The sequence below is a fragment of the Pecten maximus genome, chromosome 16 (assembly GCF_902652985.1).
Source record: "Pecten maximus chromosome 16, xPecMax1.1, whole genome shotgun sequence".
NCBI lineage: Eukaryota > Metazoa > Mollusca > Bivalvia > Pectinida > Pectinidae > Pecten > Pecten maximus.
In genome coordinates, this window is record NC_047030.1 from 37,639,495 (window position 1) to 37,711,583 (window position 72,089).

The 72,089-nt window shown below is 34.0% G+C and overlaps 3 protein-coding genes across 4 annotated transcripts in view; 2 read left to right on the forward strand and 1 right to left on the reverse strand.

The window, feature by feature from the left end:
- Nucleotides 1-24,278: 24,278 nt before the first annotated feature.
- On the reverse strand, nt 24,279-31,352 carry LOC117345061. Its single transcript, XM_033908003.1, has 4 exons — nt 31,213-31,352; nt 27,933-28,052; nt 27,649-27,827; nt 24,279-26,088 (listed from the first exon to the last, which is right to left on the reverse strand). Exons 1-4 carry the CDS (start codon nt 31,259-31,261, stop codon nt 26,008-26,010), a joined length of 429 nt encoding a protein of 142 aa, XP_033763894.1. The 5' UTR covers nt 31,262-31,352; the 3' UTR covers nt 24,279-26,007.
- Nucleotides 31,353-31,761: 409 nt separating this feature from the next.
- Nucleotides 31,762-57,641, forward strand: LOC117344975 (beclin-1-like). Of its 2 annotated transcripts, XR_004536316.1 has the most exons (17): nt 31,762-31,963; nt 37,733-37,794; nt 38,639-38,694; nt 40,641-40,731; nt 41,296-41,358; nt 48,771-48,844; nt 49,208-49,280; nt 49,427-49,551; nt 49,850-49,912; nt 50,202-50,285; nt 53,047-53,107; nt 53,908-53,996; nt 55,225-55,335; nt 55,562-55,604; nt 56,286-56,389; nt 56,960-57,133; nt 57,178-57,641. XR_004536316.1 is itself a non-coding variant. In XM_033907880.1 (16 exons), the coding sequence occupies exons 1-16, from the start codon at nt 31,834-31,836 to the stop codon at nt 57,063-57,065; spliced, it is 1,335 nt and encodes a 444-aa protein (XP_033763771.1). In that variant the 5' UTR covers nt 31,762-31,833; the 3' UTR covers nt 57,066-57,641. The 2 variants fall into 2 exon arrangements, 1 of the variants encoding a protein (XP_033763771.1); XM_033907880.1 differs by having other exon boundaries at nt 56,960-57,641.
- Nucleotides 57,642-63,935: 6,294 nt separating this feature from the next.
- LOC117344812 overlaps nt 63,936-72,089 on the forward strand; it is a 26,672-nt gene continuing 18,518 nt past the window's right edge. Inside the window, exon 1 of the mRNA XM_033907637.1 lies at nt 63,936-64,086. Within this exon, the coding sequence (XP_033763528.1) occupies nt 64,035-64,086 (52 nt within the window). The 5' untranslated portion in view covers nt 63,936-64,034. The remainder of the gene's footprint in view (nt 64,087-72,089) is intronic.

Below are 72,089 nucleotides of genomic sequence, written 5' to 3' on the forward strand. Positions count from 1 at the left end.
CTGATGTCAGAATACTAATACTATTAATCTGTATTTATACCTGATGTCAGAATACTATTAATCTTTGTTTATACCTGATGTCAGAATACTAATACTATTAATCTGTATTTATACCTGATGTCAGAATACTAATACTATTAATCTTTATTTATACCTGATGTCAGAATACTAATACTATTAATCTGTATTTATACCTGATGTCAGAATACTAATACTATTAATCTGTATTTATACCTGATGTCAGAATACTAATACTATTAATCTTTATGTATACCTGATGTCAGAATACTAATACTATTAATCTGTATTTATACCTGATGTCAGAATACTAATACTATTAATCTTTATTTATACCTGATGTCAGAATACTAATACTATTAATCTTTATTTATACCTGATGTCAGAATACTAATACTATTAATCTGTATTTATACCTGATGTCAGAATACTAATACTATTAATCTGTATTTATACCTGATGTCAGAATACTAATACTATTAATCTTTATTTATACCTGATGTCAGAATACTGATACTATTAATCTTTATTTATACCTGATGTCAGAATACTGATACTATTAATCTTTATTTATACCTGATGTCAGAATACTAATACTATTAATCTGTATTTATACCTGATGTCAGAATACTGATACTATTAATCTTTATTTATACCTGATGTCAGAATACTAATACTATTAATCTGTATTTATACCTGATGTCAGAATACTAATACTATTAATCTGTATTTATACCTGATGTCAGAATACTAATACTATTAATCTTTATTTATACCTGATGTCAGAATACTAATACTATAAATCTTTATTTATACCTGATGTCAGAATACTTATACTATTAATCTTTATTTATACCTGATGTCAGAATACTGATACTATTAATCGTTATTTATACCTGATGTCAAAATACTAATACTATTAATCTTTATTTATACCTGATGTCAGAATAATAATACTATTAATCTGTATTTATACCTGATGTCAGAATACTAATACTATTAATCTTTATTTATACCTGATGTCAGAATACTAATACTATAAATCTTTATTTATACCTGATGTCAGAATACTTATACTATTAATCTTTATTTATACCTGATGTCAGAATACTAATACTATTAATCGTTATTTATACCTGATGTCAAAATACTAATACTATTAATCTTTATTTATACCTGATGTCAGAATGATAATACTATTAATCTGAATTGATACCTGATGTCAGAATACTAATACTATTAATCGTTATTTATTCCTGATGTCAAAATACTAATACTATTAATCTTTATTTATACCTGATGTCAGAATACTAATACTATTAATCTTTATTTATACCTGATGTCAGAATACTGATACTATTAATCTTTATTTATACCTGATGTCAGAATACTGATACTATTAATCTTTATTTATACCTGATGTCAGAATACTAATACTATTAATCTGTATTTATACCTGATGTCAGAATACTGATACTATTAATCTTTATTTATACCTGATGTCAGAATACTAATACTATTAATCTGTATTTATACCTGATGTCAGAATACTAATACTATTAATCTGTATTTATACCTGATGTCAGAATACTAATACTATTAATCTTTATTTATACCTGATGTCAGAATACTAATACTATAAATCTTTATTTATACCTGATGTCAGAATAATTATACTATTAATCTGTATTTATACCTGATGTCAGAATACTAATACTATTAATCGTTATTTATACCTGATGTCAAAATACTAATACTATTAATCTTTATTTATACCTGATGTCAGAATAATAATACTATTAATCTGTATTTATACCTGATGTCAGAATACTAATACTATTAATCTTATTGATACCTGATGTCAGAATACTAATACTATTAATCTTTATTGATACCTGATGTCAGAATACTATTAAACTTTGTTTATACCTGATGTCAGAATACTAATACTATTAATCTGTATTTATACCTGATGTCAGAATACTAATACTATTAATCTGTATTTATACCTGATGTCAGAATACTAATACTATTAATCTGTATTTATACCTGATGTCAGAATACTAATACTATTAATCTTTATTTATACCTGATGTCAGAATACTAATACTATTAATCTTATTTATACCTGATGTCAGAATACTAATACTATTAATCTTTATTGATACCTGATGTCAGAATACTATTAATCTTTGTTTATACCTGATGTCAGAATACTAATACTATTAATCTGTATTTATACCTGATGTCAGAATACTAATACTATTAATCTTTATTTATACCTGATGTCAGAATACTAATACTATTAATCTGTATTTATACCTGATGTCAGAATACTATTAATCTTTGTTTATACCTGATGTCAGAATACTAATACTATTAATCTGTATTTATACCTGATGTCAGAATACTAATACTATTAATCTTTATTTATACCTGATGTCAGAATACTAATACTATTAATCTGTATTTATACCTGATGTCAGAATACTAATACTATTAATCTGTATTTATACTTGATGTCAGAATACTAATACTATTAATCTTTATTTATACCTGATGTCAAAATGAGCTGACGTCTCCTCTTAATTTTGGCCAAGTATACAAGAGAAATGATTTACAGTATATGATATTTCCTAATTAAATCATGACGTCAACGATAAAACTGTCCTATCGTCGTCCTCAACATCTATAGAGACCTTGTGTTTAGTTGTATCAGTAGTCGATATCTGTCAAGGAATTGGAGGAAAGCGGCTGATATTCATGATCCATAAGTGTCGTTGATTTCAGTTTCTACAGGTATATCTAATCGACATGGTCAGTATCTGTTTTATACCTTAATGATAACACGTCAACACATTCACGGATAAAACTGATGTCAATATCAATGGGCCTAATCAGGACAATACAATATTTTGATGTCAAGGATTCAGAAATTATAGATGATAACGAATATGTAATGGTATGTGGAGATTTTAATTTAGCTTTAAAACCAGATTTTTTTTTTGGATTATGACGCAAGCAACAAAAATATTAAGAAAGCAAAAGCAAGAGAAAAAGTGCGAAAAATTATTGATGGCCATGGTTTAATTGATATATTTAGAGAGAATCATGAAAATATGAGACTATACACATGGCGAAAACGTAATCCATTGATACAAGCAAAATTTATTGTCCAGTGTAAATCCATCAAGCATCAAACCTGGGTGCAGAAGTGACCATTCTGATCTTATACTTGTGTTGAAACTTCATAAGTTCATAAAAGGTAAAAGGTTGTTTGGAAAATGAATAATTCACTTCTTTGATGATGAATATATCAATATTATAAATAATTGTACTACCTGTCTATATATCATCCAGACTTTATAAAGATCATTCCATATTCCAGATTCAATTTACAGTAGATGACCAGCTCTTTCTGAAAATACTGTTGCTTGAAGTGAGGGAAAACAATTTCTTACTCATCGTATAAGAAAAAACAACAAAATTTGAGGGAAGATCAACTAAAGAAAACAATAAGTGAATTGAAGGATAAATAAGAGATCAATGTAGAAGTAAACATAAAAAAGTGAATGATTAGAAGGGTAGAAAGTTATTACCCCTGGTGAAGCAGGTATAGTTCTAGAAAATATGAAAAATAACAAATGTCCAGGTTCAGATGGTTTTCCATCTGCATTCTTTAAAAGTGTTTGAAAGAAAATTGGTATGTTTGTAGCTAGGTCAATAAACTTTGATATCTAGATGTTAAGTTGGCATGTACACAACGACAAGGAATTTAACTTGTGTTCCAAAGGCAAATAAACCCAGACATTAAATTAAGGATTGGAGACGTGTTTCCTTTTTAAACATTACATGTAAATTAGCTTCCGGAGTAATTGCAAATCGAATTAAAAATGTGTAATAAGCTTATTGGTAATGGCCAAACAGAGTGTCTTGCAGGAAGATACATTGGAGAGAACACAAGGCTATTATATGATGTTATGCACTACACAGAAGAAAATGAAATTACAGGCATGCTGCTTTTGTTAGATTTTGAGAAAGCTTTTGACTTTGTCATGGGATTTTATTATAAAAGTTTTAAGTTCTTTGGTTTTGGGTAGAAGATTTTCATTTTTTTTTTAAATAAGACGCGGATGCCGTCAAGGCGATCCAGTTACCCCGTACATATTTCTATTGTGTATAGAGGTTTTGGTTTGGTTTGGTTTGGTTTATTTTGCTTAACGTCCTATTAACAGCTATGGTCATTTAAGGACGGCCTCCCGTGCGTGCCACATGCATGCCTGTGGTGAGTGCGTATGTGTGTTTCGGGAGGCTGCGGTATGTTCGGGTTAAGTCTCCTTATGAAAGGCCGGAACTTTTGCCGATTTATAGTGCTACCTCACTGAAGCATACTGCCGAAGACACCCAGCAGCACACCCCACCCGGTCACATTATACTGACAACGGGCGAACCAGTCGTCCCACTCCAAATATGCTGAGCGCTTAGCAGGAGTAGCAACTACCATTTTAAAGACTCTGGTATGTCTCGGCTAGGGGACAGAACCCAAAGCCTTCCTCACAGCGGTGAACGCTCAACTAAAGACCAAAAGTGAGGCATTGTCAAAGGAGACATTAGGAAGAAGAACATTGTTAAGAAAGAAGAGAAAAGATAATATCCCAAATTTAGTCGCCTCTTACGATCATGCAATGGGGACAGCAGATACAATTCGTACGTCCTACATGCAGGGACAGGTATAGAGGTTTTGGCAAAAAGATTGAGATTTTACAAATATATAAAAGGTATTAACATAAGTAACTATTCAATATTAAATTCCCAGTATCCTGATGACACTTTTCTTTACCTTTATATGGCTCCGAAAGGTCTTTATCAATTACTCAATTTGATATATTTGGAAGAAATTCTTGTTTGAAGACCAATGTAAATAAAACTCAAGTAATTTGGATTGGAAGTTAAAAATATAGTCAAGAAACTTACTAACCAAATTTAGATCTAGATTTTTAGATCTAAATTTGGAACTCAACACAATTTACACTCCTTAGAATATAATTTGATGTGAATCTACATACAATTACTACACTTAATTATGACCAGAAATGAGATAAGCTCAAAGGAATCATTAACACACGGAGTAGCAGAAATGTTACACCAATCGTTAGAATTCAGTAAATAAAATCTTTGCAGATATCCCAGTATAACTTCCTATGAAATAGATAAAATCAAAAGAGATGTTGTAATAAAAGCCTATGAAGAAAAGGGATTACAAATGGTAAATATTAAAGCGTTCATTGATTCCTTGAAGTAATCTTGGATCAGACGATCAATAAACACTTCCTATAAATGACAGATGCCCGTAAAAACATTTGTTGACATTAATTTACTATTTAATTGTTGAGATGATTACTTATGCAAATGTATGAGGAATTGCAAGAACCAGTTTTGGAAGGATGTAGTAGCTTCATGGAAAAGGCCAAATTCAACAAAAGGGGGCAGCTATTGCAATTAGCACAATCACCTCTTTGGTATAATCCTGAATTTAAAGTAGGAAATCAATATATCTTCTATAGAGGCCGGTATAAGAAAGGAGTAGTAATTTTAGGCAATCTTTTGAATGACCCAACTAAAACATTTTTTTTTTTACTTTTCAAGAATTTGTTCATAAGCATCATGTTAATGATAACTTTCTTCGATATCATGGCTTGTTGACATCTGTTAGAAAATTCATTCGAGAAAAACACTGCTCCAATTCACAGAGCATTATTCCCGTATATACCCACGAAAATTGAAATATTATTTTAAAATTACAAAAAGGGTGAAGAATATGTATAATATTTTTTATTAAACATAAAACAGTTCCAAAAGGAAGAATAAAGTTGGGACATGCTGAAGCAGCATTTATTAAAAAAAATGGGGAAAATATTTTCAATATTTTTCCAGGTAACTAAAAACACAAAATTAATGTGATTTCACTTCGTGTTAATCATCTTTCATTAACAAACAGCATGCTATTTAAAAAAATCTTGTTCCAACGTATTTATGTATACTATGTTTTAAAGAAAGAGTAACTTTTATACACAGTATATATGAATGTCAAGGAGTTAAAAAAACTACTTAAAAGCTATAAAAGACTATCAGAAATACTAACTGTTCCATTCTCTATGAATAGAACATCTTATTTATTGGACATTTATACTGGAATATGAAATCCAACTTGTTCAAATGCCAGAGTTTCTAATGAAATGATTTTACTTGTTAAACAATATATATCTAAAAGCAGATGTCTTCATAATTCTTTTCATTTAGGAGTTCTGGTTCATACAATCAGGGATAATTATCAAACACACAAATAGTTATCAAGAAGAACTAGCCATTTGACTTAACTTATAATTACACTACCATGATATACTAATCTACCCATTTCCCTTGATAGTTAACTTGAAACTGATACAAGTTACATGTAACTTCATATTATATCTTATAATATAAATAGTTATATATGACTGTATATGCATGTTTTCTGTGTTCAATCGAATCGAATCTGTTAATTATCAGATCATTAGATTTAAAGAGCTACTGACTCCGCCCTTCAATATTCTCTGTAGAATCCCTTTCTACCCACCCCACCTTTCAATATTCGCTGTAGAATCCCTTTCTACCCACCGCACCCTTCAATATTCCCTGTAGAATCCCTTTCTACCCACCCCACCCTTCAATATTCTCTGTAGAATCCCTTTTGACCCACCCCACCCTTCAATATTCTCTATAGAATCCCTTTTTACCCACCCCACCCTTCAATATTCTCTGTAGAATCCCTTTCTACCCACCCAACCTTTCAATATTCGCTGTAGAATCCCTTTCTACCCACCGCATCCTTCAATATTCCCTGTAGAATCCCTTTCTACCCACCCCACCCTTCAATATTCTCTGTAGAATCCCTTTTGACCCACCCCACCCTTCAATATTCTCTATAGAATCCCTTTTTACCCACCCCACCCTTCCAATATTCTCTGTAGAATCCCTTTCTACCCACCCACCCTTCAATATTCTCTGCAGAATCCCTCGCTTCAAACCTTACCCTTCAATATTCTCTGTAGAATCCTACACCGTCAGAGGTCATACCCTAATTAGTCTGACATAAGGATTTAGTTTGTATCAACAAACTGTCAGGAGTCATCCCTAATTAGTCTGACATAAGGATTTAGTTTGTATCACCAAACTGTTAGGAGTCATACACTTATTAGTTTGACACATGGATTGAATTTGTGTCACCAAACTGTCGGAAATCATACACAATTAGGTAAATCACAATTCGTTAGTTTTGCTTGTCTCCGTGACCATGAATCCCGTATTGATAATTTGCTTATCAAGTAAGCAGCTTTTGTTGTCCACTTTTGTTATAAAAAAGATGGGAATCTTCATGGAACATGTCGGCAGTATCTGTTGAACAGAATATGGTGACACAAAGATATCGTCATAATCATATTACATAAGCGTTGCAATGTAAGCAATCCATACTTAGCTTGGACTCCGGTTTCTATGACAACTGGTTATATAAAAAAAAACTCAGACAAAAATGATTTTTCATGAACTGCTCAGACCTGTATTTAGAGGGATAAAATAGCACTTATAGGTGACATGATGTATGGGCCTGTAGCACAGTAAATATGTATTGGGAGATTTGGCCGAGCTGCAGGAACACCAGAGTAATATACAACCTCATACAGTCCATACCGACACCTTCCGATAACATTGTCATAGAAATGGACGGCACCACACACGCTGTCTAGACAGACAGAATTTATATATGCCACAAAATAGCTTTTTTTTAAACCATCCAGATTTACAATAACGTGACCCTGAATATACTTGATATAACACTTTCTAAATCAATTGTTAAAAGAAGGATCACAACAAAAATGTGTTGTAACTATGGTAAGTGGCTACGGCATCTAGGGACAATTTATGTTGTAACTATGACACAAATTGTGGTATCTATGGACAATTTATGTAGTAACTATGACACAAATTGTGGTATCTATGGACAATTTATGTTGTAACTATGACACAAATCGTGGTATCTAGGGACAATTTATGTTGTAACTATGACACAAATTGTGGTATCTAGGGACAATTTATGTTGTAACTATGACACAAATCGTGGTATCTAGGGACAATTTATGTTGTAACTATGACACAAATTGTGGTAGCTAGGGACATTTTATGTTGTAACTATGACACAAATTGTGGTAGCTAGGGACATTTTATGTTGTAACTATGACACAAATTGTGGTATCTAGGGACATTTTATGTTGTAACTATGACACAAATTGTGGTAGCTAGGGACATTTTATGTTGTAACTATGACACAAATTGTGGTATCTATGGACAATTTATGTTGTAACTATGACACAAATCGTGGTATCTAGGGACATTTTATGTTGTAACTATGACACAAATTGTGGTAGCTAGGGACATTTTATGTTGTAACTATGACACAAATTGTGGTATCTAGGGACCGAATTTGTTACAACTGTAACGGGAGTGGATTTTGTGAGTTGTGTACCTTTGTTAAAAATTGTGTATTTCTGTATATACAAAAGTGTGTTGTAAAATTATAAAGAAATAAATTGATATTCAGTGCCTTTTTGTGTCCAGAATTTAGGATATATATAGCATGAGAATCTGTATCTAGTTTGGGAGAGTTGCGAGTGATATGTTACAGAATTTTATATCAGTATATTCAAATTGTGTGTATATACCTATCTATGTGCACCACTGTGATTGCAAAAGTGTGTGTAAGTGTATTTGTGTGAATGTAGTATGTACATGGGGAAGGTAGCTGGATGACAGTGTAGAAGTCATTGGTTATAGTAGACATTTTAGTGTAGGTAGTGCGGAAGTTGGTTTTTACTCTGTGGTGTTATTTATGTTGTAGTTGTTGTGTACTGTCATTCAATAAAGTAAGATCTGTTTTATATTTAATACTTCCTGTCTTCTTTGCATGGTGTCTTAAAAAAGTCAAATGAACCTGGGTTGTATGTAAAATCTAATCGTTACAGAACTATGGGTCAAGAACGTCGTTTCTAGGAACTAAAGGTGGGGTTTCAAAATGGCCCAAGAAGCAAATACAATAGCATGTATGTGCTATTGGTAGTCCTATGTTGACAAAAGTCATTATAGTCCAAACATAGTACATACGGAAGAATATAGCGCTCTTTTTGTGCCAAAATTAAACAAACGTGTATGCTTTTAAGGAAAATGCTGCAATATCAATTCTTTTTTGAGAAAAATGAACATTATCATGTTGATAATAACATGTTAGATATAATATATGCAAAGTAAGAAGTTACAATGTTAAGTACTTTAGATACAGGAGGTAAAAGTGTGATGGATTTTGTGTAAGAACATGCTCTTTTTATGTTAAGCGAAATTTTCTAAAGGTCAAAAATATAGCTTCCTATCGCAGTCCATTTGTAAATATGTGCTAAAAATCTCCAAACAGTATAAAATAGATCACCCAAAAATAGTAATAAGACGTTTTGTACAAATGTAATTAAAATTAATTGAAAATATTGCTATGTGTTTTTTTAAAAGCAAAACAAGCGTGGAGGAAATATGTTTTACATTGAAATATTGTAAAGAGAACTGAAATAAAATGTTTATACTTAGTTTCATTGGTACACCGGGACTGTACTAATAACCAACTAATGTGAAATTTTCACTTTCAAAATGGCCGCCATGTTCCCCGATGACCACAAATATTAAATGTTTTTACAAGTGCTGAATAAATTTTCTGACAAGAACGTTACAGTATAGATTTATGTTGGTTTACACATTAAACCACCGAATCTTTGATCCAATATGGCTTCCTCGTCCTCAAATTTGATTGACCATGTCGGTGTTAGTCTACATCGTAGTTCTAATAGTCCAAGTCGACTATACGTAATGCAAGGAAGCTTACGGTTAGAGGCGAAATCTACATTACTTGAGATTCGTCTTAAATTGTTTGACTTTTGGATGCAACTTAGTTTACAGGTGTCAAAATGCATGTAGTATCCTAAATAATATATCATACTTGCTATGTGGGCACAAACCCCTATGGTTCTCTGTCCGGGTAGACACTGGCAATGATAATCCTTTACGAGATTATTGGTGTCAGAGCTGGTATGCTGGATCCAAACATTGTACTTTATACTCCTCTTATGTCTCCAGTGAATCTGACATCGTACAATGTTCCTTGAGTGTTAATAGATTCGGATTTCATAGTCACTATCATGAGTGATGTGCTCAGTTGCCAGTGATATTTCGTATGTGCCACAGGAGATTGTCCGAAGGTAATCCATGTCTAACTTTAGAAAGTTACAATTATCCACAGCTGCATCTAGTTTGACAAATAGTGACTTTGCCCTTCTGATAAGATCTGGCTTATTTATCACACGCTGAGCTAAGGTGTTGGGAACACTAAGTCACTCTTTCATTTGGTCAGTCAGCACTATACCATTTGCGTCTCGTTCTGGTGTTCTAATATATATATGGGTTCTCGGATTCCATTCAGACTGGCTATTACTATTCTAACGGGTGTCTCGATGACACCAATGAACTAGTTAGAGGTAAGTTTTGTTTTGAAAAACAGACAATTAATTCTTGAAGCGTCCGTGGTATGACTCCACTGCCTATCTGGAATTAATTATGGATCTATCAATGTTATCTTGCAAGTTGTTATGTTGAATCTGCCCAGGTTTTGGATAAGATGGAATCTTTGATGTCAAGCCATGTGATTCCAAAGAAGGCAAAACATCCCTAAACCCTCGATCAACACCGACATTGTCATCTCTCTCCAGCCAGGAGAGACATGCTGGCTTTTGTAATCTTGCGTCATTATCGCTTCCAGGAAAAGGTCCTTACTTACCCTACTTTATCCAGAATGTAACCATTAGACAAGGTTATGTTAATGAACTTCACATAGTTAAGCTTTGTCTTGCCGCAATAGGAGATTATCTGGAGCTTGTGATTAGAACTCGGGAATAAAGATATTTTTACCCTCAAGTATGACGGTCACTAGCTTGCTAAAAAAGGCTTCGGAGAATGCTATGTTTTGCTCAGGAATGTTTTCTGTTGTAAGATGTCACGTCCAAGCAACAATGGAACAATAGTTACGTCCTTTAACTATGGAATGTTATGTTTTCGAAACTGGAAACTGACATGTTTCGAAACTGGAAACTGACATGTTAAGAATTGAAAACTGTGTCCAGGATATGATCGTTTTCACTTTTACTCAGAACAACAGCAGTGCATACTTGTTGTCTGTAGTGTAAACACCAGTTCAATAGAGAACGAACAATGCGAAAGAATTTCTAAAAACTGTCCTTGCTCAGTCTCTCCAGGCTTTACAATCTGCATCATCCAGAGATGAGAAACGCAGAGTAAATAACAACCCCTACATTAATAGCATATGTAATATCATTAAAATATACTATAAATGGGCAAAAGTTCCTGCCTATCACAAGGGGACTGAACACGAACATACCGCAGCCTCCCAAAACACACATACGCACTCACCACACGCATGCATGTCGCACGCACGGGAGGCCGCCCTTAAATGTCCTTAGCTGTTAATAGGACGTTAAATAAAATAAACCAAACCAAACCAATCATTGATGATTTCCTTTGATCTGGAAGGTAGCCGAGAAGTCAACATTTCTCTTTTATCAGAGCGAATTTCAACGTTAGATTTAAGATCTTTTTCTATGAGATGATGTAAACAAATATGTTAGGACCAAGGACACCACAGTTTGAGATGAAAGAAAAGTTGGTGTTTTGCGGGCTTTGGCAAGATGGCCGAGTTTTGATTGAAACTATTCACAAAAAGTGTCATTTGGCTTGAAGACTGGCCACAACATATATCTTCTATGGAGAATAATGGGATGTTCCATCACGTATCATCATCAACACAAACGTTTTGATCTTCAGGTTGCAGCTTTGGTTTCTGATAATTCTTGAAACAATACGCACACGTGTCAATCTCTTGATCATCTGTAAAGTTATTGTCATCTACTTTAAAAACATCAAGACAACCTATTGTACTAGGAAAGTCTTATGTTCCTAGAAGGTTTCTTGGTTTTAATGTCTCTCCATAAAACAACTTCACAACCCGCACCTACCTCTCATTGTGAGGACGGTACCGCACCTACACACCTATCTCTCATTGTGAGAACGATACCGCACCTACACACCTATCTCTCATTGTAAGGACAGTACCGCACCTACACACCTATCTCTCATTGTGAGGACGGTACCACACCTACACACCTACCTCTCATTGTGAGGACGGTACCGCACCTACACACCTATCTCTCATTGTGAGGACGGTACCGCACCTACACACCTATCTCTCATTGTGAGGACAGTACCACAACCCGCACCTATCTCTCATTGTGAGGACAGTACCACACCTATCTCTCATTGTGAGGACAGTACTGTATTAGGTGTTTAAAGCATCCGTCAAAGGTGATTTCGTAAATAGGATAGAAGCGTTTTAATGTAATATTTCAAATCATTGACATAGAAGGAGTTATTAACTATTAACAAGATTAATTTAGTCCGGTCATGCAATATATCGTTAATAACGTCTAATTATAAATAACAGCGATTGTCAATTAAGGACTTTGCCCACACATGTCCGCAATACGTGTATGCGTGCTAGGGGTCGTTATATATGAGTAAAGGCACATGTGTGCATTAGGGTTTGGATTATTACAGGGAGGTCTGTTATGTCCACTATCGTTCATCAAGTCATTGGGTTGACACACATCAAAGCCAAAAGTCAACACTTTGCACAAATAGCAAAGTTTTATCTTTGGACAGAATTAGGGTAAGTTATAAAGCTCCCTATACTCTAAACAAGTTTGAATGGACTAAATAAGGACGACCTCTAAAATGTCATTTGTTAACAAAAAATTGACGTTTTATTCATCAAAGTTTTAAAGAAAAAAAAAATATATATATTGTCGGCAGTATATTTACTGTTTTAGTATTTTGGTATTTAGTTTATGGTTCAAACTTTCCTTTTTCGTTAAAATAAATATCTATTTTTCACCTATTTTGTGACAATGTCCGTTTTTAGTTTAGCAATTAGATTACGTTATTAGTTAATTGGGCAAATGCGTCATCGATTAATTTAGGTTAAATGTATAGCCAAGGGATCCAACTTTGATGGCACAAAGCAGTTTATCGATGAGAGGTCTCTAAGTGTAGACAAATCTTCAGGCCGACCCCTATTAGAAATTAACTTCGCTGGAAATCCCACCTATGTTATGACTATGAGTTAAGGCTCTCGTATCTAGGGTCCAAATTTGTTGCAACTATGGGACAAGGCTCTCGTATCTAAGGACCAAATATCTTGTAATTATGGGAGATGGATGTACATGTAGTATCCAGGGACGTAATATGTTTAACTATGCACCGGTATCTAGGGACTCAATTAATTTTATCATTCTTTTCTTTAAATTTCTTAGTTATGGGTTACTTTTCTCGGAAGTCATGTGAGTTAGTGATTTTTACCAGAAAAACAAGATTTCTAGACTGATAGGTATATAACAGACCGGTCTACATTTGTCCTGCTTAATGTCCATGTCTTTGTGCATATGTACATTGTGGTTTTTGTACGTTTATGTATTGTGTCACTATTGTTTATTTGTTTGTGTGTTAACTAAGCTATCAATGTTACCTCATCTCGGATCATATAGTTCAAATACATGCTTTCTTTTTTGCCTTTATTTCTCTCTCGCAGTTAACAGCTGTAGTATAACAAATTATCAACAATAATAATGTTTGTAAGTAATTTATCATCATAATATACATCAATTTTAGAAAAAAGGGATCTAGTGCATGTATGATCAGGATGTATTAATACATCATTTTGTTACAACTTGTATATGTATGTTGTTTTTTGTTCTTTTGTTTTTTGTTTGTTTTTTTTCGTGTATACATGTATGTCTTGTAATATAAGTTAAAATGAATGAAAAAATAAATTAAAAAAGGGACTCAATGTATTGTAACAATGGAACAAGCCCCCGGTTTCTAGGGACTCATTGTATTGTAACTATGGAACAAGACCCCGGTATCTAGAGACCAAAGAGTTACTGAGGCAGTAAGGGAACACATATGGAATTTCTACGGGAAATGTAGATTTTTACATTGAGGTATTTTGCCTTTCATTTCTGCAAACACGTGACTTCATCCAACATATTGATTTAAACAATGAATTGGGATCACCATACAATTACCTGCTAGGGTTAAGAGAGCTCAAACCTGATAGTACGTGCACGTAACGACATTTGAAATGTGTGCACCAACACCCTCTGGCATTTATGTGTAAGTAATGAAGTCTTACAAATGGAGACATCTATTACTGTTGTACTTTGAGAAGGGAGAGTGCCACGAGGACTGTATACACTCTGTGCCTACCTGGAATCAACTATCACAATTATCACATAAAGTAGGCAAGACCCTATCAAACTTGTTGCTATACAACTGGAAAATATTGAATTTATTTGTAATTTAAGTTTTCTTGGAAACTCAGTTTGGGGACGACTGTTAAGGTGTAATTTCCTGTTACCGACGGTTACTGGAATCTGATCATTATAAAACTGTGTTAGACTGAGGGATCTATTTTCTGCCTTGAGATAATTTAACACTTCCCAGAGGGAAGTCAGACATTTCGATAACATTGCTCACTCAAACTGTCAACAAGTATTTCTACCACTAGCTTAAGGTAGAATGTCCCGGACCACTTTCCTACTTTACACAGACTTTCAGTAGTAATTCCTATCTATGCCTAGAAATTCCTACCGGTTTAACAGTTGTAAAATGAGATCCCTTATCTACGTCAGCAGCTGTCTAAAAATAGCAGGACTCCCTACATGTATGCAGCTAATATATATCCTTTCAATGGCCGTTGCATATTGATAAGTATTTCTTTAATTGGGCATGTCACCCCCCCCCCCCCCCCCAAACCTCTCGCCCTCCTCCCCCACTACCTCCAACCTCATCCCGCCCCTATTTGATATCTGAACGCATTAAATATGGCACTGTATGATATTAATATCAAGTAGATCATTTAACCAGTGACGTCCTAAATACCATTCAATACGTCCCAATAGAAGACTTTTGAAACGCTCCCTGTGTAAACAACCTTTAGCCAAGGATAAAATTTGATGACTGATTGGCCAGTAATTTTTTTCGAATGTAGATCAAAAACTAGAAATGTTTGGTGATAGGTTACAATATTTATGGATAACATTGATATAAATATTGAAAGTTCGGATATGTTTTCTTGAAAATATCAATCAAGATAAACAATTGGTAAACGACTTTTTATATTTTCCACTAAGAATACGTTCCCTTAAGAGAGTTTTAGCTGGACGAATCCTCCATTGTTAGTATCATATGATAATATGAGACTTTATACAAGTTTGTGTTGTTTATAGATATCTGTCAATAATAATTATGGTAGTGTAAATGTTTGTAAATGTGTGTCTTAACCGCGATTAAGGGCTCACTGACTCTGTACCAATGGGGTCTGATTAAGGGCTCACTGACTCTGTACCAATGGGGTCTGATTAAGAGCTCGCTGACTCTGTACCAATGGGGTCTGATAAGGCTTGTCGCCATAAGAACGTGCTTGTCAACTGATTTTCTTAAAACCATGACATTACCCCGGTATCTAGGGACTCAATGTATTGTAACAATTGGACAAACCCCGGTATCTAGGGACTCAATGTATTGTAACTATGGGACAAAACCCCGGTATCTAGGGACTCAATGTATTGTAACTATTGGACAAAACCCCGGTATCTAGGGACTCAATGTATTGTAACTATGGGACAAAACCCCGGTATCTAGGGACTCAATGTATTGTAACTATTGGACAAGACCCAGATATCTAGGGACTCAATGTATTGTAATTATGGGAGAAGACTCCGGTATCTAGGGACTCAATGTATTGTAACTATGGAACAAGACCCCGGTATTTAGGGACTCAATGTATTGTAACTATTGGACAAGACCCAGATATCTAGGGACTCAATGTATTGTAACTATGGGAGAAGACTCCGGTATCTAGGGACCCAATGTATTGTAACTATGGGACAAGACCCCTGCATCTAGAGATCAAGTATCTGCATTTATATTTCATGCGCAGTGCAAAAAAGGATATTCATCCAACAAAATAATTAAAACAATGAATCGGGATCCCCTTACAGTTATCTGCTAGGTTTAAGAAAGCTCAAACCTGATATTACGGTAGCAGAATAACTCCGAACACCTGTGGTAAAATCAATTCTTCAAGCCAAAATAACATCAAGCATGAACGGCAATACCAAAATGTATGATGGAGAGATGATTGTTGTCTACTGGTTATAGACTAGATAGCAATAGTCGAAAGGCCGAGGTTACACCTATCGATCAAAACAAATCATCACATGTATACAACCCATCTCACAATGTACCGTCTATCCAAGTTTGATAATATAGAAAGTCTGGAACATAAAGGACGAAATAATTAGGTAAAAATACACAGGATGTGCTTCTACATGTTAGAAAGAGACGTCGTCATAGTGTAGACTTCAGATAAATCTTTGACGTGAACCGTAAGCTGTAACTTAGAAGAGATCCAAAAAGCCTTCCTCAGTGCAAAAAATACTTCGGGGAAAAATAAACCGAATCCGTCGGGATCATTTGCTTCCATTTCTTCACTAGATGCAGCTGATGGTCCACCACTTATTTTCCCTAGATACATATGATAGACAACCGGTATACTTTCACCGGAGATAGATGATGGACCATCTATTTTATCTTTACTAGATATAGATGATGGACCATCCATTGTATCTTCACTAGATATATATGATGGACCACCGTTGTATCTTTACTAGATATATATGATGGACCATCATTGTATCTTTACTAGATATATATGATGGACCACCGTTGTAACTTCACTAGATATAGATGATGGACCTCTATTGTATCTTTACAAGATATATATGATTGACCACCATTGTATCTACTAGATATATATGATGGACCATCGTTGTATCTTTACTAGATATAGATGATGGACTACCATTGTATCTTCACTAGATATAGATGATGGACCATCGTTTTATCTTTACTAGATATAGATGATGGACCACCGTTGTAACTTCATTAGATATATATGATGGACCACCGTTGTAACTACTAGATATATATGATAGACCATCGTTGTAACTTCACTAGATATATATGATGGACCATCGTTTTAACTTCACTAGATATATATGATGGACCACCGTTGTATCTTTACTAGATATAGATGATGGACCACCATTGTATCTTTACTAGATATAGATGATGGACCATCGTTGTATCTTCACTAGATATAGATGATGGACCACCGTTGTATCTTTACTAGATATAGATGATGGACCACCATTGTATCTTTACTAGATATATATGATGGACCACCGTTGTATCTACTAGATATATATGATGGACCATCGTTGTATCTTTACTAGATATAGATGATGGACCACCATTGTATCTTCACTAGATATATATGATGGATCACCGTTGTAACTTCACTAGATATATATGATGGATCACCGTTGTAACTTCACTAGATATATATGATGGATCACCGTTGTATCTGCACTAGATACAGATGATGGACCTCTATTGTATCTTTACTAGATATATATGATTGACCTCCATTGTATTTTCACTAGATATATATGATGGACCACCGTTGTATCTTTACTAGATATATATAATGGACCACCATTGTATTTTCACTAGATATATATGATGGACCACCGTTGTATCTTTACTAGATATATATGATGGATAACTGTTATATTTTCACTAGATATACATGTATATGATGGACCACCGTTGTATCTTCACTAGATATATATGATGGACCACCGTTGTATCTTTACTAGATATATATGATGGATCACCGTTGTATCTTTACTAGATATATATGATGGACCACCGTTGTATCTTTACTAGATATATATGATGGACCACCGTTGTATCTTCACTAGATACAGATGATGGACCTCTATTGTATCTTTACTAGATATATATGATTGACCTCCATTGTATTTTCACTAGATATATATGATGGACCATCGTTGTATCTTCACTAGATATATATGATGGACCATCGTTGTATTTTCACTAGATATATATGATGGACCACCGTTATATCTTCACTAGATATATATGATGGACCACCGTTGTAACTACTAAATATAGATGATGGACCACCGTTGTAACTACTAGATATATATGATGGACCATCGTTGTAACTTCACTAGACATATATGATGGACCATCGTTGTAACTTCACTAGATATATATGATGGACCACCGTTGTAACTTCACTAGATATATGATGGACCACCGTTGTAACTTCACTAGATATATATGATGGACCATCGTTGTAACTTCACTAGATATATATGATGGACCATCGTTGTAACTTCACTAGATATATATGATGGACCACCGTTGTAACTTCACTAGATATATATGATGGACCACCGTTGTATTTTCACTAGATATATATGATGGACCACCGTTGTAACTACTAGATATATATGATGGACCATCGTTGTAACTTCACTAGATATATATGATGGACCACCGTTGTAACTTCACTAGATATATATGATGGACCACCGTTGTAACTTCACTAGATATATATGATGGACCATCGTTGTAACTTCACTAGATATATATGATGGACCACCGTTGTAACTTCACTAGATATATATGATGGACCACCGTTGTAACTTCACTAGATATATATGATGGACCACCGTTGTAACTTCACTAGATATATATGATGGACCACCGTTGTAACTTCACTAGATATAGATGATGGACCACCGTTGTAACTTACTAGATATATATGATGGACCACCGTTGTATCTTTACTAGATATATATGATGGACCACCATTGTATCTTTACTAGATATAGATGATGGATCACCGTTGTATCTTCACTAGATATATATGCTGGATCACGGTTGTATTTTCACTAGATATATATGATGGACCATCGTTGTATCTTCACTAGATATATATGATGGACCACCGTTGTATCTTTACTAGATATAGATGATGGACCACCATTGTATCTTTACTAGATATAGATGATGGACCACCATTGTATCTTTACTAGATATAGATGATGGACCACCATTGTATCTTTACTAGATATATATGATGGACCACCGTTGTATCTACTAGATATAAATGATGGACCACCATTGTATCTTTACTATATATAGATGATGGACCACCATTGTATCTTTACTAGATATAGATGATGGACCACCATTGTATCTTTACTAGATATATATGATGGACCACCGTTGTATCTTTACTAGATATAGATGATGGACCATCGTTGATTCTTCACTAGATATATATGATGGACCACCATTGTCTCTTTACTAGATATATATGATGGACCACCATTGTATCTTTACTAGATATATATGATGGACAACCGTTGTATCTTTATTAGATATAGATGATGGACCACCATTGTATCTTTACTAGATATAGATGATGGACCATCGTTGTATTTTCACTAAATATAGATGATGGACCACCGTTGTATCTTTACTAGATATAGATGATGGACCACCATTGTATCTTTACTAGATATATATGATGGACCACCGTTGTATCTACTAGATATATATGATGGACCATCGTTGTATCTTTACTAGATATAGATGATGGACCTCCATTGTATTTTCACTAGATATATATGATGGACCATCGTTGTAACTTCATTAGATATATATGATGGACCACCGTTGTAACTACTAGATATATATGATGGACCACCGTTGTAACTACTAGATATATATGATGGACCATCGTTGTAACTTCACTAGATATATATGATGGACCACCGTTGTAACTTCACTAGATATATATGATGGACCATCGTTGTAACTTCACTAGATATATATGATGGACCATCGTTGTAACTTCACTAGATATATATGATGGACCACCGTTGTAACTTCACTAGATATATATGATGGACCACCGTTGTAACTTACTAGATATATATGATGGACCATCGTTGTAACTACTAGATATATATGATGGACCACCGTTGTATTTTCACTAGATATATATGATGGACCACCGTTGTAACTTCACTAGATATATATGATGGACCACCGTTGTAACTTCACTAGATATATATGATGGACCATCGTTGTAACTACTAGATATATATGATGGACCACCGTTGTATTTTCACTAGATATAGATGATGGACCACCGTTGTAACTTCACTAGATATATATGATGGACCACCGTTGTAACTTCACTAGATATATATGATGGACCATCGTTGTAACTTCACTAGATATAGATGATGGACCACCGTTGTAACTTTACTAGATATAGATGATGGACCACCGTTGTATCTTTACTAGATATAGATGATGGACCACCATTGTATCTTTACTAGATATAGATGATGGATCACCGTTGTATCTTCACTAGATATATATGATGGATCACGGTTGTATTTTCACTAGATATATATGATGGACCATCGTTGTATCTTCACTAGATATATATGATGGACCACCGTTGTAACTTCACTAGATATAGATGATGGACCACCGTTGTATCTTTACTAGATATAGATGATGGACCACCGTTGTATCTTCACTAGATATATATGATGGACCATCATTGTATCTTTACTAGATATAGATGATGGACCACCATTGTATCTTTACTAGATATAGATGATGGACCACCATTGTATCTTTACTAGATATATATGATGGACCACCGTTGTATCTACTAGATATAAATGAAAGACCACCATTGTATCTTTACTATATATAGATGATGGACCACCATTGTATCTTTACTAGATATAGATGATGGACCACCATTGTATCTTTACTAGATATATATGATGGACCACCGTTGTATCTTTACTAGATATAGATGATGGACCATCGTTGTATCTTCACTAGATATATATGATGGACCACCATTGTATCTTTACTAGATATATATGATGGACCACCATTGTATCTTTACTAGATATATATGATGGACAACCGTTGTATCTTTACTAGATATAGATGATGGACCACCATTGTATCTTTACTAGATATAGATGATGGACCATCGTTGTATCTTCACTAGATATAGATGATGGACCACCGTTGTATCTTTACTAGATATATATGATGGACCACCGTTGTATCTTTACTAGATATATATGATGGACCACCGTTGTATCTACTAGATATATATGATGGACCATCGTTGTATCTTTACTAGATATAGATGATGGACCACCATTGTATCTTCACTAGATATATATGATGGACCATCGTTGATTCTTCACTAGATATATATGATGGACCACCGTTGTAACTACTAGATATATATGATGGACCATCGTTGTAACTTCACTAGATATATATGATGGACCATCGTTGTAACTTCACTAGATATATATGATGGACCACCGTTGTAACTTCACTAGATATATATGATGGACCACCGTTGTAACTTCACTAGATATATATGATGGACCACCGTTGTAACTACTAGATATATATGATGGACCATCGTTGTAACTTCACTAGATATATATGATGGACCATCGTTGTAACTTCACTAGATATATATGATGGACCACCGTTGTAACTTCACTAGATATATATGATGGACCACCGTTGTAACTTCACTAGATATATATGATGGACCACCGTTGTAACTTCACTAGATATATATGATGGACCATCGTTGTATCTTCACTAGATATATATGATGGACCACCGTTGTAACTACTAGATATATATGATGGACCACCGTTGTAACTTCACTAGATATATATGATGGACCACCGTTGTATCTTCACTAGATATATATGATGGACCATCGTTGTATCTTCACTAGATATAGATGATGGACCACCGTTGTATCTTCACTAGATATAGATGATGGACCACCGTTGTATCTTTACTAGATATAGATGATGGACCACCGTTGTATCTTCACTAGATATAGATGATGGACCACCGTTGTATCTTTACTAGATATATATGATGGACCACCGTTGTATCTTTACTAGATATAGATGATGGACCACCGTTGTATCTTTACTAGATATAGATGATGGACCACCATTGTATCTTCACTAGATATAGATGATGGACCACCGTTGTATCTTCACTAGATATAGATGATGGACCACCGTTGTATCTTCACTAGATATAGATGATGGACCACCGTTGTATCTTTACTAGATATAGATGATGGACCACCGTTGTATCTTTACTAGATATAGATGATGGACCACCATTGTATCTTTACTAGATATATATGATGGACCACCGTTGTATCTTTACTAGATATAGATGATGGACCACCGTTGTATCTTCACTAGATATAGATGATGGACCACCGTTGTATCTTTACTAGATATATATGATGGACCACCATTGTATCTTTACTAGATATAGATGATGGACCACCGTTGTATCTTCACAAGATATAGATGATGGAGCATCGTTGTATCTTCACTAGATATAGATGATGGACCACCGTTGTATCTTTACTAGATATATATGATGGACCACCGTTGTATCTTTACTAGATATATATGATGGACCACCGTTGTATCTTTACTAGATATATATGATGGACCATCGTTATATCTTCACTAGATATATATGATGGACCATGGTTGTATCTTCACTAGATATACATTGTAGATGATGGATCACTGTTGTATTTTCAATAGATATGGGTGAAAATGTCGCCCTTAACTTAGTTATTGAGAATTCGTTGAAAGACTATTAGATCCTGTGACCTTGAATGTCAGTCAAGGTCATTCATTAAAGCAAACTTGGTAGCCTTTCATCCAAGCATGAAACAGGCTCAATATTAAGACTCTGGACCCATTGGTTATCGAGTCGTTTAAGGATTTGAGCCTTTTTAACCCTGTGATATTGAATTTAGGTCAAGGTCATCCATCTGAACAAACGTGGTATCCCGTCATCTCAGCAAAATCAGGGCGTTATATTGTATATGTGTAAGGATTCGTTTCCTGTGTTCTTAAGTCTTCGTCTCAGGTATTAAGTTAGGGTTATGTTCTTAAGGGTCTTACATTGGTACTATAGGGATAGTTGGTTTAGTGTCGTAAAGTTAGGTTGTAGGTATTGGGATTGGTTTTAGGTTAGGGCAAAAATCAGAGAATTCTCAGGTGGAGTTTGGCATTGCAAGAGTATTATGTTGACGTCAAAGACATCAAAGGTAAGAATAATATTTTGGCTGATGCTTTATTCAAAATTTAGATATGACTTGATAGTAAAAAAGTTTCCTTTTTAAGAAAAAATTCTTTTTTTTAAGGAGAAATACATTATATAGACCAGTGACTAAAGGGAGATGACACAGAAATATAAGAAGCATTCATGTAGTTTACTCAAGGGATATAAACCTTAGAAGGGCCGGAACCTTTTAAAACATTCTGGAAGATAAAAATGTTTTGTTTACAAGTTTGTTTTTATTGAAATGGTTGTTTACGGGCAGTGCCTAGAGAAATCCAGAAATGAGAACTTTGGAGAATGTACTTAAAAGATTTGGCAATATTGTATAACTACCACGAGAGACAAATTGTTATTGGTTTATATTTGAGAGCTATCTGAATTATGCTGGACTATTAATAGCCTATTCTCAAAACTTCAGGGGATGGCTTGATAGAAGATAATTATAACATCCTCAAAACTTAGAGGATGAATTCTTGCTTGCCAGGAGATAGCTTATCCTCAAAACTTTAGGGAATATATTTCTGCTTGATCGAAGTTTGCTTGTTTTTGTTTAACGTCCTATTAACAGCCAGGGTCATTTGAGGACGTGCCAAGTTTTGGAGGTGGAGGAAAGCCACCAGCCTACAGTCAGTACCTGGCAACTGCCCCATGTAGGTTTCGAACTCGCAACCCAGAGGTGGAGGGCTAGTGATAAAGTGTCAGGACACCATAACCACTCTGCCATCGCGGCCCCTGCTTTATAGAAGAAAACTAATACATGTATGAATATTACTGTTTAGATAATCAAAACAGATAAAGACAACTTGTTGAATCTTGTTTAGATATAAACCTAGACAGACAATTCATAGTTCCCATTGTGTACAAAACAGAACTACCTGTTGATCATATCAAATTAATTTTATTGCATAATCATAAAAATCCATTTCTAGATAATGAGTGATATTTACAAGGACTTGTTATAGAGCTATGATTTGATATAAATGACTATAATACAGGTGAGATGCTCAATGGACATAGAGAGCGTAACAGAGCTGTCTTTTTATCCTTCAATTATTTAAAGGACTCGCACAACTAAATCAGCCAATCAGCTGGTGTTTCACCTAAACCCAATTCCCTGAGGAAAATGTGTTTCTTAGGTTTGTAGCTGTTTTCCCGAGTAAATAACATATGAAATGGGTACTTTCCATATACCAGAATAAAGAGTAGGGTCTTCAGATTTAGAAAATCAAAAATATACAACCCACAGGGATTTTCCTACAATAGAAATAAGGACTGTTAAAAGGACTCATTTCCAAAGAACAATTCTCAATTTTGAAGTAACTTTTGAATAATAAAGTAAGTTTTATCTACAAAGACGTAAAGGTACCTTTGAAAAATAAAAAAAAACAGCTATAGAAAACAAAAATGAAATCAATAATAATATGAAGGCAATATTTATGAAAGAAAACCTGAAATTTGTATGAATTTCACTATTTTTTGTTTTTCCTAATGTCACATTTTGTGGCATAGAAATTCCTAATTCAATGTACCCTGGACCCAGTTGAAAAATTGTAGTAAAATCCCCGACTCCGACTGAAAATAGAACGACGTATGGATTCGAGGTGTAAAAAGGCGGGAATTCCCCAGTGCACTGTAACTGTTAGGGTTACTGTCTTTCGAGTATCCGTGAGCTCATATGCCATTAAACCTAAACAATAACAATATTTGTCCAATAGAAAAAACTTCAAACTTTAATTTGATATAAATTTCACATCATTTGAACTTCACTAGTGAATAAAGGGATGGGGTAACTAGTAATAACACAGTAAATTATCTATTTGTAATTGTGCGAGTCCTAAACTAGTCTACCTAATTCATTTCCTTTTCTCTTGTAACATACTAAATTCATTACATTTTCTGATGATAAATTACATTTTCTGATACTGAACTTATCTAATTTTTTGCAGTATTACACTAAATTTATTCAATTTCTGCTGTGTTTGCTGAGTAGAAATGGATGGTCATCAACAAAGTTCCTGAGAAAGAGTTTAGGAATGTTAAGTAACATGATGTTAACTATAATTCGGCATGTATTTAGAATGTTAAGGATTAAAAAAAATTACAAAAATATTCTTTATGAACATTTCAATGAAACATACATGATGGATATTTATAGATGAAAATGGAAAGTCTTATATACATACAATATACAAAGGAAATGCTACATAAGATCTGTGTATCATTGAGCTCATCACTAGGTGGCACTGTGTTCTGTGTAAATTATCTCACCATTCAGTTCTCTACGATAAAAACATCAGATGACAAAAAGATAAACCTCGAAAAAATTCCAGAATTTACACACAGAATATTCAAGAATTTTCTAAATTCACATTTCATTTATTATTAAAATATTGTATAAAAATAAACTTGGAAAAATGTTTTGAAATTTGTCGGCAAAATATTTACAGGGACAGTATATTGATAATTTTAGCTGTCAATAGATCTATGTTCAAAGGGAAATAACTCCTTCATGGGCCAACATTTCAATTTAATACCAATATACATTTTATAATTTTGACTTCCTGTATCCAGATTAAGTTGATATTGATGAATGTAGAATTTTTCTCCTCATCTCATCCGGAAGAAAAACTGTGCCACTAAAACAACTACCATCAAGGTCGAACTGATTTGTGTTGTCCCAGCTCCAAGCTTTAAAACAAAAAACAACAAGAAAAGTTAAAATTTGGTCAAATATGTAAACACTAACTAAAAGTCTGATTATTGTCGGACATTGGTAAACCCTAACTATAAGAATTCTGATTATTACTGGACATTGTTACAAAAATATTGAATTGGTGGCCTTAAATTTAGTCTTTATTTTGCCAAATATTGTAATTTTGTATTTGTTTTGGGAAAGGGCATTGATAAGTAGCAAAAACTTGTGCCCAATCCCTTTGTACATTTTGACAATAAAATATGTTTGAATCGAAAAACACACTAACTAAAAATTCTGATTATTACTGGACATTGGTAAACTCTATATAAGCAGTCTGATTATAACTGGACATTGGTAAACCCTAGCTTAGCATTCTGATTATTGCTGGACATTGGTAAACTCTAACTAAGAATTCTGATAATTACTGGATATTGGTAAACTCTAACTAAGAATTCTGATTATTACTGGATATTGGTAAACTCTAACTAAGAATTCTGATTATTACTGGACATTGGTCAACTCTAACTAAGAATTCTGATTATTGCTGGACATTGGTCAACTCTAACTAAGAATTCTGATTATTACTGGATATTGGTAAACTCTAACTAGGAATTCTGATTATTACTGGACATTGGTCAACTCTAACTAAGAATTCTGATTATTACTGGACATTGGTCAACTCTAACTAATAATCCTAATTATTGCTGGACATTGGTCAACTCTAACTAAGAATTCTGATTATTACTGGACATTGGTAAACTCTAACTAAGAATTCTGATTATTACTGGACATTGGTAAACTCTAACTAAGAATTCTGATTATTGCTGGACATTGGTCAACTCTAACTAAGAATTCTGATTATTACTGGACATTGGTCAACTCTAAGAATTCTGATTATTACTGGACATTGGTAAACTCTAACTAAGAATTCTCATTATTACTGGACATTGGTAAACTCTAACTAAGAATTCTGATTATTGCTGGACATTGGTCAACTCAAACTAAGAATTCTGATTATTACTGGACATTGGTCAACTCTAAGAATTCTGATTATTACTGGACATTGGTAAACTCTAACTAAGAATTCTGATTATTGCTGAACATTGGTCAACTCTAACTAAGAATTCTGATTATTGCTGGACATTGGTCAACTCTAACTAAGAATTCTGATTATTACTGGACATTGGTAAACTCTAACTAAGAATCCTAATTATTGCTTGACATTGGTAAACTCTAACTAAGAATCCTAATTATTGCTGGACATTGGTACAGTATACCTGTACCAAGATTCTAAGTATTACTGGATATTAAAAAATTATTTGGTGCAAAGCCTTATGGATTACATGCTAACGATAACTTTTTTCAAGGGTCTTCAGGGTTTATACCAGCTTTTGAAAGACTGTCTCCGTGTAAATTTGTATAATCAGTTTGTAATTGTTCAGTTTTGTCGATCTGATCGAGTTATAAGGAGTTTTACTATCGGTATTTTCCACTGTCTCTATCTCAGTTCTCTATTTATAATGATGTCAATACATAACGAAGTCGTCACTTACCGTTGTGTAGTAGTTACATCTGTCGCCCTGACAACATTCAATACAGTGCCAGTCTCGGTACCAATCCCTCATACACTTGAGCCCTTTACTGGCACTCTCTGCTTCACATCTGTCTTTCTTGTCACAGGACTTGGATATGTAATGGTAGCGTTCACTTCGTGGCTGCCAAAATTCAGGCTCTGCAAGGTAGTCAATATGTTTGTATTAACTATTCATTTATATTAAAAAGTGGAGGATTGTATGATTAGACACCAGTTTGTTTGGTATGTAACTGAGATACTCACGCTTCCACATGATCTGTGTACGGCATGCATCCTGAGTTTCTCTACATTGTATAGTGGTTTTCACACATTTATCTACGTTGTTAGCCTGGGCTGAACACACATAGCACTCCAGGCCCCAGCCTGCAAAAATTCAAAAGCAAAGTGTTTCATAGCATTGTATTATTAAAGTATTTTGCAAGTTGCATGATATGCTGTGATGAGGAGCTACTGTTAATTATCATATATATGTTCAAATGTCCATACAGGCTATATAAACATTTAAACATAATTACATTAGGTTTATACCAAGGTCCTATGATTTATATTACATGTATATATAGCAAACATGGGACATCAGAAGAAGGTGGCTTGAAAATGGTTAATATCCAACATTTTGAAATGGCCTTAAAATCAACATGGATTAGAAATATTTGTCTTAAAAGTTCAAATTGGCAGACACTTCTTTTTACAAAAATTAATAGAAATAAGTTTTTAACGTTAGGAAATAGATATATTGAATATAATATCAAAAATGTACTTCATAACAAATTTTGGATTGATGTTTTTAATGCGTGGAATATATTAAGAGGGAAAATTAAAATATTTATGCCAGAACAAATATTATCTCTACCAATTTGGTATAATGATTTAATAAAAATAGGTAATAATACTGTATATTATAAGCAATGGTTTGATAAACTTAAAGGTGTGGTTTTTATAAATGATTTACTTAAAGAAGATGGCAGCTTTCTTCAACAGAATGAATTTAATGAAGCTATTAATTTAAATACTAACTTCCTTGATTATAATGGTATTATATTGGCAGTCAAACGATTAGGATGGAATTTTGAAAAAAAACTTACATAACCATTGATACCACTGTATATTGATATTGTTATTAAAAGTAAAAAAGGTACAAGAGATATGTATAATGTATTGAATAAAAATAATGTATTGCCTACAGGCCAAGCAAAGTGGGACACCATATTTGGAAATATACCTATTGAGGAATGGAAAAAAATATACAGATTGCCTTTTGACACAAATAAAAATTCAAAACTACAATGGATGCAATTAAGAATTAATCATCATGTCTTAGCTACAAACACTTATTTGAAAAAGATTCATTTTGTTCAGTCTGATTTGTGTAATTTCTGCTTCATAGAAAAAGAAACAATACAGCATGTACTTTGGGAATGTAATAAAGTCCAAAATTTAATTATGGCTTTCCAAATTTGGTTGCAAGCTACTTGTAATGAGACATTTAATGTATGTAAAAAAGATTTCATTTTTGGTAAAATAGCACAAAACCCACACCAAAATAACAGAGCAGAAAATATTATAATACTAAATATGAAGCACTATATTTATTGTCAAAAGTGTTTAGGTAAAGCTCTGTACTTACCCACTCTAATTAGTAACCTTAAAACTTCATATAACATCGAGAGATACTTAGCAAAAAAATGTGACAAGGAAGCTACTTTTATTGAGGATTTCAGTGCTTACCATTCAGCTTTTAGAAAATAAATATAACCAGTACATTAAGGTAGTGTCTTTCATTATGAAATAGATTTCAATTTACCAACGTAACTAATTTTTATATTTTTTCAATTTGCTTGTGTTTTTGTTGGACTCGTTTCTTTTCCATTAAATGTTTTTATTAGCAATAGTCAGTTATTTTTTTGTCACCCTTTCAGAAATTGCCTTTGCTTTCGTCGGAAATCTCGTTCCCTCTTCTCTTCTTCCTTTTATGTTTCCTTTCTCTCTTATCTTTGTATTTCCTTTTCAAAATCAGCTTCTACTTTTTATCCAAACTATCCCCCAATCCCATTTTTCAATTAGCTCCAGGCAATATATTCATTGGTTGATTGTTTTCAATTCTACTTACACTATACTGCCCAATAATTAAGAATGTAATAGTAGATTATAATAGATTTAAAATACACCAAAAATGTAGGAGTATTCATAAAAATTGATTACATGTACATAATTAAGAGAGTATTGATGTATATGTTTGTCTGGAACTAATACAAAAAAAAAAAAAACAAAAAAACATGGGACATCAGCAAGTCTATGACTATATAACTTATTGTTATACTTCAGCTTTATACTAGGAGTGAGTATGAAAAACATTTAATACTCTTAATGTTGAACTATTAATATGTATGCTTGTTGCCATCAAATTACTTTAGTTATTAGAATTGTGCATTTGATATATTGCTTTACTATGTAAAGAGATTAAGCTGTATTTCGAATTGAGAAATCTACTTTTCGTGAACGTTTTGACAAATGAACAGATATCTCTATTTCAAACTGAAATAATCATACTGTATGTAATCATAATACTGATATCTCTTATTCAACAGGTTGAGGAAACCCACCACCTTGCGTATAACATGCAAATTTGTATACTGAACGGCAGTTCGAGTATGGATTTGTTACTAAAAATTGTCAAAATCCATTAAACAATAAATTTTGAAATATTGTATTTAATGGCGATTTTATCTACGACAAGGTAAGTAATATTTTACTAAAATATGTAACGTAATATAATATATATAATGTTTACTGAAAGCGTTGTACATGTCTTCCTAGAAACTTGATGTTACACTACTGGAAGTCTTTCATCAATTTTTGGTACTAATTAATTCAAACATGCAAAGAATTTGTTATTTTTGCATTTGTATGATATGTTTCATGACTAAATTAATGCGACTTGGACGAAATTTTTCACAAGTTATCTAGAGAGTGATTTTGGCGATTTTTTAGTAACTATATATACCTCAATTTGCCTATGATATGCAAGGTTGCACATACGCAAGTTGGTGGTTTAATTCCCCAACCTGTTCAAATACAGATATGGAACTAACGTGTAATTAAAAACACTAATAAATCCTGAAATAATAACTGTTGTAGCGGGAAAGCATTTACACATTTGAAAATTGTTAAATACCAACTGCTTTTTTCTACAACAGTAGCTACCTTCACAGCACTGGGACTTGCACTTGAAATCCTATATAAAAGCACGGTCATGGACGAATCATGGCCTGTTAGAAATCTAGATCTGTGCCATATCGATTCGCTGTGTGTGTGCAGGTATTATATAAAATTAATTTTAAATAACTTAACAAACTAGAAAAGTGAAAAGACCACAATGTGATTATATGAATTACTCCGTTATGAGTCAAATAACAAATAACCGCCATTGGACACACCTGTGTATATTTGGTGTTTACCTGATAATTTCTAATGAATGCTCGATAGTGTTGTGTCCGATTTATAATAAATTTGAAATACTTACATATCGCTGGAAGACCTTGGAGAATGAGGATTAAAAACAGGGAATTCATTCAATTTGTTCCAGATCTTCAAACCAGGAAATCGCCTTTCATACCTGTATACCTGTAATTGCGTCTAAATTTCGATCCGGAATAAGACGCGACATATCTCAGATATCCGTCAATGACTCATACTTGAGACGATTACCTCCCTTCCAGTTCACACCTAATTCGTTCAAAAATTCAGACATCATATAAAGTATGATAAAATTATTGGATTTTTCAAATGATAAACAAAATGTTAACTGATTGTTCAGGGAAACACAAACCTCCGGTGTATTTGTATTTGTAGACTTCACTAAAAATATTTCAATATTAGTGAAGTACACAGATTTACTGAATTGTACGGAAGACAACAAATGATTCAAAAAGGGAAACATATTCGAGAATACTAGATCCACGAATTTGGACTCTATCATTGGAATATTTACTCGCTTTTATATTTTTTTCACAAAATATTCTACTCGCTATTTTCCGGAATTCTATAATTTACTTTCGGGACAGGTTCTTTATGTTATAGTCGACTTGGCGTGTGAACTTCCGGGGAGGAAAAATATGTAAACAAACTGATTAAAGTCAATACTATGGCAAATAATAGTGAACAAGGCAGCGGATCAGAGTATGTAAGTTTCGTCTGTCAAAGATGCCGACAGCCACTTAAACTTGACCATTCATTCAACACTATTAACAGGCAGTTACTGGCTGAACTGACAGGTAAGATCGAATTAATCATGTTCACTAAGATCGTTGTATAATTGTAATACGCCTGGGCAAAAAAATATATAACGTACAGTAGTTGTCTATACTTTATTATTCGTGATATTATTTCCAAGGAATTAATTAATTTACTGATTTATTTTTATTTCCCAATAAGCCTGATTTGATCCTCAACACAAGATTACATTTGCTGAACATTTAATTTAATAATAGAGTCTACAGCTGTTATAGATAGAACGCGTTTGATTGCGGCTTGACTTTTTACTCAAATACACTCAAATATACTCAAATACACTCAAATATACTCAAATACACATAAAATATACTCAAATACACAAAAATATACTCAAATACAAATGTATTTCACACATATAACCTTATTTTGTGCGTAACATGGTCGTTAATAAGCGATCAGGCTACGATCTTGCGAACTATGATACCCGGATCGGTTGGGATATTTAGGCTTTACTGAAATTGACTTGGAATTATCAAAACGTTGGGAAATGGGGCTTAAATTAGCATTATTTTCAGAGAACAGAGCCAAATATTTGTTCTGAAATGCTCAACTGTATCATATGCAAAACATTAGTGGTTTATTTGACCGAGAAGTAGTTTAAATCAATGTTTTAATCATTCGCGATTCACGGTCCGATTGTCGTCCGAGTTGAATTACAGAAATGGCCGATAATGGACCCGAAATCGATATTTTCATAAGAGAATGGACTCAATATGGTATTCTTTGGTGTCTGTAGAGGTCATATGTCAAATATCTTAAATTAATTTTCACTAGAAGTATTTTGAAATAATTGTCAAAATATCCGATTTACGACCCCATTGCCGTCAGAGTTGAATTGTCGAAATGGTCGATAACGGACCTGAAATGAATATTTTTATGATATAATGGACCCAAAATAATATTCTTTTGTATATATAGAAGTCACATGTAAAATATTTTTTATTTATTTTCTCAAGAAGTATTTTAAAATGATAATCAAAATAGGCCTACCCCATTCACGACCCAATTTTTGTTTACGCATTGGGCGCGAATAAAATAAAAAGGAGCAGGAAAACTGAAATCCGGATTATCTACTCACAAATGCAAAAATACTCATACTAGATAGCTATAATTAATATTTAATACAAGAATTTCTATACTGTATTTGATTCTCTGTATAAAATTGTTGTCAAATTTGTGGTATTATGTAAAATAATTCATTTTTATTGATTTTTTTCCCCCTCACAAATCCATATTTCAATCTTTGAGTAATTAATTCATTGAAAATTGAAGTCAAGGCAATGAATTAATATTTTCCGTAATAATTTTTCGATAAACTGTTAAAAAGTTTCCAGATGATATTTTGTGCCATGCTGTCATAAAATTTCAGTTATAACTTTAAAATTAAATTACATGTAGTATGTTAATATGATAACCAAGTTGTCAATATCCACAAAGCGAGTGTAGTCTACTGTAATCTCAATCACTGAGTGGATAGCATTACATATGAATATAATTATTACTGTAAAATACCTGTAGTATAAAGAGATATGTGACCAACTTTAGAATGAATGATATCAAATTTAGATTATATCTCAAGAGCAATAGGTGGATTATTAGAATTAACTTCCAAATGAAATCAACATATCCGTGTAACTTTAGCAGGATTTCATCATTGTTTAAGATCAGACTGATGAATAATATCCATTCTAAAAAAAATCATCAGAAATAATCATAAACCATCAGCTGTATAGCAAGAGTTTCCAGGGGATCTTGGTGTCTGCCATTGAGATTGATCTCTTTTCTACTTTTCCCTTCTTTTCCCTATTACTTATTATTCATTTGATTATATTGGAAACCTAAATTTGAAGTCTAAGATCTTAAGAAAAACTTTTGGAAATGTATCAATAACAGATTAAACTGTTGAAACTGATGGTGGGCTGGCTGGCTGGCTTAAAGCCATTTTGTTTTCCTGATCAGACTAAAAGATAAATAGGAATTGTTGATGTACTTCCATCTGATGATGGCAAAAAATCTTCATTCCATAATATAGATTTTCATTTTTTATATAAATAAATACTTAAAACATACAACAACTATTATATGTAAGAATGTTGAAAGTCATATTAGTTGTGTTGTATAACTTCAATTTATGTTATTACCTTAACTTGGTGATGAGTAATTAGATTATGAGCATTATAATATGGCCATGGTTTACTACTTAATAAGATCAAGTTTCTGTGTGATATATTGTTTGGTTTTATTTACTGGACAATATTAATTTACCACATTTTAGTTAAATTTTATAAATTACTCCACCCCCCTCATTACTTTCACAGATATGGATGTTATTTCTACAATATTTGTAGAGCATTTTACACCTGGGGACATGATTGACACGCCTGTGTAACTTACACTAATTGACCAGTGTATTGAAAGAGTCCCCCTAAGGCTATAACTGAACTGTCCAGGTAATGAAAGGGTGTCACACCTGTGTTAGCAGGTGGAGAGAGATGGGTGAGGGGGAGGGGGGTCCTATAACCTCCAATTTTTACCTGTGAGATATACTGAAGATTTAATTTCCTAAGACCTAATTAAACCAGATATAAAATGAACTATCTTAAACTGGTCATTTAACAGCAGTATAAAAACTCAAGTTTAAAGATGAGTATGAATTAAAAATATTGTATCAGGGACTCAGCTTGTTACTCTTCTTTTGCACCTCGCGCAATTAATATTAAGTACATCAAATATATCATAATTACATTAAAATATAACATGAGCAATGTTAAGAACATATGCTCTCTACAATTATAGCACATTTTGCCAAAATAAGAATATATGTGATAAACTCATAATAATTTAAACCTTAATTTATATATAGTATACCACAATATCCCAAAATTTGTTAACATAAAAAAGAAACAAAAACAACATTAAACTGATAAAAGAGGCATAATACAAGCAAAATATTTCATATAGATTCTATGGAGACCCTTAAACAGTTCAAGGAGAAATAAGTTAAGACCATCAGGTGTTGATTCATATGGGCTTCAAAATTTCAAAATTTACTCTGTGATGATATGATTGAATAGTATGGTCCATAAGATGGTTTTACTTCTTATAAGTAAACTTCAAGGATTCTACTTCAAGTGCACTAAACATGTATGTTTAACGTTTTCCATAATTAGGTAAAGGCTTAACGCATATCTTTGTTTTAACTTTTAATTTCCTATCAAAAACAGAAATACACCAGGATTGTATATTAATATATATGTGTACATTTATATATTTAGATGATTTTTTTTCTGTGTGAAGTAGGCATATCATCTAAAAACAAACTAAAAGCAAAAAAAAACAAAAAATGCAATACATGAATTTTATTCAATTTTATTTGAGAGGTTGCATTTTGCCTCAATATACTTATAACATGTATACACATGTATATATATTTGCAAAAATCATCTGTTCATAAAGTTGTTAAATCATCTGTCTTGGTCAGGAGTTGGCCATGATCAATAAGTATGAAAGTTAAGGAACTATTGTGGATGGGCAGACAAACAAACAAACAGACAGAGTGATTACTATAGGGCACCTGTATGGACCTGATTAAGAAAAACCATGTCATTCCTACATTAAAGGAAAATCTTAAGGATTTTTTCCTATTGGGCTCAACACTAAGGGCTCCATAGGTCACAGAACACATTATATGAAGTCATAATTAATTTCCTTAAATTGGCGGCTTTACATGGCTCAAAGACAGCTCAGACCAAAGTTGGACAAAAACCTATAACTAATTTGAAATAGAAGAAGGAAATTTGCCCATCAGATCTGAAGAAAATTTCAATCTAAATAATTTACAGAGGAAAATTGTGCTACAATATGCCATGAAAATAGATGAGACTGGACAAATGTTTTCGTTCATTCTAATAAAAATCTTGTCATTAATGCAAGAGAAAATGATAAAACACATTTTGATTTAAACATATTTTATTGTATCTTAATTTATACATGGGAATTGGGCACAAGTTATCAAACTTATATTAAACACTTTCCCTATATAATTTTACATACATATAATACATTTATTTTTACAAGATGACATATATTTACATATTAGAGAGAGAGAAAGAGAGAGAGAGAGAGAGACGAAGTTCAAACTTTTCACTTATCAAAACACTCTGCTGTTTCTAAAGTTCATCACATCCTGTGCCATGGTTAGCTCTCTCCGTTCGCTTCTGATGCCTCCTGGAAATTTGATTATCTTTTGCCATCGGCATCGGAATAGATATGATAAGCACAAATAAATTTACACAGATATATATAGAGAGATAAGGGGAATTAAAATCTATACAATAAAACACGTGAACAATAGTGCATTGAACACAGTCATTAGTACATGTATTGTTATATTTTGAGTATAGTGACACGGACAAGGACGAACGGAAACTTTTCCTTTAATCCATGATGATTCTGTTTAATGCTGAAAGTGACTATAACCTGACAAAAAGTCTATTTACTCAACTAAAAAAAATATTTGTGCATGAGTAAATTATTCTTTGCATACATAGCATTTTATGGTTTATGTATTGAAATCTAGAGTATTTTGATTGAGTAACAATAATACATGTTATATTTTATATATTTAGTAGAAAGAGACAGGCAGACTAAGATCCTTAAAAAATAATAATAATCAAATATATTTGTAGGAAAGAGTCAGGCCTTAAAAAACATTAAAGAAAACCAGACTGATGTTTTCAATAGGTATGGTAGGTTGTATAGGAAAAGGAGTTACCTCCCTTGCAAAGTTGTTGGTTTGGTTTTGTTTTTTATCAGGCCTTATGTCGTAATATTTACAAATCAATAATCACATCACATACAAATTGATGTTATAGAAGTGAATTTTATTTGTATTTGAGTATTTTTTTGTGTATTTGAGTGTATTTGAGTATATTTGAGTGTATTTGAGTAAAAAGTCAAGCCCTTTGATTGTCCATATTATTGTACATAGATTCTATATACAATGTATGTAGAGGTGTTGGCAAGTCAAGTTGTACTTTATTAATGACACAATATTGATTCAGTACAAACCGGATAATAAGACAATATGTGTATAGTCAATTGACAAAATACCCAACATTTTTTTAAAATATATTATTTCTTTGTAAATTTACAAAATTCCAAACATGCCAAAACTGTGGTCGTATAGTGGTTATTTGTTTTTCATATCTCATCTTTATGTTAGTTACCCAATGGAAGTTATCATATATTTGTGACCCTAAAATCATGTCATACCTGATCGGATACTTACTTTGACCATTGGGACAGATCTCGCTCATCATCATCATCATGTTACATGTAGTTGGGGTTCTGATGAGATAATTGTGTGCCTATATACGTGGTCATGAGGTTATCATGTTTTTGCTGTCAACAAGGCACATCAATATAATTCATGTATATTGATTGCTTCAAGGCTGTGATATACTCTGTATTATAAAAGTCACTGATCCTGTTTCTTTATACAATATATATATCTTATACAAAATGTATGTTTATAGGAAGACTTAATGAGATTTTTATTAGATATCTGATATAATTTGGTTGAGTGCTGAATCAACAAGGCTAGAGACGTACCAGGTAAATTGAATGTAACAATGTTTTACCTAAAGTTTTTTTTTCATCATGATGTTTCAAACCAACTTGAGAAAAATCTATTATAAGTCTGTAATAAGGAGAACTCTAAGTAATTATATTGTGATTTGTTGTTTCAGCTCCTCTAACCAGAAATGCTGACCAAGAAGAAACCATCAACATATTCAAGTCAGGAAATGAGGTACTGACTAATAGTTAATGTCAGTATCAGTTAAAGTATAGAAAAGGTTCAAAACTTTAAAGTGGTACAAGTGTCTTCAGATAATAAGATGTTAATGATCAATTTGTGTATTGATAATCAGAAATTAAATTGATTAAATTGACATAACATCTGGCCCCATTCTGAAAAAAATGACCTTCTGTACATGTTGAGAAAGATTGTTTTAGTCAAGCTAATCATATATATCATTAAGAATAAAAAAAAAAAATGTACGCAGACTAGGTGATTGTTGTTGATTTCTTAAATCAATATTTCATGGAATAATAATCTAGCTGACATTGAATGAGTATAATCTATTGGTCATTATCAATTTCCATAGTCCGGTCCTGAACTCATGTTGGAACTTGAGTGTAATGTAGACAAACAATGTTTCTATTAGGTAGTGAGGTGTTTAAGATTGGATTACACCGATAAAGGAAAAATGTTGGAGAAATCAGTTTTGTTATTATATTTTTTATGATACTACATAATTGGCCTTTTTTTTTATTTTTAGGAGATTAGTTATCAATCAATTCTGAAAGCCTGATAATCAAGTTTGGTATTCAAAATAATTGTAGCGGCTCTCTTTTGGAGACATTCTTTCGTAATATATTTTTAATCTCAGGAGCTACACTATTCAAAATCAAGAGTTTACCACCTGCACAAATCTCCAGGACTATACAAAAGACACTCAGGTGAATTTAGCAATTGATAGAGTGAATCTGTAATATGAATTTAACTACATCATGGGTTGTAATGATGAGCCCTATTGACAGCTCTGCTTAGTTAGCTGCCTGCAGAAAATTGTATTGTTTATATATTCCAGAATCCAGAGAAACAATCTGAAGAAAATATGGTGGTGCAACGAGTCATTCCTCCAAGGTTGTATTGGAAATTGTTAGAGAAATGATAATCTCTTATAATTTATAAGGACTTTCCTGGATGCATGATTATAGATTTTTGTAACTCTGCTGGAAAACACCATCATTTTTTTTATGAAATTCTTAATTCATTATGAGTTCACCTGGTCCAAAGGACCAAGGTGAGGTTATGCCATACTGTGGCGTCCAGTGTCTGTCCATCTATCCGTCTGTCAGCAATTACCTTGTGAACACGAACACTTGAGTAAATATCTACCATATTTGAGGAAACTTTGTATGAAGTCATATATCGACAAGGTCCTGAACCAGATCGAAAATAGAAATTAATCGACAGTAACTATAGAGTTATCACCCTTTGTTTTAATATTATTATTGGACCTTGTGAACACAATAATTGGAAATTATTTGACAGTAACTTACAGAGTTATTGCCCTTTGTAATTATATCATTATTTAACCTTGTGAGCACAATAACTCGAGTAGACATCAACCAAGTTTAATGAAATTTGTATGCAGCCACATCGACAAGATCTTGGACGAGTTTTAAAATGGAAATTATTTGAAAGTTACTTACAGAGTTATTGCCCTATGTAGTAATATTATCATTAACAATATTTTAGCCCACATGCATGGCACAAAGGGAACATCTTCTAAAAACGCTACTAGTTCTGAAAAAACTAAATGGATTTTGATGAAATTTGATCTGGAAAATTATTTGGCAATGTTGCATGTTGCATAAACAAGGATGTGGCACCCTTGGGGTGGGGACACAATAGGGTAAATATAGCATAAACAAGGATGTGGCACCCTTGGGGTGGGGACACAATAGGGTAAATATAGCATAAACAAGGATGTGGCACCCTTGGGGTGGGGACACAATAGGGTAAATATAGCAAAAACAAGGATGTGGCACCCTTGGGGTGGGGACACAATAGGGTAAATATAGCATAAACAAGGATGTGGCACCCTTGGGGTGGGGACACAATAGGGTAAATATAGCATAAACAAGGATGTGGCACCCTTGGGGTGGGGACACAATAGGGTAATTATAGCATAAACAAGGATGTGGCACCCTTGGGGTGGGGACACAATAGGGTAAATATAGCATAAACAAAAATCTTTAAAAATACTTTTTCTTTTTCAAGAATAACAGGATTAAATCCACCTGTTGGTTGAGCAATTATTGGGAGAATAAGTTCAAAAGAAGGAAATATTTGAAATTTAAATTAAATCAGAGTGTTTTGCCATACTAACAGCACAGACATATCAAGGTGAGCGATGCAGGTCCTCTGAACCTCTTGTTTTAATAATAATGACTCAGGGACTTATTCTTAAACCTTGTGAAGTTTGAGATTTCATAGAATTTCATAGAATTGAGTTATAAATGCTTATAGACTTTATAAAAGGAAGTGATATATTCTCAGAGTTTATGAAAGGAAGTGACTCATTCTCAAAGTTTATAAAAGGTATTGGCTCATTCTCAAAGTTTATAAAAGGAAGTGGCTCATTCTCAAAGTTAATAAAAGGAAGTGGCTCATTCTCAAAGTTTATAAAAGGTATTGGCTCATTCTCAAAGTTTATAAAAGGAAGTGGCTCATTCTCAAAGTTTATAAAAGGTATTAGCTCATTCTCAAAGTTTATAAAAGGAAGTGGCTCATTCTCAAAGTTAATAAAAGGTATTGGCTCATTCTCAAAGTTTATAAAAGGTAGTGACTCATTCTCAGAATTTATGAAAGGAAGTGACTCATCATTTATAAACCATATATCAACTCATTCTTTATAATTGATAAAAGACTTGCACATTAAAATGTAAATAAATGAACACAGTCACTCTGCTTCAACATTATCAGGTATGTTGTATGTACTTTTGTAACAATATGGATGAAATGTGTGTATATACATCCCAGCGGCACATGCATGTTCTTATTTTTGTGTTTCTTTCCCTCAGTTTTCTATACGAGGAGGAAGCCGGACATGACTTCCTTCTGTTGGGGGAGACAGGCTCTGGATATACAGACAACCTCAGTCACAGGGTCAAGGTGAGGTCATAAGGTCATGGTGAGTTACTTAAAACAAAAGAATTGACATATGGTTAAGGTGCATGTCATAGGGTCAAGGTTAGAGTAGAGTCAGGGTGAAAGTCATGGGGTCAAGGTTAGAGTTACAGGGTCATGTGAGTGTCATAGGGTCAAGGTTAGAGTTACAGGGTCAGGGTGAGTGTCATAGGGTCAAGGTTAGAGTTACAGGGTCATGTGAGTGTCATAGGGTCAAGGTTAGAGTTACAGGGTCATGTGAGTGTCATAGGGTCAAGGTTAGAGTTACAGGGTCAGGGTAAGTGTCATAGGGTCAAGGTTAGAGTTACAGGGTCAGGGTAAGTGTCATAGGGTCTAGGTTAGAGTTACAGGGTCAGGGTGAGAGTCATAGGGTCAAGGTTAGAGTTTGAATGTTGTGATCTTCTGTGACCTGACTTTCGTAGGTAAACAGCATCTTGTTATTAAATCGTTTGATTATATGACCTGACTTTTGTAGATAAACGATATCGCGTCTTTAAATGTTATGATTATGTGATATATGACTTACAATGTATGCCCTGACTATTACAGGTAAACAGTATCCTGTTTGATATTATGTCCAGTCAGTCAGATGTTGACCATCCACTCTGTGAGGTAAATATTTATTGTTTACTGTTTCAAAGGTGATTATATATATATATGCTCTGCACATTTCACTGTTTTACACTGTACTGTATTTTTCTATACCCCTTGTAACAATGGTTAGGTAGGGGGAGATGTTTGGATCAGTGTATCAGTCTGTCTGTTTGTCCATATCTGACAAAACAAATTTGTTCCGCCTTCTCCCAGGTTTATGCATGTTTTTCAACGAAACTTTGCAAACATGTTATTCTTGTTTGTGTGTCTATCTGAAAGCCATTACATTTCATTAAGGATGTACACCTCTTTGATGTCAAATAATTTCTGTATCAAACTTATAACAGGAAATTCAACAAGAATGATATGTCTGTGTTTTCATACTACAGTGGACTCTGTCTAAACCGGACACCTTTGGGACCACATAATAAAGCCGGTTTGTAGAGAGTTCCGGATTGTAGAGATTCTGCATTTATATTGTTGTTGAAGGCAAAAAAATGAATAAAATATATTATGAAGATGCCATTGGGAATTATACATGCATATACAAACTTTGAATTGAATTAATGATTTAATTCAACACTGGCAATATGACACTATATGTACACTGAACGTTACATCGGTTGAAAACAATCACTGATTGTTTATTTTAAGGCAGCCTTCGACCGAGTCCAAACAATCAACCGATCTGACACTTTCTAATCTGAGGAATAAGTCTCAATTTCTAATTGGTTCTTAATGTCAGCGTCTGTCGCGAGATCAATGTTTGTTAAACGGAGTAATACAAAAGGTATGTCGTCATCATCATCTCCGACTTCCTTATCCAGGTACATTAATGTAGTGAGGTCCATGAAGGGGAAGCCAGTGTATGCATGACACATTTCTTAATTACTCGTTGGGAGCCCCTGAAGCCACAGAGGCCGGATTATGCAGAGTTTATTTAATATAAATAAAGAAGGGAATTTTTGGGTCCAAACTATTTCGCCGGTTTTGGCAAATATCTGGATTGGACAGAGTCTGGTTTGGACAAAGTGTACTGTATTATATATATGACCGTTCAAAGGTAACCAATACCTGTATTATATATATGACCGGTCAAAGGTACCAATACCTGTATTATATATATAACCGTTCAAAGGTACCAATACCTGTATTATATATATGACCGTTCATAGGTACCAATACCTGTATTATATATATGACCTTTCAAAGGTACCAATACCTGTATTATATATATGACCGTTCAAAGGTACCAATACCTGTATTATATATATAACCGTTCATAGGTACCAATACCTGTATTATATATATGACCGTTCAAAGGTACCAATACCTGTATTATATATATAACCGTTCATAGGTACCAATACCTGTATTATATATATGACCGTTCAAAGGTACCAATACCTGTATTATATATATGACCGTTCAAAGGTACCAATACCTGTATTATATATATGACCGTTCAAAGGTACCAATACCTGTATTATATATATATAACCGTTCAAAGGTACCAATACCTGTATTATATATATGACCGGTCAAAGGTACCAATACCTGTATTATATATATGACCGTTCAAAGGTACCAATACCTGTATTATATATATGACCGGTCAAAGGTACCAATACCTGTATTATATATATGACCGTTCAAAGGTACCAATACCTGTATTATATATATGACCGTTCATAGGTACCAATACCTGTATTATATATATGACCGTTCATAGGTACCAATACCTGTATTATATATATGACCGTTCATAGGTACCAATACCTGTATTATATATATGAACCGTTCATAGGTACCAATACCTGTATTATATATATAACCGTTCATAGGTACCAATACCTGTATTATATATATAACCGTTCATAGGTACCAATACCTGTATTATATATATAACCGTTCATAGGTACCAATACCTGTATTATATATATAACCGTTCATAGGTACCAATACCTGTGTTATATATATAACCGTTCATAGGTACCAATACCTGTATTATATATATAACCGTTCATAGGTACCAATACCTGTATTATATATATAACCGTTCATAGGTACCAATACCTGTATTATATATATAACCGTTCATAGGTACCAATACCTGTATTATATATATAACCGTTCATAGGTACCAATACCTGTATTATATATATAACCGTTCATAGGTACCAATACCTGTGTTATATATATGACCGTTCATAAGGTACCAATACCTGTGTTATATATATAACCGTTCATAGGTACCAATACCTGTATTATATATATGACCGTTCATAGGTACCAATACCTGTATTATATATATGACCGGTCAAAGGTACCAATACCTGTATTATATATATGACCGTTCATAGGTACCAATACCTGTGTTATATATATGACCGTTCATAAGGTACCAATACCTGTATTATATATATAACCGTTCATAGGTACCAATACCTGTATTATATATATATAACCGTTCATAGGTACCAATACCTGTATTATATATATAACCGTTCATAGGTACCAATACCTGTATTATATATATGACCGGTCAAAGGTACCAATACCTGTATTATATATATGACCGTTCAAAGGTACCAATACCTGTATTATATATATGACCGGTCAAAGGTACCAATACCTGTATTATATATATGACCGTTCAAAGGTACCAATACCTGTATTATATATATGACCGTTCAAAGGTACCAATACCTGTATTATATATATGACCGTTCAAAGGTACCAATACCTGTATTATATATATGACCGGTCAAAGGTACCAATACCTGTATTATATATATGACCGTTCAAAGGTACCAATACCTGTATTATATATATGACCGGTCAAAGGTACCAATACCTGTATTATATATATGACCGTTCAAAGGTACCAATACCTGTATTATATATATAACCGTTCATAGGTACCAAAACCTGTATTATATATATGACCGGTCAAAGGTACCAATACCTGTATTATATATATGACCGTTCAAAGGTACCAATACCTGTATTATATATATGACCGTTCAAAGGTACCAATACCTGTATTATATATATGACCGTTCAAAGGTACCAATACCTGTATTAAAATCCATACAATATCTTCCATATGTGTTGACAGATATGTATAGATGTTTGCAGAACTGACACCAATAGTATTTACTTTTACCTGTTCATTTAACTCAGAAAAGCAATTTAGGTTACCTCTTCCCCTTAATTTTCAATGGCAAATACTTTTTTTTTTCACCACATTTACAAATTTATATCAGAAGTTCTGCTATTAAACTTTTTTAGATACTTAGCAGATCAAAAGAAAACAAAACAATCTTTTAAAACAGCCTTTTTGTACTTTACATCAACGACCTTCTGGCAACTCTTAACGCAAAAACATACCCATTCGCGGATGACACAAAGATTTACAATAATAATGATAAATCTAATTTACAAGCAGATCTAGACAAGCTCAAAAAATGGTCAGATAAATGGCTCCTGAAGTTTCATCCGGACAAATGCAAAGTTATGCACGTGGAGAAGAAAACTAATAATGTGGCGTTACATTTATATAAAGATGAGGAAAATGGAACATAACACTACATTCTGTCTTTTATACAAAGCGCTTGTGCGACCACATCTTGAATACGGGGCTTGTGTATGGAATCCTTATCTCTAAAAAGATATACAAATAAGATGTAAATGAGATAAAAAATGTGCTAAGGAGAGCATCGAAGCAGATACCGGGGATGAAAGATCTAAGTTATGAAAACAGATTGAGGATCCTTAATTTACCATCACTAAGGCATAGACGACTGAGAGGAGATATGATCCAAGTATACTAACTAACAAATGGAGGATACGATAAAGCTGTCACTGCGGGTTTGTTGATTCCAAACAATAACAAGATAACAAGAGGACATAGTCTGCCACTACTAAAAAGAAGACTAAATTTGAGAAAATATTCTGTCAGTTAGCGGGTTATTAATCATTGGAACTCGCTTCCTAATGCTGTCGTTACTAACCAACGATCAAAACGTTCGAATCCCGATTGGATAAGCATTGGGGGTAAACTGAATGTTTTTATATTCATGAGATAGACAATAACGAACTGATCCATATTTCGGGAAAAAAATCATTGTAACTTCGATCTGGATATATAGGCTAATATTGCCTGCGTTCATTAATATTATATTATTATTATTATAGGAATGGGAGGTCTGTGTGCTTTCTTTTTTGTCCATTTAATTAATTTATTATATGTGTTATTTTTCACCATTTCGGGGTCAGAAATCCAAAGTTCTTAAGTTACACCAGAAAATTAAAAATAGATATAGAAAATTTATAATTTTAGCTCACCGGTTTCGAATAACCATGTGCTAATGCTGTACCCCCCGCGTAGGCGTTGGCCTCGGCTTCCCACCCCACTTTAAAATTTTTGGGATAGGTTTTTGGAAAGTTTGTAAGTCCAAAAGTATACACCTCACATCCTTCTAACTTGGTTTATACATTCATTAGAGGTCTAGGAGTGATGTTATAGCAAAATCATGCAGAAAAAATTATGACTTTTTTTGCATTTTACCTTTTTTAGCACCAAAATCCACTTTAAAGTTTTTGGGGTAAGTTTTTGGAAAGCTTGTAAGTAAAGTAATGCAAAGTTAGTCGGAATTTAAAAAGAATCAACTGATTTAATGTCAAGGTACAGACAAGGTAAATGTGATGGTCAAATTTTGTACTTTTTAAGTAATTATTTCGTATTATGAAGTGAAGTTGGTCAGAACTAAACAATGAGTAAACTGACCCAAGATCAAGGGGATAATCTCCAAAAACTTAAGGTTAAAGTCGGGTTTAATATTTTTTACCAATTAGGGGATAGTATGTTGTTTTTCGTGGCTATATTGGCGATTAGAACATGGAATTTGGTTTGAACTCGAGACTGATAGGACGAGAGTTTAAACCAAATTCCATGTTCTAATCGCCAGTATAGCCACGAAACACAACACGCTATCCCTATTCTAACATGTTTACTGTCAAATATACGTACAAACATTGTTTTACATCGCTACAAGTATACTGTTAAGTACTCTGTGACCTCCGCTAGTGACGTGTCATACTGTAGTGGACTGACCAATCAGAAAGAAGCTTTCAAAGTCAGTCATATGGCCACGCCCATACTCGCAAGAGTTTGACCTGTATGTTGATGAAGCGGTGTATTTGGATTGTTGTGAAAGTCCTGTTACTGAAGATTTAAATACATATTTGGATTTGCTCTGTATGCGTAGCGATATGTGCGTTTCGACAAAATCAATTTTGATGTGTTTCTATAGGCCCAACCGTTATGTGAAGGTTTGTACACTTGTTCCATTTCATTTCGGATTTTATTTAGGCTAGCTTGATGCTTACAAACGGACGGAATTAACGTTTCAATCGTTAAATGATGGTAAGAACAATATTTACTGTATTTGTTTAATTTATTCACCAAAATACATTCCGTTTGGCACTGTACAATACTTTCTGTTCATGTGTTTGCTACCTGGTTATAGGCCTAGCCCTACCGTACCCCTGACATATTTCAGCTATAATAATTATAGATATTGGCAGTTGAATTATGAATTGCAAATTGTCCTGTGAGTTTTTGAGAGTTCTGATGAAAGATAAGTTGACTTTGTTGAGTGACGTCAGACGGCTGAGGGCAAGGTCGTTTATTTTGTTGTTGAGTCTGACGAACCAGCTGATTGTTGGTTGTTGGTTTACCGTTTGAACACCAGCTCGACAGCTTGGAGAATGCCAGAGTATTGCCATTTTTGCGACTCCGAACTGTCAGCATTACAATGCTTCAGTGAATTTTAAGACTCATTACGGTAACCTGAAATTCTCGTAATAGCCATTGACTCTACCCTCGCATGCGACAAAATAGTGTATGTAGCCCTAACACAATGCTTGGTGTAGGTGTAATTTAGGGATGCGGCACTGGAAACTGTTTTCATCATATTGCTGAGCGTATTTTTAAATTTAATCCTAAAAGTTGTTAATTTCGCTAAGAGGCGACTTGACGCCATATTGTTTCGATTAGAAATAGGGCGTGGCTTAATCGCGATGGGCGGGGCTTAACACAATTGATCATGGTTCTATCGCAGATTAGAACATGGTCCGTATATATAACCAATCAAAACACGTGTTGCAAACGAATCATGTTAGAATGAACATTTTGTCATAACATTATGAAGCAAAATTGGTATGAATTAAAGGATGTCATCCGACCAAAGATCAAGGTCACTGGATTATAGTTTGTTTGGTTTATTGTCCCATGAACAGTTAGGGTCTGGTCTGGATTTCCATCTCATCCCATCCAGAACAATAAGGATGAAATGTTTTTTCTTGTAAAAGTACAAACTGTCACAGGTAGTGAGTGTCGAACCATTAATCTAGGATTTTCATCTTGAGGTTATGTGATCAACTCTATAACCAGCTGATCTGTCACATCCCCTCTCTTATGGCCATATCAAGGCCATTTGGGTCCAAAGGTCAAAGACTAAGCGGATCTCTTTACATGTACATGTAGATAGCACCATTTTCTACCATTTGTTAACCAAGCAGGTGAAAACATGTAGGTAGCACCATTTTCTACCATTTGTTAACCCAGCAGATGAAAACATGTAGATAGCACCATTTTCTTCAATTTGTTAACCCAGCAGGTGAAAACATGTAGATAGCACCATTTTCTACAATTTGTTAACCCAGCAGGTGAAAACATGTAGGTAGCACCATTTTCTACCATTTGTTAACCCAGTAGGTGAAAACATGTAGGTAGCACCATTTTCTACAACTTGTTAACCCAGCAGGTGAAAACATGTAGGTAGCACCATTTTCTACAATTTGTTAACCCAGCAGGTGAAAACATGTAGGTAGCACCATTTTCTACAATTTGTTAACCAAGCAGGTGAAAACATGTAGGTAGCACCATTTTCTACAATTTGTTAACCCAGCAGGTGAAAACATGTAGGTAGCACCATTTTCTACAATTTGTTAACCAAGCAGGTGATAACATGTAGGTAGCACCGTTTTCTACAATTTGTTAACCCAGCAGGTGAAAACATGTAGATAGCACTGTTTTCTACAATTTGTTAACCCAGCAGGTGAAAACATGTAGATAGCACCGTTTTCTACAATTTGTTAACCCAGCAGGTGAAAACATGTAGGTAGCACCATTTTCTACAATTTGTTAACCCAGCAGGTGAAAGAAAACAAGAGTCACATCAAAGTAAATGTAAGATGCATACCTGGCTTAATTTGGATTGTTTTTGAAATCAAAATGTCTAACATTAAACTCAGCTATATTGGGAGATATATTACCACAAAACTGGGCCCATGCTGAACTGTCAGTGTTCTAGTTAAACTCTGTATTTCCCTAAGGTGTTTTTGATTACCTCTAATTACAGGAATGTACAGATAATCTGTTAGACCAGCTGGATCACCAACTGAAGATCACAGAAGACGAGTGTAAAGACTACAGGTATGTTATAACTGAGGCGTTATATATAACAGGAGATCATTGTTAGGACCAAGGTGAGCCTAGGCCTAACATTAAACCCATTTGGCCATTTCCAGATAAGGTATCTTATTGTGTGGAACCAAGTCCTGTGAAATTCCTAACAGGTAGTTCCAATGATTGTTTTCAGTATGTTTTCATGGGTTCCTCAGTGAAATGATCCTCCGTGTTTAGGACCATGAGGAGCAGTCATATTAATCCCGGTAGGATATTGTTGAGGTCTATCTGTTGAGATAAATTTGATGTCATACTATATATGTTAAAACCTTTAAATTGATGACTTGCCAATATTAAATCTTCTAAAGGATATCGCCTATATTTCTGTAGAGAATTTTTAGAGAACCTGAGTACATCGGATGATAGCCCGGAGGAAACAGGTCTTGATGACGAGCTAAAACAGGTAATTATGTAATCTATTCTCTGGTTTTCTGCTGGCTTTAAAACATAGTATTTGATGAATGTATCTTGAATTTGTAGTGTCCGTCTTGTTTTATATAACTGACTTACCACAGATTTAGTGATCTTATTGCTATTGTTTAATGATAGTTGGCTGCGGAAAAGGAAGCTTTGAGGAAGGAATTGGAAAATGTTGAACGAGAGAGAAAGGGTATGGCTAGACAAATAGAAGCTGAGAAGGCGATAGCGAAAGAATTGGAAGAGGAAGAAGAAAGGTATAAAGAAATTTCTCTTTAATTGTCTGAGGTTACTTAAAAGCACTGATGATATGCATGTATGTACATCCGTCATTCATTTATAGCATATCATTGTGTATTTGTCAAGAAGTCAACACTAAGAACTGTAGATCTCCACTTTGGAGAGATATTAGATATTGTCTAAATATCTTATATAGCCTTTTATTATCCTCAACTAAGTTTGAAAAAATACAGTTATTCTATGTTACAGGGTCAAAACAATAATAGTATTTGTTAATATTTAAAAAATTAATACATATTTTGTATCTGTATTAAGGTACTGGAAGGAATATAATGAATTCAAACGTCAAGTACAAAGTTTGGAGGACGAGCAACGGAGGTAAAATTTGTGTCTTTGTGTAGTTTATAGTATAAATATGGTAGAAAATCTAAAGGTAAAGCATGTTGTGTTATTACAGAATCCACAAGGCAAAATTTGCTGCTTTATACATTTGTTTACATTCAAGATTAAGTTTATAAACTTTGTGTAGTATAATTGATAGTGTGAAAAGAGAGTCCTCAATGTAAACTTTGGTATAGCATACAATTATGTAAACACTATCTCTGTTGTTTGCTTTCAATTTGCATTTTATTGTTTTATATCATATAAATTTATATTTTTTCCTTAGTGTGGACAACCAGCTGAAATATGCTCAGACACAATTGGACCGACTTAAAAAAACCAACGTTTTTAATACAACATTCCATATTTGGTAATTTTTGGTATTTTTATCATATATGTATTTTAGAAATTCCATTTAATTTCATATATGGTAATTTAAAATTTCTTAATATTATAAGTGTGAAAAAGCTTTACTTATATGAAATATATATTGTAAAAATGAATTTTTAGGTCACCTTGTCGTTCGTCCGTTTGTGATCTTTTCTGAAAATATTTACTTGTTATAAACCGCTTGCCAGAATTTAACCATACTTTACCCGAAGTATGCTTGGGCGAGAAGGAACAAATGTTGTATAAACTGTGAGTCATGGTCACCAGGGATCAGAGGGGCTGACCCAGTCAGGGAAATATAACAATGTCTTTAAAATTCTCATTCTGCTATAAGAATGAAATTATTTAGTCCATATTTGGTGTGAAAAATCCATGGGTGAAAGGGAATCAGTTTTGTATAAACTGTTGTTTTGGGCCCTCACGTTCACATGGCGGGGTCTAATAGGGGAATTATAACATTCTTTAACATTTTTCTTCTGCTATAGGAATGAAAGTCCATATTTGGTATGAAGCATCAATGAGTGAAAGGGAACCCATATTGTATAAACGTGGGTCTGAGTCCCCTTTGGCCAGAGGGGCAGGGTTCAATAGGGAAAATATAACCAAATTATTTAAAATTCGTCTTCTGCTGCAGAAATGAAAGTTGGTCCATATTCGGTCTAAAGCATCAATGTTTAAGGGTAAACACATTTGTACAAACCGAGGGTCTGGGCCCATGGGCCAGAGAGTGGGTCCCCAAATAAACAAGATTATATAAAATACAAATTATCAAAATAGTAATAACTTAACTATATATATTTTTAGGTGCTGTGAAACAGCCACCTTAGGCGATCATCGCCAATTTTCGCTTTCATTCGGAACCCTCGGGAGAATCAAAATGTCGCTGATTTCTATGATAAATCCCGATGAGTACAGAATGGGACCGGAAATTCTAAAAAAAAAAAAAAAAAAGAAGACAAAAAAAAACCCCAAAAAAACCGCTATCAACACAGTAGACAACATTATCTCCTTTCGCGTTTGTGATTAAGTAGTATGACTCACTCTTTTATATGTTTGAAGTCATATGTTTAAGTTAAATAGAATGTAGAAAATCCAGTTAAAACCGTACACAATGACCTGCTTTATCCCGAAGTTGGCCGAACTATTTTCTGTGTAAATTATTATACTTGCTTCCCGGTTTGTTGGAGGAGAGAAAACATTATCCTCCGTTGTTTTTACATTTCATACTTTAAATGAAAGCAGAATACTTCTTATTGGTTCGACATTTCCAAGAAATGGGTCACACAAAAATGGCCGTGCTAGTTGAGCTGGTTGAAATGTTTATGAGACGAAACCTAACGTTAGTTTGTTTTCGTAATATATATTCCGATAGCAATAAAACTGCTACATGCTTTAAAGCAGTCTATAGTGAAATGCTTGTACAAAGAATATGACATGAACATTCAATAAGTCGCCGGAACATATCAGGTAGGCCAATTCATTGGGAAAAAATTATATTCCGAGACGGATTTCTTGAAAGTTGTGAAATATCTAATCATGATACAGATAGGTTAAAGTACCGGGGAGAAAAAAAAAACTGTAAATTGAGAACGAATTAAAAACATACGAACCAAAATATACTGGTAGAGTAATGTACAGGAACAGTATACTTTAGGAATCGCGATGTGGTTATCAAGAAACATGACGGACATCACAGTTTAAACTTAATCTTAGTATGCTATTTCAAGTGAGGTTTGAAGGCGTATTTCGTCAACATTCATCACAACTTTAGCGCTACCACATCCATTTTAAAGTATATAAAATTTCTTAAAATGGCATAGAAGAATCATCAGTAAAACATTCAGGAATGCACTTTAAAAACAGCAAAACAAATTCCTCTTATTTCCTGCTATTTTAAATTGATATACTACTTGCTTTCCTCCTATATTTCAATCCCCCATGCACAGCACCTATAAATGGCCTTGACACTTCGATTTTACTCATGAACCTGGCCCGAGGTCTTGGGCATTATTGGGCAAAGGAGATCTAACGTTGTATAAACGGCGGTTGTGGCTCCCCGGAGGGGCACGGCCCAATATGGGAAATCGAGGTAAATAATTTAAATCCCAACTAGCACTGAATGCCTGAATGGATTTTGATGTAATTTGGGCTGGATCATTATTGGATGAAGAAGATCTAATTTTATAAACGGGGGACGTGGCTCCCCTGGGACCTGCGGGGTGGGGCCAAATACACTGAGACACATTCTTTTAATCGCTACAAGCCCTGAATACACGAATGGATTTTGATGACATACATGTATAGTAGGGGCATTATTGGGCAAAGGAGACCAAACGTTGTATAAACGGAGGGTATGGCTCCCCTTGGGCCGGAGCCAAATATGGGAAATATAGGTAAATCACTACTAGTCTTGCACGTCTAAATCGATTTGGATCAAATCTAGTCTGTAGCATTATTTTGCAAAGGAGATCTAACGTTGCATAAACGAACGAAGAAGCACTCATAGGGCGGGCGAAAAGGGGCTCAGTTGATGAAGTAAAGTAAGAAGCATGACTCTAAAATACTTTTCAAGAATGATATTCGTCTGATTACTTTTGATAAAAATGTCGTTGGTGAGATGTTTCAAATATTGGTTTGAATACCTTTGATAGAAATGTCGTTTAAGTGATATGTGAGATATTGATTTTAATACTTTCAATAGAAATATCTTTGTTTGGTTGAGATATTGTTTTAATTGACAGGCACAGTGGTCACTTTGGGACAATAAACAACTTCAGATTAGGAAGACTTCCAAGCGTTCCGGTGAGTACACATTTAATGATGTTCATTTGATTGAGCACTTGATTAGACCTCTATCAGGACTGTTAGTTCTGGTGTCTCCCCCAGATTCAGCGTGACCAAAGTTAGACGTGGTACTTTCCCAACAATTCGGATATCCTCGATATATTTCTCATCCATTTGGTTTCGGAGATATTTTCCACACAATGCAACGAGTTCCTGACTGCAGAGCATTTCTTTTCAAAATGATTCTTCAGCGACAGATTTGTTGATACATCAGTACGTAAATTATGTGGTAGTGAAGTTGTGCTCACTGCTTCCATTTCTCTGAACCATGGGAATTCGACAAAGATTTCTCAGATGTTTAGACGGTTGAGAAAATTCCGTATCCCCTTTGTAAGGTTTGTTAGAGAAACATTTATCAGACATTTTACATCTATGATATGATTATTCTATATTTATTCACATGCTGCATTATTTGTTCCTATCTGCCATCAACTTCCATATAATATTCCACGTATTATGTTAGTGTAAATGCCACATGGTCGTGATTGACCACATTTTCTCGAGGCTGTGATATATAAGTGAGCTATACTTGAATGTTTGACCACATTTTCTCGAGGCTGTGATATATAAGTGAGCTATACTGGAATGTTTGACCACATTTTCTCGAGGCTGTGATATATAAGTGAGCTATACTTGAATGTTTGACCACATTTTCTCGAGGCTGTGATATATAAGTGAGCTATACTTGAATGTTTGACCACATTTTCTCGAGGCTGTGATATATAAGTGAGCTATACTTGAATGTTTGGTATTTGTAGGTGGACTGGAACGAGATAAATGCAGCCTGGGGACAGACTGTTTTACTTCTTCATTCACTGGCCAACAAAATGGGGCTGACATTTAAGAGGTTAGAATATAATCGCTGTTGCTGAAGTATCCATAACATCATTTACACAAATAATGAACACAAATACTATTTCTTTTATAAACGATGCAAGGTAATTGAAAAAAATAAAAATGCAAGGTGATTAAAAAAATCATTGAAATATGACTATCTCGTGTATTGGGAGATTAAACAGAGGAAAGCATAACTGTATCTCGTGTGTTGTGAGATAAAACAACGGGAAAATAAGTTTGTCAGGCAGCCATCTTGGATATTGACTGTTAGAGTTTATTACCAATATTTCTCAGGAAGTGTTATGGATCTTTAGTGTAGGCTCGCCAGGTTCCCTAGTTATGAATGCACGGACATTAGAATGGCCATTAGGCAAACAGTCATTATAAATTCAGACAGTTGAAGTTTCTAGACAACAATAGCGTCCTCTAGTGACATTGTTATAAAAAAATAAGACAATCAACATGTCAAAATGTTATCTTACGTCATTGGTCGTTTGTCAATGTAATACCTGTTTGGTGTTTCTAGGTTTCTGACATTGGTCGTTTGTCAATGTAATACCTGTTTGGTGTTTCTAGGTTTCTGATCCGCTCTGTTATTCTTATAATTCCACACGTTAGTTGTTTCTACTCGTGCTTCACTTACACACATATCACCTTTCGTTGTTTCTAAGCTAAGAGATCAAACGAAATTCCGAAAGAAAATCTAAATTGACTTAAATGATATGAAAAAGATGTGCTTTCCAATCGATAGGTTTGACTCCTTAAGAATAAAGGATAGATAAATTAATTTGAAAGTTTAAATATTCTATTAAAATATCTAAGGAATATAGAAAACGAGTGTCTGGTTACTTCAACCATTGATCCAACTGTTAAGAATGTGAGAAAGTGGTATTTATAAATATCCATAACATTCTCACTTAACGTACCCTCTTCATCTATCTGTTTATTACTTTACCTAAAATGAAGATGCCTGATTCATCTATCAAGGCAGTGTATGCTACTTTACCTAAAATGAAGATGCCTGCAAAATCACATTGATTGATGAACTCTGCTTTTGGGCCAATATACTTGATTCAATTCAACCTATTTGTAATTTGTAAATGTTTTTAGATTTAGTCATTAACGTATATTTTTATATTTAGCTTGATTCCATAAGCATTTGTTGCTGTTCGAATATTTACCTCTTTGTGAATATCGCATGTGACCATTAATATATATTTGTATGTATCTATTTGTAGATTTCGCTTGGTACCCTATGGCAACCACTCGTATGTGGAGTCGCTCACCGATAAATCTAAAGAATTACCATTGTACGGCTCTGGCGGATTTCGATTTTTCTGGGATACGAAGTAAGATTCAAGTTTCCCGAAACTTGATTTTTAAATTGTTTAGATATTCAAGTCTGATCTATCTTGGTTTTCATAGCCTAAGCCATGAATTGGCCGTTTCCATGTAAACGACAATATCTTATTTTATTGATGTTTTAAATGCAATAGAAATGAATGCTATTAAAAAAATCACATGTGGATCAATGGTATATAAGAGATTACATTTGAAGTAATTATATATTTTCAGGTTCGATCAAGCAATGGTGGCATTTTTAGATTGCCTTCAACAGGTTAGTGTGCCTCCGATGTTTTTTGTGATGTGTTTACCCCGATACCATTTTGTTTGGTGTGTATATAGATATGATGTGACGAGAATCTGTAAACTCATATAATAGTGTTGTGAACGTGGTTTATTTTGTGACATACGATAATCTCCTAGGAAATAATTTGGATTGGAAACCTTGGATGACCGCATTAGATGGTGTGGCGAGTGTCTGTTTTGGACCTTTTTTTGTGCACATGCTGCCCTGGTAAATTGTCTGGCGAAGGTGACAGTGTACATACCGTAGTAGTCATTGAAGCGTCACACATAAACATTCATTGGTTGTCTAGCGAATATCCTTACATAATCCATGTTTGTCCTTCCTGGTTTTAGGAATAGTTTGTGTATTACTCTCATTAAATAAAAAGCCTGTATAGTACAGTTTTTTTTTGCGGCTCTGCTGGGGTTAGTACCGGATTTGTACATGACACAAAACCAGTATATAATATATTTTATGAACCTTTTAACAGAAAATTTTCACAACATAGTATCATAACATGAAGGTCTTCGCCCAGTTTGGTTTTTATGGTCATCGGTCAAGGTAAACAGGCAAACGTTAAACATGATCACTTTTAAAATAACAAATTATCTTTGGATTTTTACCCTGCTTTGATTTATTCTGAATTAACGGAGAGAGTGTTTTATACAGTTTAAGGAGGAAGTGGAAAAGGGTGATTCAAGTTTCTGTTTACCGTACAAAATGGAGAAAGGCAAGATAGAAGACAACAGTTCAGGAACATCGTACTCCATCAAGTTTGTATTCAATACGTTGTTACATTTAAGTTTCTTGATGTAATGATGGAAGAGGACAGCTTCTCTGCTTATTTGATATAAATGTTATGATGGAAGAGGAGAGCTTCTCTGCTTATTTGATATAAATGTAATGATGGAGGAGGAGAACGTCTCTTCTTATTTGATATAAATGTAATGATAGACGAGGAGAGTTCCTCTGCTTATTTGATATAAATGTAATGATGGAAGAGGAGAGCTTCTCTGCTTATTTGATATAAATGTAATGATGGAAGAGGAGAGCTCCTCTGCTTATTTGATATAAATGTAATGATAGACGAGGAGAACTTCTCTGCTTATTTGATATAAATGTAATGATAGACGAGGAGAACTTCTCTGCTTATTTGATATAAATGTAATGATAGACGAGGAGAACTTCTCTGCTTATTTGATATAAATGTAATGATGGAAGAGGAGAGCTTCTCTGCTTATTTGATATAAATGTAATGATAGACGAGGAGAGCTCCTCTGCTTATTTGATATAAATGTAATGAATTGATATAGCTGTAATGATGTCACAATATCTGTTTACAGGATCCAGTTTAACTCAGAGGAGCAATGGACAAAGGCTCTAAAGTTCATGCTGACCAATCTCAAATGGGGCCTGGCCTGGGTTACCTCGCAGTTCGCCACAAAATAACTGTATGAAACATATATACTGTCCAGTGTGTTCATGAAATGTGTTCAGTGAAGAGACTCATCTGGCTAGTCAATTGTCAGTCTGATTTGGCCATCCGTCTGGCTAGTCAATTGTCAGTCTGATGTGGCCATCCGTCTGGCTAGTCAATTGTCAGTCTGATGTGGCCATCCAGGATCTTACTGCAGTATATACTGGTACAGAACAAATTCGACAATAATATAAAGGATATATGAAACTTGTTTTAAAAATGGATGTTTAGTTGTTTTACAGCAGTCATTACAGTATGACTGAGAAAGTGCTATATTGTTTGTGTAATTTTTTTTTATCTTATTCAGAAGATAAAGTGATGAATGTGACATTTTCATTTGAAACCAGGCTAGCCAAGATGAACAAAATAATGTTTAAAACGACCGAGGCACTCTGTTGTTGATATAATATTATCAGTTTATACTGAGCTGTTCGTGGATGTTTTGTAATGGTGAAATTTGATTTTAAGAGATAAATGTAAAGTGTGTTCAGTTGATGTCCTATCCTAGTGTCATATGATACATATCAATTAAATGTATCATAATTATATGTCATTATACTGATATTTTTTTTGTTACACACTAATTTACGGCATTAAATAATTAGATAAAACTAGAGATGTTTCGAAATTCTCAAATGGTGTATTCGATAACGTGTAGTAACATTACCGACAGGTTATGGTGATTTCTAAAAATCTGTGTAGTTCTTCCAGTCCATATTCCAGTTATTTTATTTTATCATGACATGACTGCAACCAAAGTTATATCACAAAATTATGATTCATTTTGTAATATCCAGTTTTAGTTGATGTACTTGCACAGCCAACTATAGAGATCATCGCCGAAGATAAGATTAATTCAGAACTCCTGGGATAATAAGCTAATGCTTATTTCTACGACAAATTCCGATGAGTTAAGGATGTGACCGAATAATTTCTTCGCTAATAATTAAAAAAACACGTAAAAATTATAGACAATTATCATTCAGTATTCCCAACTTTTTTCTGCACAAATTACGCTTGATATCTGGTTTGTGCGATTGGACGTTACATTGACTGTTGACTGATAAGGCATGAAACAACTGTTTTGTTACCTAAATAATGCACAAGATTCACATATGGGCTATTTTATCAGACTGGGGAACGCGTAAAATTCTTCAGTAAACTGTTAATTGCGGCTTTGGTGCATGTTCGAACTCCAAAGTTGACTTTCCTTTGGCCTCGCAGTACGCTGTAAGAAGTCTAATTTGGTACCCGAACCCCTGTCTGTTTTCAAGTAGATACAACAAACCCTGATCAGAGGTTTCTTCTTAACATTCTGACTTGGCAGCCAACACTGAGCGTCGCTAGGTAAACTTTTTACAATCACAATCAGAAAAACGCTTCGTCGTAATCGTTTGTATGCGGCAGAACGATTTACCCCAAAACACCCAAAAATTACCCAAAAACACCACAAAACACCCAAAAACTACCCAAAAACATCTCACAACATCAACAAAGGTAACAAAACAGTTTTAAATGAAAAGTAAACACTGAAATAATGATGTGAAAATATCGCAGCAAATATTGATACAACACTTATCTTTAATGTTACTACAATGTATGTCTTGAAGACACAAAACACCCTATTATTGCTTCGGAACACTCACAATTTATTGGTAAAGATTAGGAGAACAATGATTTGTTGGTAAAGGGTAGGAGGACAATCATTTGTGTGAACCATACCTATCCATCCCAGCACGATGTCATTGTCAATCTGAAACTGTTCAAGTAATAGCACACTCACGTAATGTATGATTAAAATGCCTATTATACGGTCGATAACAGGTCATTTATTGAGATATCCATAGACGGCAATAATCACGTGACATATATATATACTATCGTAAATCATGATATTTAACTTGTTACGGGAGTACACAGATTTGCAAGGTCATAAAGCTAAGCTCCGAAGACAAATATGACAAAAAGAGACAAATTAACCCTGGCGCTTATCTCGGATGTTAGGAAAGGTCAGAGATCTAAAGTCTGACAAATGTGACGATGAGGGAGCCAGGGAACCTTCATATACAATTTGAAAAGGTCTTTTTGGTAGCGATTAAAATGGTTTGGACTAATGGAACAGGGACGAAGAGCGATTTGAACGACCTAATACATGTTAATGGTTAGCTAAAATAGTATCCATTCACTAAATCGTTTTATATGGTCCTTTTAGCCTGCCCATCAGTAAGTTATATTTCTAATCAGCTGTATAATGAAGTTTATCATGTTATGTTTCTTTTACTTGACCAAACATCGACAATACAATCTGAACATTCCTGCTTACGTTAATGTCCCATCTCTACCTAAACTTAACTCATACACAATACGTCCCTGGATCCTACAGGGTTCAATGTCCCAGTTTATTCTATATTTACCCTAACCCTCACACATCGACACTACTTCCCTGGATCCTACATTGTCCAATGTCCCATCTCTACCTAAACCTAACAGTAGTAAGTACGTCTCTTTAACTATAACTTGACCTACATTAACCCCAACTTGACCTACTTTAACCCAACACCTGCGTGACCTACATAGACTCCAGCATGACCTAGCCCAAACCTGACCTAGTAATGATTTAACCCCAGCTTGACCTAGCCCCACAGTGACCTACTTAACCTTGGGAGCCTGTAAACCCCAACTACATTTGTCCGCGTCATTGCCCCTCTCATTTGTAGTACCACTCAGACATGATTGAAATGTTCGCGTACAAGATAAACTGTTAAACTATGTTAATTAAGTTGTCGGCTTGAAAGATGAAGAAAGAGAATGAGAATATTTTTGATTGAATTATACGATCCCTTTTATCAACTCAAGGAAGATATTTGTAAACTTCCTAATAAAATAAGACTAATCATGAATTGATAATAATCCAATTGATAGAATACATATTACTTTTACGTATATCTATCTAAAGCGTTACTTTTAATATAATACTTTTAATCCTTTTGATATCAGAAATTGGAAATATAACGAAATTTCGTTGTGGTATTTTTAATACTTTTTCCGATCACTGTCCTATTACTTTCAGTTTGATCACAAGACAGTCTATTCCTACAAGTGTTGTAGAAAAAAGAAAATATATAAATGATTTTAGAGAGATTAAGCGAGATGATAGAGGAAGAATTAAACGTTGAACTTGATAGTCAGGATGCTGTGAACGGGTGTGTTAACAATATATGTCTTTTTTTTACTCCATCAATACAACATTCAAAATGAAACTAATAATTCTATTTTTTTTTTATAAATAAACCTTGCAAGGTGCGTGTTAGTATTTATTAGTTGGTGACGTTAATTGCCTAAAATGTTCTGTAACTGCATACATGCTATATTTTTCATCTGACATCAAAGTATCTGGTGTTATTTAGAGCACCGAGCCATTTCATCAACGTACAATTATTATTATTTTCCCCCCTTTTTACATTCATCATTTTTTTTTCTTTTAATATTTCTTGATTTAATTAGCACTCTCAACTAGTATACTTTGCCGCTCTCTTTCATACACACTAATTCATTATTTATGTTATATATATATAAACATCAAGAAAGTGGCACTTTCTTTCTCTCTTTCAGGACATCTTCATGCGTTCCCTTTCACACTCACTCGGTTAAATTTATGTGTTGTTAATTTTGATAATTTTTTTAGTAATAAGTTTTGTAATAATGTAATCTAGAAACACAAACAAAAAAGTAAGGGAGTATAAGCGACACGAAGGAAATATGCTAGAATTAAAAAAAAACGCAATCCACGGCAATTTTTTAAACTATTTAAAAAGTCCAAAACGAACAGAGTTAACTCCTCACTCGATTTAGATGATTTTTATCTACATTTTAAAAATCTCATGGATATAGATAATGGCGCATGTACAGACCTACCTGATGTTGATTTAGAACCAGTGAACGAAGGTCTTGATCATTTTATTACAGCCCAAGAAATTAATAAGGCCATTAACAATTTAAAGTCAAATAAGAGCTGCAGTGAGGATTTAAGAAGATTTAGAAAGATTATTCAATGCTATTTTTAGATCTGGGTTTTTCCGGAAGTTTGGTCACAATCTTGCATAGTGCCAATTTTCGAGAGAGGTATCGTTAATGAGACTAACAATTATCGTGGTATATCTATTGTAAGTTGTTTTGGTAAATTGTTAACCACTGTTTTAAATAACAGGATTTTGGATTGGGAGAAAGAAAATAGTATTTGACAGATGCACGATTCGGATTCAGAAGGGGCAGTTCAACAATCAATGCCATTTTTGTGTTACACACTTTAATCAATAAGAGACTAAGAAATAAAGATTTTATTGTTGTTTTATAGATTATAGGAAAACTTTTGATTTTATCGATAGGGGGAAATTATGGAGTAAACTGATTAACGTTTGGATTCGGGGAAATTTAAAAAAAAAAATTTCACTATACGAAAACGTCAAAGGTTGCGTTAAATTTAATGGTCAACTGAGTCCGTGCTTCCCTAACAGAACCGAGCTCTTACAAAGAGAAATATTGTCACCAATACTGTACTCAATACATGTAAATGATTTTGAAATGAATTTCATTAGTGATAATTGTCCTAGTTTTGAACTGCAAATGCGTAATCTCTTTTTATTGATGTATGCTGACGATACAGTCCTATTTGCCGATAGTCCAGAAGGTCTACAGTGCATGTTAAACTCCTAATATGATTATTCTAAAAAATGGAACCTGGAGGTGAATGTCGAAAAAACGAAAATTATGGTCTTTAGAAACGGTGGGGAAATTAGATATAATGAATCGTGGAAATATAATGAGCTGGGTGTAGAAATTGTTAATAGCTTCAAATATCTAGGTATGCTTTTTAATTTCAATGGAAAATTTACAAAAACACATAAACATCTGTCAGAACAGGGTAGGAAGACATTATTTTCGTTAGCATCTGCCTTTAAAAAACATTGCGGTCATATTTGGGCTGTATTTTCGATTCACATAATTTCTCCTGTATCAGATACATATCTCTCTCTAGAACTGGTGATTGATGGATTTTGTTCTTCCATTGTTCACTAAAGAGACTGACTAGCGTGTTTAACAGGTTTAGTTTTACTATGCACTCATGTAATTGGACTGTTCTAATTGAACGGGGGAATTATAAATATATATGTGTATAACATTTTTTGCATTAAAATATGAACTCAAATAATTTTATCTTTGACACTTATAATGTCTTTTATCTGTTCTAATAGTAATAATGAAAAGTAGAATACAATCGTTTTTATGCACTGGTAAGATAGGGCCATTTATTTTAAGGCATAACACAGCCACCTAGACACTGGCAAAATAAACTGACCAGGATCCGCCAACTCATCAAAAGCGCCAAATTTCTCCCGTTTTCCAGTTTCACAGCATCAGTCCTTAGTTTATGGCATTGCGAAATGGAAGATGAAAGGAGACTTGTACAACTAAGACTAACACATGAACAAATATATGTAATGCCATCTTTGTTCAACGATAAGGATTAGAGCTTTGATGATGATGTGGTCAGTTAACCCGAGCATATCTGAGGAGAAAACACAGCATGTTATCTCAACCAAAGTAATTGACCTGTTTGTGATTAGTGATATATTTATCATATATGGAAAATAACACGGGGTGAATGTATTTTAATCTAATGCATACACTATATAAACATGCTGCACAGAGACCACGTGGAGTAGACATGTGAAATATGGCATGTTGGATTAGCAAACGTCAACTATCTGTCAGATGAACAACACTTCACTTTTTAGAGTTGTAATTACTAATCTATTGTTTGAGTTTGATAAAAGGTTTGGCAGATGTGTTCACCAAATCTGGATGTGCACGCAAGCTTATGTTTAGCATAACATATTTCTTAAATGTGATGTGTTTGATATATTGACCTGAAGAAAAACCTGCTGAAAAAGAAAATTTTGAAATGAGCTTTGCTAATTTCCTTTCATAGTGTCGTCCGCATTAACATCCCGGACAGCCCGGGTGACTGCATGTTTGTTGTTCATTCACAGTCTGGACAACCTTGTAGATGTGTTTATATTTATTTTTTTATGTCAGGGCAGCCTTCTCAGTGCCTTTTCTTGTTCTTTCAGAGTCAGTTCATCCTTGTCAATATCTATTTGTTATTCTGTCAGTCAGGCCAACTTTGTCACTATATGTTAATCATTCAGTCACAATCGGGACAACCTGGTCAATATCTGCTTATTATTCGGTAACAGTCACAACAACCTGGTCAATATATGTTTATTATTCTGTCACAATCACGACAACCCTGTCACTATATGCTAATTATTCTGTCACAATCACGACAACCCTGTCACTATATGCTAATTTTTCTGTCACAATCACGACAACCCTGTCACTATATGCTAATTATTCTGTCACAATCACGACAGCCCTGTCACTATATGCTAATTATTCTGTCACAATCACGACAACCTGGTCAATATCAATTTATGATTCTGTCACAGTCCAGACAATCTTGTAACAAAACATGCTTAGCAATAGGACTATGATTGCCGAAATCACAACATTATAAATAGAGATTCAGTATTTCTTAATGAGGATATAACCCTGACATTACAAAATCAAGAAAATGGCTCTCTATCAGTTCAATGTTTAACTTGTAAATCAAAATCTAAATTACTGCACGACATTCTAGTCGCAAAGACTTTTTTAAGTCGGCATTCCTCCTTCAGTGAGGTCCGCTGTTATATCCAGCAATGTTTTCTCGGTCAGACAAGATAAACATACCTTTGGAACATGTGCGAATTAACACAGTGTGTAGATATGAAAGGGACGTTCGATGAATACATGACACGGGAAATATAACATATGTCATCATTATAAAAGAGAGTGTTGTTGAGATAGTGGACCAAAGTTACCTGGAGTTGTATACCGTTATGGGTATTGTTTTACTAATATTCGCCATTGTTGTTTCCAACATAGGGACACGTAAGTAGTCAGAAAGAGCAATGATTATGTCCAATCTTCATTTGATTATTATTTGACTGTGCTCACTTATAACGAATTGTAGCAACTATACTCACATATAACGAATAAGTCGTTGTACTCATATATAACGAATATCCGTTGTCTTCATATATAACAAATTATACCTGCTGTACTCACATATAACTATTTTTGCCCCTGTACTCATGTATATCAAATTTTAATCGTTGTACTCATATATCACGAGTTTTAGTCGCTGTATTCACATATAACGAATTTAGCCATTTTCTTGCATAAAATGAATTATAGTTGCAATACTCATATAACAAATTGTAACCGCTGAAGTCACATATCACGAGTTATAGCCACTGTCCTCAAATACGAATTAAAGGTACTGTACAAATAAAACTAACTAATTATGTACTCACATATAATGATTTATAAAGGTACTGTACAAATAAAAATAACTTATTATGTACTCACATATAATGATTTATAGCCGCTGTTGTTACTTACAGTTGTGTGATCGCACAACGTTCCAAAAAACATCGTGCGCACACCGTGCGGACATCGTGCGCACAAATGTGCGATGTGCGATACAAACCGCACAGCTAACGACAGGGTTATAAATATTACGGAATAACTAGTTATACGAAAAGATATACGAAACAATTAAAATTATGATATAAGATGGTCGCTTTTATATATACGTGCTGCATAACAATTGTTTTTATTTATGGAACATGTATGACCTGTTAATTTTTGCCATTTAAGTACCGTCATATTGTCTCGCAAGTATTCGTGATTTTTTCGACGGCCTGGTGATACATCTACATGTACCAGAATGGTTGGCGGACATCACTACGATTATTTATCATACTTAATACATGCATTACATATATTATGTATTTTTAAACACAACAGAAATGTTTACATTGATAACAAGTTGTTTTATCTGTTGTTTAGTTCTACATGTATTAAATAAATAGCCTGTATATAATCTCGCTGAATACACATTTCGGGTCTCATTAATTACCGACAAGAGCCGACAAGAAACTAGATGACCGACACGAGCCGACAAGAAGTTAGAATTACCGACAAGAAGCCGACAAGAAAGAAAATGAGAGATAAAATAGTTTTTATTTATTAATACAATGTATGATTTGTTTATTTTTTCTATTTTGGAATATTTTGTGGTCTGATATAATGGTTGCGACAGGTAATATTGAGCCGACAAGAAAAAATGATTTACCGACAAGAGGCTGGAATTACCGATAGGAAAAAAAATACAAGATAAAACACATTTCATTTATTAATACTATGTTTGATTTGTTCATTTATTAGTTATTTATTATCTATTTGGATTTCTTCGACTCGCCAAGGCCTAGTGGTGTCCTCGACGACGTCCGAGCAAATTATAAAAAGTTCTATAATACTTACATGTATTTAACTATACATCGGTATTCCATTTCATTCCTAATAATTATTGCATATATTTCACCGAAAATATGGTAATTAGCTGCCTCGTAAAATGTTAATCGTTGTATATCTTTAACAATCGTTCCACACGTTTGAATAATTAGATGACTCGTTCCCCATTTATATCGACCACGATACCTATCGCACATGTACCGTTCCAATCGCCCATCGTGCGAACATTTTCCTGCACGATCCGTATCGCACAGATCGCACATCGTGCGTGCGCACATCGCACATCGTGGAACGTTGTGCGATCACATAACTGTATAACGAAATGTAGCATCTATAGTTATATAGCACGAGTTATAGCTGCAATACTGATAGTTAAATATCAATTTGACCAATGGTAATAACTTTGTATTTGAAATAAATGATTAAGGAAAATGGCACCGATGTAAGTAAATAGTATGTGTAAAAAGAATAGTTCATTTTCTTCAGTAACTAGAATAATGATATGGCTACATCAATAAATTACTAAAACAAACGTGTAATAACTTGGCTATATCAGTATATTACTAATACACGTATACTCACTTGGCTATATCAGTATATAACTAAAACATGTATAATAACTTGGCTATATCAGTATATTACTAAAACACTTATAATAACTTCGCTATATCAGTATATTACTAAAACACGTATAACTTGGCTATATCAGTATATTACTAAAACACGTACAATAACTTGGCTATATAAGTATATTACTTAAACACGTATAACTTGGCTATATCAGTATATTACTAAAACACGTACAATGACTTAATCAAATCAGTAAATGACTAGTACAAATATGAAAAAGTTATATACATATAAAGAATTAACGTGTAAGTAAATAACTGGTACACATAAAATAACTTGTCTGTATCGGTAAATGACTATTACACATAAAATAACTTGTCTGTACCGGTAAATGACTATTACACATACAATAACTTGTCTGTATCAGTAAATGACTATTACACATAAAATAACTTTGCCATATTATTAATAACTAATACACATAAAATAACTTGTCTGTATCGGTAAATGACTATTACACATAAATAACTTGTCTGTACCGGTAAATAACTAATACACATAAAATAACTTGTCTGTATCGGCAAATAACTAATACACATAAAATAACTTATCTGTATCAGTAAATGACTATTACACATCAAATAACTTGATTGGCCAATACACGACAAATGACTTATCTGTATCAATAAATGACTTATCTGTATCAATAAATGACTTATCTGTATCAATAAATGACTAATACAATTAACATAACTTGTCTACATCAGTAAATGACTCATACACATAAGATAACTTATCTGTATCAGTAGATGACTAATATGCATAAAATAACTTTGCCATTTTAGTAATAGGCATAGGCTTGCCGGATGACATAGTGGTAATATAATTGTCATTCACCTAGGCGGCTAGGATTCGATTCCCCGGTTGAACGTGAAAAGACAGATCAGATGGATTTCCCCGGGTAAGACCCATTGCTAGCTTCCATCCTGGAGTTCATATCTTATAATACATGTACTTCCTGACCAACAATCGTGATTGATATGAATTGATATAACTTGTGTCGCAAAAGTTGTAAAAAGGATAAATTAAATATTTTTTTTATTATGAATAACTATGTTATATCAGTTGTTGACTTAAACACACACAATAATATGGTCATTTCAGTAAATCATATAAGAACATGGTCATTTCAGTAAATGATTAATACACACACAATAACATTGTCATTTCAGTAAATGATTAATACACACACAATAACATGGTCATTTCAGTAAATGATTAATACACACACAATAATATGGTCATTTCAGTAAATCATATAACAACATGGTCATTTCAGTAAATGACATACACACACAAAATGGCTAAATCGCATATTTTACTCGTTTTATTTTACCGATGTAAACCAGAAATATATTTTCAACTCAAACATATATCTAAAAAGAAAAAAAGTTTCATAACTGCGGTCTGTAATTCAGATGATAATGCCCCAAAACAAAACCTGAGTATAATCAGATATACAATTCATGGTTCCTACATTTCACTTGATACATTTCACAATGATTACTACATAACCTGAGATTTGTCATGGCAAAAAAAAGTTGTCGTTGATTATGTCACAGGAGAAACACAGAAAAGGACTGACACCTGCTGGTTCTTTTAAATTTCGTTTATTCGACCGGAGCAGTTCCATAAAGGAATATTTTATGGAGTTTCAACCCTACAAATAGAATACAAATATCCTAGTTATTATATATAGCCGTGAATACAAGTACAGTATGTATGACGTACGTCAGGTATTTAATTTAAAGATAATAATTTCAATATAGTCATTATAATTATTATTAAATAAATGTCAAGTGACATACCTTCCATTAGTCAATTAAGTCAGGTAAAATGCAGTATTCTTATGTGGCGGTGCATGCCTATTGTAGGACGTTGTAGGACAATTCCAGTGGAAATGTTGCCCCCCTACTGTTTCTGGCGAACTGCGTCCGGGCGCGGTTTAACCCTAGTTTTTATGAACCTCACACTCACATTTCATGCTTTCTTACAAACTCACACGCTCATTTACATATAAGTCGAAAACAACACCAAATAAGGACACGAACAACCAAACACATGGACGTAAACAGTACACAACATAATTGATATATATGTATACTTAATTAATCAATATGTACCTGTGACACACTCACCCTGTTCAGCAAATGTCGTCCCCGACATTTAATTCCGATACAGGTAATCTATGAATTTAAACATTTTAATTAATGACATGAAAAATAAATATTAATTAAGAGACCAACTCAATAAACATCAATATTTTCCATAGATATCTTCCTAAAAATCATAAACAAAACTTATCAAATGTCTGAAATACAGTCAAACACCTGAAACATAATCATAAATACATTATTCAACCGAACATCAAAACATTTAAACCAACAACCAATCATTTTCAACAATCTGTTCTATAACATAGTTATCGTAACGGTCGGGCAGATGTCTCGTTCGTGTTGATCTCCTCAGTGGTGGAGCTTCTACCACAGGGGCAGTGTCTGGAAAACAAGGGGAGGCAACCACCCCTTTACCTACATTACTACCACTACCACTAACTTGATCAGACTTACCTGGAACATAGCTCATCCCTTCCGAGCTATCCGGAACAGAAATCGTCACATCTGACAAACTAACAGGAGAAATATCTTTTAACTCCCAAGTGTTTCTAGGAACAAAATCCTTAACTCTAGGATCTAGTCTACCAGCTCTAGTTTTGGACCTAGTACAATAATTACTCTCTGCATCACTATCATCAGAGCTAGAGTTTGGATCTAATTCAATGAAATACCGAAATAGGACCTATGACCCTGGATTTGACCTTGGGACCTGTGACCTTGGCCTCAATCTCTGATCCCACACTATCAGTAGTTGTTCCCGAGTATGGCAAAAGCATATTTATATGCAGAGTTCTTACTCTACCGTTGCCATGTTCTAATTTCACTCTGTAAACAGGAGTGTTCAAATCGGGTTTAGACAAAACTTTGTATGGGTGTCTTTCCCACTTGTCTGCTAGTTTGTTTCTACCTTTCAGATTAACATTTCTGACGAGGACTCCATCACCTGGCTGGAGAACAGAATCTCTGACTTTTATATCATAGTGATGTTTATACCTTTGAGCAGATTTTCTAGCATGTTTGGACGCTATTTTGTAGGCAATCTGTAGTCGTGACTTCAGTTTTTCTACATACTCAGTTTTTGGTTGAAACTGATTTAAATGACCTTCACCAAGACCGAAATAGGCATCAGCTGCTGAACGTGGATGTCTCCCAAACATGAGATAAGGAGGCGAGAAACCTGTACTATCATGTGAAGCCGTGTTGTACGCACGCACCAAACTCGGTACATAAGACTTCCAATCTCGTTTCTGCTCCTCCTCTAAAGTACCAAACATTTTGAGCAAAGTCTGATTAAAACGTTCTGTCATTCCATTACCCCTCTGGGTCAAATGGAGTGGTACGGGTCTTTTTGATTCCCGTTACTTTGCATAGTTCCTTAATGACATTTGACTCAAAATTTCGACCCTGATCACTGTGTAGCCTAGCAGGAAACCCATAATGTACTACATAGTGATCAAATAGGGCTTTAGCCACCGTAGTAGCACGCTGATTACGAGTAGGAATTGCCTGCGCGTACCTCGTGAAATGATCAGTGATGATAAGAATATCCTCGACACCACCCTTACAGGACTCTACTGACAAGAAATCCATACAGACTAGTTCCATGGGCTCAGAAGTTATTATATCTACTAGCTCTGCTCTCTTAGCAATAGGAGTTTTGCGTTGTATACAACGATCACATGACCTGACCTTTAACGCTACGTCACTATCCATCCCCGACCAGAAAAATCTCATTTTGATAAGAGATAAAGTTCTATCACGGCCCTGATGACCTTGGTTATCATGATATGACTCTAAAACATGGGATTTTATCTGCTTTGGCAAAACAATTTGTTCTACTTTGACACTATCAATATCACAGACATGATATAACACACCATCCTTTATCACTAATCTTTTCCTTTCCCTCAACAACTTTCTGACTGCTGTAGACTCTTTCTCTAGCCGTTTACCTGTCAACTCTATCCCTGAACTCAATAGCATCACCACATGCCGTACATCAGCATCTGCTGGTTGCTTTTCTATCCAGTCAACTTGACGGAAACTACTGTCATTGATCTCAACACTAGGACTCTGCATAGAATTAGCAATAACCAAACTCTCAAACAAAGGAAGACAACTCCTGCTTACACACGCAGTTTGACATACAGCCTTAACTACATCTGGATATAAACATTCTGTTTCCGAAGGCTTGCGTGAAAGACCGTCTGCGTCCTTGTTAACTTTACCTGAGCGATAGTTCAACTTGAATGAGTAGTTAGCTAACTCTGCAACTCATCGGTGACCTGTGGCGTCTAAATGTGATGTGGATGTTACATACGTCAAAGGATTATTGTCTGTGTACACCTCAAACCTTTGACCATACAAATAGTCCTTAAATTTTTCTGTGACCGACCATTTCAGACACAAAAATTCCAGCTTATGCGCAGGATACAGTTTCTCACTGGGTCTTAAACCTCTGCTAGCATAGGCTACTACCCGGTCATGGCTATCTTGCTTTTGATACAAAACTGTCCCTAAGCCATCATGTGAAGCATCTATGTTGGGACGAAAAGGTTTGGAAAAATCTGCATATGCCAATATGGGAGGACTGGTAAGTTTCATAATCAAATTATCAAACGCTTGTTGACACTCGTCACTCCAAACAAAAGGAATCTTTTCTTTGTCTTTGACCTTGACCGTAGGGTGGCCTATCAATAGATCATTCAAGGGCCTAGCTATCTTAGCATAGTCTTTAACAAACTTTCTATAGTATCCAGTAAATCCTAGGAATGTCCTGACCTCTTTTACCGACTTGCAAGGCTTCCATGACCTTAATGCATTGCAGAGACCGAACAGCATCCGTCTAAACTGGTAAAAACCTAACGGACCTACTGAAAACGCTGTTTTCTCTATATCCTTCTCATCTACCTCAACCTGGTAATATCCTGCTCTTAAATCCAACTTGGAAAAATACTTGGACCCTACCAAACAATCTAACACCTGATCAGTTCTTGGAACACTATCCCAGTGGACACAAAACGTTCGGAGAACGTCCGGAAAACGTCCTATTCAGGTCACAACGTCCGGGACCTTCCTACAACGTTGTGAGAACGTTTCATGTCAAACGTTAGTACAACGTTAGCTTTTGACGTTGTAACAACGTTGTAACAAGGTTTTAATGCAAACTTTGTGTATTTGTTGTTAATTTCAAACAGCTTGCAAGTTTACACAAATGCCAAAGACATACCGAACGAAAACATCAAATTTCATGATAAATTTAATTATGTAATTGGCTCGAAATTTTATTTGTCAATAATGAATATGTTTAGATTAGTTTAAAAGCAACCTACGTCGCCTATAATGTGCCCTAATGATATAATATCGATCATTGATCCTTTCCTGATCCAATTTTGCTGTAAGACCTCCCTTTATACAAATAAATGTGATCAAACTCGAATTTACAAGGTTACGATAACAAATCGGTGTAACCTCCCTTTATGTTGCAATATATATCCGCCAGGGGGCAATACAAACATTGACATTCGTTTCAAAAACATTTTTTTAAACGACTTTAATTTCAGTTTTAACTGCATGAAAATATCATGTTTTGGTTGAAACTGTTGCTATTTTTTCTCGGGAAAAGAAATAGATAGAGAGAAGAAAAAAGAGTATTGATATTTGAACGGTAATCTTAACTTCCGGTTCTTTGTTCTGCAAACACACGTGGGCCGTACACACACACATTTCAATCGGACTGTTGACTTGCTGTACTGGATTATGTATCAGCTTTCTTCCCGAATACAGATCAGTAATTCAAGGTAAGTTCTATAATATGATTCGTATTTT

Bases quoted from the DNA above. Each gene is read 5' to 3' on its own strand.
- LOC117345061 (XM_033908003.1), bottom strand. From the start codon at position 31,261: ATGAATTCCCTGTTTTTAATCCTCATTCTCCAAGGTCTTCCAGCGATA. The intron at 28,053-31,212 runs GTAAGTATTTCA...GAATTTTTGCAG, and splicing joins CCAAGGTCTTCCAGCGATAT to GCTGGGGCCTGGAGTGCTAT. The intron at 27,828-27,932 runs GTGAGTATCTCA...ACTACCTTGCAG, and splicing joins TACACAGATCATGTGGAAGC to AGCCTGAATTTTGGCAGCCA.
- LOC117344975 (XM_033907880.1), top strand. From the start codon at position 31,834: ATGGCAAATAATAGTGAACAAGGCAGCGGATCAGAGTATGTAAGTTTC. The intron at 53,997-55,224 runs GTTAGAATATAA...ATCTATTTGTAG, and splicing joins ATGGGGCTGACATTTAAGAG to ATTTCGCTTGGTACCCTATG. The intron at 56,390-56,959 runs GTTTGTATTCAA...ATCTGTTTACAG, and splicing joins GGAACATCGTACTCCATCAA to GATCCAGTTTAACTCAGAGG.